Source organism: Herpailurus yagouaroundi, unplaced genomic scaffold (genome assembly GCF_014898765.1).
Source record: "Herpailurus yagouaroundi ecotype Mexico unplaced genomic scaffold, PumYag 28, whole genome shotgun sequence".
Taxonomy (NCBI): Eukaryota; Metazoa; Chordata; class Mammalia; order Carnivora; family Felidae; genus Herpailurus; species Herpailurus yagouaroundi.
In genome coordinates, this window is record NW_024412376.1 from 20,281,569 (window position 1) to 20,348,060 (window position 66,492).

At 38.5% G+C, this 66,492-nt stretch overlaps 1 long non-coding RNA gene and 1 pseudogene across 1 annotated transcript; one reads left to right on the forward strand and one right to left on the reverse strand.

Annotated features, from left to right (window-relative positions):
* Positions 1-28,883: 28,883 nt before the first annotated feature.
* LOC121027276 (uncharacterized) lies at positions 28,884-39,545 on the reverse strand. The gene is made up of 5 exons (XR_005788637.1): positions 39,258-39,545; positions 38,724-38,907; positions 35,054-35,239; positions 34,826-34,952; positions 28,884-29,153 (listed from the first exon to the last, which is right to left on the reverse strand). It is a non-coding gene; the product is annotated as an uncharacterized LOC121027276 (long non-coding RNA).
* A 14,018-nt stretch (positions 39,546-53,563) lies between these two features.
* LOC121040237 (uncharacterized) lies at positions 53,564-53,657 on the forward strand (annotated as a pseudogene).
* Positions 53,658-66,492: the final 12,835 nt, after the last annotated feature.

Genomic DNA, 66,492 nt, shown 5'->3' on the forward strand with positions numbered 1-66,492 from the left:
AAGCCCCAAATGACCAGATGTTCTTATGAGCTTCTAATTAAAGGGATCTCTTTTTAATGTTTATTTTTTTTTAGAGAAAGAGAGAGAGAGCACACAGGTGCACTCACACATGAGCAGGACAGGGGCAGAAAGAGAGAAATCCCAAGCTGTGCTGTTAGCACAGAGCCTGACACGAGGCTCTAACTCACAAACCTGTGAGATCATGATGTGAACAAAAACCAAGAGTCAGACACTCAACCAACTGAGCCACTCAGGCATCCCTAGAGGGATCTTTCTTAATGTCTCCTGATAGAAACATATCTCCCTTGAGTACTAAGAGCTCTAAACCAGAAGAATTCAAAATCATGGAAGAAGCAAAATTTTTGTAAGTGGGCAATTTATTGTAATAGTGAGAGGTGTCATTCATATTTAACACCCTCTGTCCCTATATCCATGTGTCGTGACTAAGGGAGGAAACGCACTATTATTGATCACTAGTTGAGATCAGTAAGCGTATCCTATAGGGAACAGACCAATTTCTTAAAGCTTTATCTCCTAACCTGTGCTTTACCAGGCTTTGCCATTACCTTCAAATCCGGTGAGCATCATCCCCTTGCCCTACTTCTCTTGGTGTAAAGTGAGTTCCTTTGTCAGAGAAATGTGTGAAAGAACTTAATGCAAAGTCCATGTCAGTTAGGCTTTCAACTGCAATTAACAGAAGACTCAACAAAACTATAGTGTAAACAGAAAGGACATTTAATAATATTAGGTGGTAAGTTTGTTTCAGAATTGGTTAATTGAACAGCTCATAAATCTCTTAAGGTTCTCTTCACTTTGTGTTTTAGGTCCCCTCATAGGAAAAAGCAACATTCATATTCAGAAAAGAAAAACATCATAGGATCAAATGATTTAAAACATGTAAAATGCATATATTGGTGCCAGGCATATAATAAGCACAGAGCAAATATTCACAAATATTTTTATCAGCATCATCATAAGCACCATCATATTAATGGTGCTAAACTACCAAGGAAAATGGGACCATCATGATTGTTATAGAGCCCTAAGACCAGGAAGAGGTCTAGTCTTTTCCTAAAAACATGGCTGCCTGATACCTGTAAGAATCTTGGTGCCAAAAGTAAGGAACAAAGTCATCTGGCACCGTTCTTTTATTGTTATTTGGATGGCCACTAAACCACTCATATTCATTATTTGGTATATAATGTAGATAAGTTAATTTTTCTCCAATGTTAGAAGAGGAAGGTTAATGTTAACATTTTTAGGACAAAATGCCTGGAAAACAAGCACTCGGCATACAGCATAGTACCACACACTCAAGGGATGTGAGGTAAACCACCATAATAGTGATTGGGCAAGAAACTCAGACCTCATTTTCTCCACAAAGAAATCACTGACAGCTGTTTTAGAGTTGCATAGTATTTTGGAGTAGCACAAATTTCAAGTCTGTGTAAAATATTTTTCTAAAACACTATGAAGCTATGCATTTCTTATTAAAACTTTCCTTCCGGTTTTGACCATCTGTTAAAGGAGTATGTTACTCATTGTCTCACAGTGGTTTCAGGACAATTATTGATAGAACAAATATTTATACCTCCTGAGGTCATGTGTATGCAATAAAAAACAATAGGCTGATAAAAAATGATCTGATGTTTTGGATGATTTTAAAGATCCAGTTAGATCACTGCGAACAGTGATATTAATGGTTGTGCAGATTTCACAAAAAGCATCAGAATTTCAATTCACTGATCACCTAGGGGAATATCCATGAGTCTGCTTTTGTGTTCTCTTCCCTGTTTCTTCATAGATGATATGTTTTATCCCCTGATTACTTAGTTGAAGCTAAATGTCAATAAAAATAACAGTATATGTCAATAGCAATGCACTAGCATTAAGTTGTTGCTATGTGTCATTCCCTGTTTTAATTACTTTATACCATCTCACTTTAATATGGTCAATAAACCATAAAGTAGATATTATTATTGGCCCATTCAGTGCCTTGCTCAAAATCACTCTGCAGATTAGAGTTTAAAACCCCAGGCAGGGCCTCCTTTTTTATCCATGCCTCTGAAACAAGGACAGCTACAATGGTATAAATTGATCGTGTTTACTGTATTATACAGTCCTAACCCCAAGCTTAAGACACGTGGTTGTGAGGCCTAAATATTAGTAAACTGACAATGGTCCAGAAAATTCCTCCCCTGATCCACAAAAGCTTAATATTATTAATGAAAGAGGCATTTGCAAACAATGGTCAGTTTTCTATCACTTATACATAATAGATGCAAACTGTACCATTTATATAACAGCTACTTTAAATGCCTAAGTAGAGAAAGAATACGCACCAAGACAGGAGAGAGATACCTGTCTCTAAAGGCAACCAGTGTTTTTGGAATGTGTTGACAAAGCACGTGTATAAGCATAACTGAGTTAACAACAGCAATATATACAATTATTCTAACTAGACTTTTCTTCGTTCTTCTGATTATTCTATTTATCTGTATTCTTACTGCTGATATGAGTCAGTCACTATGCTCCAATTTCCTGAACAGAGGCTAACTTAGGAATACTATTCCACATCACACATATATTATAAATTCACCATAAACAAGATAATATGTTAGCCACTCTGGAAGCAAAGATGAATATGATTTTGCACCAGCCCTTGTGAAGATCAAGTGGCATCTATACTAAAAAGCCAAAGAACACAGGCTTGAGTGACAAGTGTTCAGGGTACACGATTGTTCAGAGTAAGGCCATAAAATGATGGAGCACTGAGTGACAAGGGTCATTTTCCTTTCTGAGTAATACATCAAGGAGATTTCCAGTGTTTTTCTTTTTGACTCACTATAACCTAACTTAAGAGCACTGGTTGTCTCTGCCTACAAGTTCCAACTCATTTTGCAAAGAGGAATCTGTCAGCACGCATGCTGACACACAGGCTTCTAGTGTGATCTCTGATAGGGTTGAAAATCTTCTAAACAAATCTTGGCATCTCTTGCTCTCATAGTTTTAGCAAGTTAATTACTCTTCCATAAGATGTGATTTCCTGGGATTCAGTGAGCTGACATTGCTTCGTGTTAATTTATTCAAGGCTGAACAGTTACATTGATTAGACAACTCCACAGCACCAGGTTTCAATGCTTCTGGAGTTGCTCTCTTTGAATTTCAATGCAGTTAATGACAGAGGAGGGAGGCTGGTATGTCTTCTGTTATCACCTCTGTGGAAAGTTCAACAGACTTTTTTAGGGCTCCTGTTAGGAATAGGTATTGTCTTTGTGTAGTACTTATTAAGAGGACTCACTCTCTTAATAAGTTTCAGCAGTACCAAAGGTTAGGTGAAACAAGCTTGCCGTGTGGTGCAACCTGTGACCTTTCAGGATCAGGGTCCTGGGTATAATGAAGAGTATACCATTAGAAATGGCATTTTGAAGAATGATGATAGCATGGTGCGCACCCAGCAATGGACACGGGAAAAGTGCCAAGGTGAATTACTGACATTTCTACATGGGCTGCAAACACAGTGATGTAATATATGCAGGCAAACTATAGGGCAGCACAAAGCACAGTAGAACTGATGTTAAGGCTGTTGACTGGTAAGCATCTCACCCTGCCATACTGTAGAAGTATTTTAGCATAGTGACTACCTTTTGGAACTCTTCATTTCTTTCATCTCAGATTATTCCCCAAAACAGTTTTTACCATTATAAAATATACCTTTGAAAAGTACAGAATGCTTCGAAACCCCATTCCAGAAAATATTTGCTAGGATTTTTGACTCCAAGTGTTCTCGGTAGAACAGATAAGGTGTTTAAAAGATACTGCAAGAAACAATGACTTTTTAGGACTCTAATATCTTATGTTCCATTTCCAGTAATGGCTTGCAGTAATTTTTGCTGTTATTCCCCTCCATTGCCTCAAACCTTCCTTAAAAAGCTGCAGTTCTCATCAACCATGGTTAGTGATGCATTCAAGAGATAGAGGAAGTTAGGAAATTGGTGTCCAGTGTACAGAATAGGGAAAGCAGTTAGCAGAAGGAGAAAAAGAATTCAGTGGAAGAAATCCAGGCAAACTGTCCAGAAAATGTAATTCCCAAGAATACGCAGAGACATTAGAGTGGCTAAATTTAATGCAAGGGATGGACGTTTGAGTCATTTTATCAAGATGTTGAAGGAAAGGGGACTCAAGAAAGTAGGAGGACTTAGGGTCACTCAGGTTACAAACAACTAGTTTATATAAGTGCATAGTGTACACATTTTAGTCCATCTACTCGAGTGTGTGATTATTTTCTCTTATAACTGAACTAAGTTTCTGTTGTAAGCTTTTGCTCTGTGGTGGAAAGTTCATCATAACTGCTGGCCAGGAGTTGTGTAGGAATTCCAGGTGAATATATAATACCCATGAGAGAGGGGGAAACCACCTGGCCTTTTTTCATCCTTTTTTCGTGCTGGCTGCAAATGAAGAAACTCTTATTCTCTCCTGGCCTCTTTCATGGAAGGAACTCAATTCTGTTGCAGTAGCCCTTCTGTCTGGCCCATCTGAGTTGGTAATTTATTGCCTTCTGCAAACTACTGCTTCCTTCCCTGTGGTGGAATATGCAGGACCTCTGTGAGGCCAAACAACACAGCTACATGTATTCTGTAACTTGTGACACTCTGGAGTACAATGGTCCTTCCTTTCCCCAACCCTGGAAAGGCAGAAAAGAATGTGGATAGGAAGACTTACTCTTGTATCATCAATGTTTCCTTTGGGACCTATTTTTTTGCCAGTAAAAGCCAATTCTTTAGAAATCCAAAAACGTTTCTCTGCTTTTCTGCAACATCATGAGTCCTCTGAGACAAGGATTGATAACCAACTCAAAAGGCATATGGAAAGGATGGAAGAAACATAAGAAAACATTTGACATTTTTTAAAAAATAGTATCCTTTAAGTGATGCCACCAGGATGGCAACATGGGTTATTCCCAACTTTGCTCCCCTTCACAAAATGAAGAACAACTATTCATGGATAAGACACCACTAAGAAAATCCTAGAACATGGGGAGAGGCTGAAGCACCCCCTGTATCACTGAGACCAAGACAGATTGCATCAGAAGGCTAAGAGGAGCAGCTACACACTGACCATAGGCTGCCACCACACCAGCTAAGGTCTCCCCTGAACCCTCAGGCTGGCACCACACCATCTGAGTGTGGGAGGCTGAACCCATTGTTTTCCAGCAGGAAAAGAGCCCAGGGTGGACATCCAGCTCCCCCAGTGCTGAGTGGCTTCTTAGGAGGCCCCACTCTGGCCTCACCTCACGGAGGATGTGGGACAGTCTGTGAGGCTTGACCACTAGAAATCTCATTGTGACAAGCAGGCCGAGCTTGCAACAACCAGTGCTCATATCTTGGCAGACCAAGTTCCTACCTGCAGTGTCCAAGTGGTAGTTCCAACTGGCAGTTTTGCTCATCTGCAGAGCCAAGATGGTGGCGCAGTTCACCAGGGAACTAGGCAGAGCACAGTTCAGCCAGATTAGGGTCCTCAAATGAAGAGCCTTGCCGGTGCCGGACCCTGGTCCAACCACCCACCCCACCCCACCCCACCCCGGACAGGGGAACTGTCATAGCACAGTCCAGGGCTGAGTGTAGCTCCCAGCCCTGCCAGATCAGAAAGGCTAGCAAGAACACCTGGAAGCTGCTGAGCTCAGCAGCACTCAAGCAAAGAGCACAGCAGACATAGCTAATCATCCACAGATCATAGCCAGTGGCACCATTTGGCCAGGGAACTTGGGGTATAGGGTGGCCTGAGTCAAAACCACAAAGATTCTTGCCGGACATGGAGCTATTTTTCCACTCCCCCCTCCCAGGCAGGGGAGCTAGTTCACAGCCCCATCCACTGCTGAGTATAGCTCTTGGCCCCGTCTAGGAGTTATGCCAGAAGGCATAACTGGGAATACTTTGGAAGCTGCTTGGAGCTGGCTTTCCTGCTTTACCTGGTCAGGGGAGCTAATTAACAGCCCTGCATCTATTAAGTGTAGCTCACAGCCCTACCTGATCAGAAAGCCTGACCAGCAACACCTGAGGCTGATTGGTTAGCTTTCCTGCTTGGCCCGGGCAAGGGAGCTAATTAATAGCCCTGCATCTACTGAGCATAGCCCCCAGCCACACCTGATGAGAAAACCTGGCCAGAACACCTGGAAAGCTACATAGCCCAGTAACAGTTAAGCATAGAGTCCAGTGGTCAGAACTGATCATACACAGAGCAAAGTCAGTGGCACCATTTGGTCAAGCAACATGGAGCACAAGTCAGTAAAGACCACAAAGAGCCTTGCCGTACTCAGAGTCAGTTCTCCTGCTCTGCTCAGAGATAACAATTCATAGCTCCACCCATTGCTGGATACAGCCTTCAGCCCACCCAACCAGGGAACCTAATGAGAGCACATGGGAAGCTGCACAGCCCTTCTAACAACCCTGCTTACAGTGGCACTTAAAAAGAGCACAACCTGGACTTGCTCAGTCTGCGGAGCAAAACCAGTGACCCCATCTGGTTAGGAAATCAGTGCACAGTCTTGCCTGATTCAGGTACTCAAAACTGAGCCATGCGAGTCTCGGGGCCTGTTCTGCTGCCCCACTAGGGCAGAGACGCTAATTCATAGCACCACCCACGTATGAGTACAGTACCCATCCTCATCATCTAGGAAGGCTGATCAAGGAACCCAGTCAACCATGAATCCCATTCTATAGCATCTCTTGGGCAGGGAACCAGCCAGCAGTCCTATCCAACAGTTCTTAGACAGTGGCACACCCCCACCTCAGAGCTCAGGCAACAGCCTTGCCCAAAAATAGAACCTCATAGTAAACTCCATCTGCCAGCAGACACATCCAGAACACTAAGCTGACTAGTAAATAACTGTCTCTGCCAAAGCAAATTAAATTCTACAAGAGGAGACAACATACTCAAATATACAGATAACAACGTAAGGAATCCAGGCTCATGAAGAATCAGGTAACCTTGACCCTGCCAAAGGAAACTAATAAAGTTCCAATAACCCTAAAGACCTAAAGATCTATGAATTGTTATAGAAAGAATTTAGAATAATTCTTTTAAAGAAGTTTAGTGGGGAAAGAGGAATTAAGATGGTGGAGAAGTAAGTTACCCTGGGCTTTCCTCATCCCCCAAACCCAGCTGTGTTGAGGTCAGATCACTTGGGACCCTCAGGAAATTGATCTGCCGAGTGGCAGAAGAATCTCCACAGCTGGAGGGAGGGAGTGTGGCAAGTAAGAAGTGTGTGGAAGTGAATTGGGGGAGAGAAAAATGTTGGTGCGATGGAGGGGAGGGAACCCTTTCCGTGGAGAGACAAAAGGGAGAAGATGAAAGAGTGGTTGAGAAATGGCGGCACCCGGTTCACACAAGAGGAAAACCTCTCTGGACCATGAACTGAGGAGCAAGAAGTACTAAGTGTCTCAGGTCCATGGAGTTTTTTTCAAACAGTGTCTGGAGCTCAAACTCTGCAGTTTTGGAAGTGCGAAACTTACCTAGAAGTGGGGCTGTGGCACGTGCTCCTGGGGTGACGGGAACTGGCCCTGGAATGCATAGCATGGTGTCTGATGAGCACTAGGAGAGAACATTCCTGTTCCTTGAGTACTTTTGGAAGAGGATATATTGCCTCCCCAAGGACAAAAGATCCTGCAGGCACCAGCCAAAGGCCTTTCATCGGAAGGAGATAGAGGCACACCCAGAGGGAATATAAACTTTGCCACTTCTAGCGGTGCTATGACTATATATTCCTGGCACTGTGCAGGTATGGGACTGTTTTTCAGGGACAAAGGACTTCAGACACAGTGTGTAGAGGCTCTACTCCAGAGGAAAGGAGGGAACTGTGTGGTGCTAAGTCCTTTAAGACTTCAGATTGAAATTCAGATTTTGAATTCCAGCCAAGTGTCAAAGAAAACACGCAGTTGAGCTGTGGCACAGGACAAGCTGAATGCCCTCGCTATTTTGTGAGATCCGAACAGCAAGGGGTGTGAGTTTCCCCAGTCAGGGAATGGGAGATTAGGGTGGCACCATTTTTCCCCAAAACCAACACAGTGGGACCTCAGAGATCAACACAGCAGCCTCCATTAGAGGCGGGACCTGCTCACGCAAAACGATGACCCCCACCCCCTCCCCTGTGCCTGGGAACAGCTTATTTACTGGGATAAGACTGACGCTGAGCCACTGCAGTGAACCTTTCCTTCAGAAGACCTGCACAAAAGCACCCCTCATGCACCAAGTACACTGAAATTTGAGTGCTTCAAAACGACAACTGCAGTTCTTTTTCGTTTTTTTTTTTTTTTTTTTTTTTTTTTTTTGGAATTCGGGTCATAGTTTTTTGTTTTTTTTTTGGTTGTTTGTTTTTCATTTCCTTCTCTCTTTTTCTCTGGATCCAGTTTTTTTACGCTTCTCTTTTTCTTTCTTTTTTCTTCTCTTCATTTTTTTTCCTTTCTTTTTCTATGGAAGCAGCCTTACAGTTTTTCGATTCTCTGAATTTTTTTGTTCCCTTTCTTTTTCTCTTTTTTTGGGATCAGGCTTTTCCCCCCCTTTTTCCAGGCTAACTTCAACAAACGAATCAAAGCACACCTAGTTAAAGGTCCAAACACTCTCCACTGCAAGAAAGGAGGAGCTGTGCAATGGAGTGACCCAAAAATTGCAACAGCAGAGTGTACACAGCATACATCAGAAACACTTCCTGAAGTGCCAGTCCCTGGACAATGTATGACCACTTTTTAATATAGCACTACTCTCAGATGCAGGAAACATAACAATCTATTAAGACACAAAAGACAGAAATGTAGCCAAAATGACAAGACAGAGGAATTCTCCCCAAAAGTAATGTCAAGGAGAAATCACAGCCAGGGACTTGCTCAAAACAGATGTAAGCAGTATACCTGAACAAGAATTTAGAACAACAGTCATCAGACTACTAGCTGAGTTTTATAAAAAGCATAGAAGACACTAGAGAAACTCTTGCTACAGAGATCAAAAACCTAGAAACTAATCAGACTGAAGTAAAAAATGATATAACTGACATGGAAAACAACTGGATACAATCACACTGAGGATTGAAGAAACAGCAGAGAATAGGTGACATAGAAGATAAAATTATGGAAAATAATGAAGCTGAGAAAGCGAGGGAAAGGAAATGATTAGATCATAAGAGGAGAATTAGAGAACTTAGTGATTCCATAAAATGAAACAATATCCTTATCACAGGAGTCCCAGAACAAGAAGAGCAGGAAAAGGGGGGGGCAGAAGGTTTATTATCCAGTAAGGATAATCATTATCCAGTAAGGCTATCATTCAGAATAGAAGGAGAGATAAAGACTTTCCCAGACAAACAAAAACTAAAGGAGTTTGTGACCACTAAACCAGCCCTGTAAGAAATTTTAAGGGAGACTCTGAATGGAGAAAAAAAAAAAAGAAGAAGAAGACTACAGGAACAAAGATTACAAAGGACCAGAAAACATCATCAGAAATACCAACTTTACAGGTAACACAATGGCACTTAATTCAAATCTTTCAATAATCTGAATATAAATGGACTAAAAGTTCCAGTCAAAAGACAGAGAGTATCATAATGGATTTAAAAAAAGCAAGATCCATCTATATACTGCCTACAAGAGACAGTTGGACCTAAAGACACCTGCATATTGAAAGTAAGGGGATACAGAACCATCTATCACGGCAATGGATGTCAAAAGAAAGCTGGAGTAGCCATACTCATATTGGAAAAACTAGATTTTAAAACAAAGACTGTAATAAGAGATTAAGAAAGGCATTATATTATAATTAAAGGTCTATCCATTAGGAAGATCAAAAAAATTTAAATATGTCCCCAAATTGGAGGCACCCAAATATATAAATCAATTAATCACAAACATAACAAAACTCACTGATAATAACACCATAATAGTAGGAGACTTTGATACCCCACTTACATCAAAATACAGATCATCTAAGGAGAAAATCAACAAGGAAACTATGGCTTTGAATGAAACACTGGACCAGAAGGATTTAACAGATGTATTTAGAACATTTCATCCTAAAGCACCAGAATACACATTCTTCCTGAGTGCACATGGAATATTCTCCAGAATAGATCACATACTGGGTCACAAATCAAACCTCAACACATACAAAAAGATTGAGATCATACCATGCATATTTTCAGATCACAACGTTATGAAATGTGAAATAAACCACAAGAAAAAATTTGGAAATCCCTCAAATACATGGAGGTTAAAGAACATCCTATTAAGGAATGAATGGGTTAACCAAGAAATTAAATAAGAAACAAAAAAAAATACATGGAAGCCAATTAAAATGAAAACATGACAGTCAACCCCTTTGGGATGCAGCAAAGGCAGTGCTAAGAGGACTATCTCAAGAAGCAAGAAAGTTTCCAAATACACAACCTAAACTTACATCTAAGGAGCTAAAAAGTAGCAACCAATAAAACTTAAGGCCAGCAATAGATGGGAAATAATAAAGATTAGAGCAGAAATAAATAATACAGAAACAAACAAACAACAACAAAGAAAAATAAACAATAGAACAGATCAATGAAACTAAATTCTGGTTCTTTGAAAGAATAAACAAAATTGATAAACCCCTAGCCAGAATTCTCAAAAAGAAAAGAGAGAGGACCCAAATAGATAAAATCATGAATGAAAGAGCAGAGGTCACAACCAACACAACAAAAATGCAAATCATTATAAGAGAGAATACTATAAAAATTATATGCCAACAAACTAAGCTCTCTGGAAGAAATGGACAAATTCCTAGAAATTCACACACTACCAAAACTGAAACAAGAAGAAATAGGAAATTTGAACAGACCCATTACCAGCAAGTAAATTGAATCAGCAATCAAAAATCTCCCAACAAATAAGAGTCCTTGGCCAGATGGCTTCCCAGGGGAATTCTACCAGAAATTTAAAGAAGAGTTAATACTTATTCTTCTAAAACTGTTCCCAAAAATGGAAATGGAAGGAAAGTTTCAAAACTCATTCTATGAATACAGCATTACCTTGATTCCAAAATGAGACAAACACCCCCTAAAAAAGGAGAATTACAGACGAATAGCCCTGATGAAACTGATGTAAAAATTTTCAACAAGATACTAGCAAATCAAATTCGCCAGTATATTAAAAGAATTATTCACCATGATCAAGTGGGATTTATTCCTGGGCTGCAGGGCTGGTTCAATATTTGCAAATCAATAATGTGATACACCACATTAAAAAAGAAAGGATAGGAAACATATGATCTCAATAGATGCAGAAAATGCATTCGATAAAACAGCATCCTTACTTGATAAAAACACTTAAGAAAGTGGGAATAGAAGGAACATACCTCAACATCATAAAGGCCATATATGAAAGACCCACAACTATTATCACCCTCAATTTCCACATAAGGTCAGGAATGTGACAGGGATGTCCACGCTCATCAATTTTGTTCAACACAGTACTGGAAGTCCTAGCTTCTGCAATCGAACAACAAAAAGAAATAAAATGTATTCAAATCAGCAAGGAAGAAGCGAAACTTTCATTCTTCATGGACGACATGATACTCTATGTGGAAAACTGATAGACTCCACCAAAAAACTTCTAGAACTGATACATGAATTCATCAAAGTCTCAGGATATAAAATCGAAGTACAGAAATCAGTTGCATTTCTATACACCAATAATGAAGCAGCAGATAGAGAAATCAAGTAATCAATCCAATTTATAATTGTACCAAAAATCATAAGATACCTAGGAATAAACCTAACTAAATTAGTAAAATATCTGTACACTTAAAATGATAGAAAGCTTATGAAAGAAATTAAAGAAGACACAAAGAAATGGAGAAACATTCCATGCACATAGATTGGAAGAACAATTATTGTTAAAATGTCTATACAACCCAAAGCAATTTACACATTCAATGCAATCCCTACCAAAATAACATGAGCATTCATCAAAGAGCAAGAACAAACAATTCTAAAATTGTTATGGGGGGCGCCTGGGTGGCTCAGTCAGTTAGGTGGCCGACTTCGGCTCAGGTCATGATCTCGCGGTTTGTGAGTTCGAGCCCTGCGTTGGGCTCTGTCCTGACCGCTCAGAGCCTGGAGCCTGTTTCCGATTCTGTGTCTCCCTCTCTCTGACCCTCCCCCATTCATGCTCTGTCTCTCTCTGTCTCAAAAATAAATAAACGTTAAAAAAAATTTTTTTTAATAAAAAAATTAAAAAAAATAAAATTGTTATGGAACCACAAAAGATCTCAAATAGTCAAAATAATGTTGAAAAAGAAAACCAAAGCTGGAAGCATCACAATTCCAGACTTTAGGCTGTATTACAAAGCTGTAATCATCAAGACAGTGTGGTACTGGCACAAAAACAGACACATAGATCAATGGAACAAAATAGAGAACCCAGAAATGGATCCACAAATGTATGGCCAACTAATCTTCAACAAACAGGAAAGAATATCCAATGGAAAAAAGACAGTCTCTAAGGCAAATGGTGATGGGAATATTGGACCGCAACATGCAGAAGAATGAAACTAGACCACTTTCTTATACCATACACAAAAATAAATTCAAAATGGATGAAAGACCTAAATGTGAGATAGGAAACCAGGAGAAAACAGGCAGCAACCTCCAAGACCTTGGCTGCGGCAACTTCTTTCTAAACATGTCTCCCGAGGCAAGGGAAAGAAAAGCAAAAACTATTGGAACCTCAATAAGATATAAAGCTTCTGCACAGTGAAGGAAACAATCAACAAATCTAAAAGGCAACTGACAGAATGGGAAAAGATATTTGCAAATGACATATCATTTAAAGGCTTAGTATCCAAAATCTATAAATAACTTACCAAACTCCACACCCAAAAAACAAATAATCCAGGGAAGAAATGGGCAAAAGACATGAAGAGACACTTTTCCAAAAAAGACATCCAGATGGCTAACAGACACATAAAATGATGCTCAACATCACTCATCATCAGAGAAATACAAATCAAAACCACCATGAGACACCATCTCACACCAATCAAAATGTCTAAAATGAACAACTCAGGAAACAACAGAATTTGGTGAGGATGTGGAGAAAAGGGAACATTTGTGCACTGTTGATGGGAATGCAAACTGGTGCAGCCACTCTGGAAAACAGTATGAAGTTTCCTCAAAAAGTTAAAAATGGAACTACCACATGACTTAGCAATTCCATTACTAGGTATTTATCCAAGGGATACAAAACTGCCAATTTGAAGGGAACATGCACCCCAATGTTTATAGCAGTGCTATCAATAATAGCCAAATTATGCAAAGAGCCAAAATGTCCATTGACTGATAAATGGATAAAGAAGAGATGGTGTGTGTGTGTGTGTGTGTGTGTGTGTGTGTGTGTATACACACATATATATATATATATATATATATATATATATATACACACACACACATATATATACATGTATATATCATATATATACATGATATATATATCATGGTATATTACTCAGTAATCAAAAAGAATGAAAACTTGCCATTTGCAACAACGTGGATGAAACTAGAGTATATTATGCTAAGCAAAATTAGTTAGAGAAATACAAATATCATATGCTTTCACTCATATTTGGAATTTAAGAAACACAACAGATGAACATAGTTCTCCTATGGGAAGGAAATATAAGATAAAAACAGAGAGGGAGGCAAACCATAAGAGACTCTTTAATACAGAAAACAAAGTGAGGGTTGCTGGAGGGGAGGTTCATGGGGAGATGGACTAAATGGGTGATGGGCATTAAGAAGGGCACTCATTTTAATGAGTACTGGGTGTTATATATAAGTGATGAATCACTGGGTTCTACTCTTGAAAACAATACTATACTGTATGTTAACTAACTTGAATTTAAATGAAAAAATAAATAAAATAAAATAAATCCCAGAAAAAGGAGTTTCATGAACTACAAGAACACACAGACAACTAAACATAATTAGGAAAATAGTGCATGAACAAAATGAGAAGTTCAGCAAACCAATAGAAACCATCAAGCAAACACTAATCCTAGAGCTAAAAAATACAGTGACTGAATTGAATAATTCAATAGAGAGCTTCAAAAGCAGACTTGACCATACAGAAGAAAGAATCAAAGATCTAGAACAGGAAACATTTGAAATTATCCAGACAAAGGAGAAAAAATAAAATAAGAATGAAAAAAAAAGAAAAAGCCTACAAGAATTAGAGGACACAACCAAAAGAAAGAGTATCTGCATCATGGGAATTCCAGGAGGATAAGAGAAAGAAAAGACAGAAAATATTTAAAGCAATAATGACTGAAAACTTCCCGAACCTTAGAAGATAAATGAACATCCATATCTATGAGGCCCAAAAGATCCCAAATAGAGCCAGAATAAGGCATACTACAATTAAACCGTCAAAATTCAAAGACATGAGATAAAGAATTTTGAAAGTAGCAAGACAAGAAGAAACAAGTTACACATCAGGGAACCCCCATAAGACCATCAGCTGATTTCTTAAAAGAAACTTAGACCAGGAGAGAATGAGATGATATATTCAAGATACTGAAAGGAAAAAAAAAACTGTCAATCAAGAATTCTATGCTCACAAAGCTATGCTTCAGAGATGAAGAAAAGGTAAAGACTTTCCCAAACAAACAAAAATTTCATTGCCACTAAGACTGCCTTACAAGAAATGCTAAAGGAAGTCCTTTGAGCAGAAGGATGCCAATTACAATCATAAAACAAAAAAAAATGTAGTGTAAAAGTCAACTGTAACATCAGTAACCTAAAATGTGAGGTGAAGGGAAAGTAAAAGTGTGAAGTTTAGGAATGCTGTCAAAGCTAAATTGTTATCAGTTTAAAATCAGGTGTTATAATTTTAATATGTTTTATATAAGCTTTGTGGTAACCACACAGGGAAAACTGGTGGTAATTACACAAAAGAACATGATTTTAAGAAGTCAAAGAATACTGATATTAAAAGATATCAAAACACAAAGAAGATAGTAGGATAAGAAGCAAGGAATGATAGATCTAAAAAACAAGGCAGAAAACAATGAATAAAATGACAGTAGTAAGTTCTTACCTATTAATAAATTTTATATTTGAATGGATTAAATTACATTTGAAAAGATTAATAAAGGGGCGCCTGGGTGGCGCAGTCGGTTGAGCGTCCGACTTCAGCCAGGTCACGATCTCGCGGTCCGTGAGTTCGAGCCCCGCGTCAGGCTCTGGGCTGATGGCTCAGAGCCTGGAGCCTGTTTCCGATTCTGTGTGTCTCCCTCTCTCTCTGCCCCTCCCCCGTTCATGCTCTGTCTCTCTCTGTCCCAAAAATAAATAAATGTTGAAAAAAAAAATTAAAAAAAAAAAAAGAAAAGATTAATAAAAACAAGATTCAACATACTGCCTACAAGAGACTCACATTAGCCTTAAAGGTACATAGGACACACATATACTGAGAGTAAAGAAACAGAAAAAGATATTTCAATAAAATTATAACCAAAAAAGGGGGGGTGGGGAGGCAGGGATACCTATTCTTTTATCAGGCAAAATAGACTTTAAAAATAGACTTTAAACTAAAAAGGGTAAAAAGAGACAAAGAAGAACATTATATAATGATAAATGGGTCAATCTATCAAGAAGAAATAACAATTATCAATATTTATGTACCCCCCTGTGGAGTCCCTAAATATATAAAACAAAACCTAACAGAATCACTGGAAAAATAAATAGCAATACAATCATAGGTAGGGACTTTAATACCCCACTCTCAACAATAGATATATTACCCAGAGAAAGGCAAAAAAGAAACAATGAATTTGAATACTATCACCAAGTGGACTTAACAGATAAACAGAATATGTTACCCAACAACAGCAGAACATACACTCTCCTCAAGCACACATGGAACATTTTCTATGATAGAACATATGTTAGGACACATAACAAGTCTTACCCGATTCCAGAAGACTGAAATCATACCAAGTATCTTCTCTAAACACAATGGAATGAAACTAGAAGCTAGTAACAGGAGGAAAACTGGAAAACTTGTAGATACCTGGAAAGTAAACAACGCTCTCCTGAACAACCAAGGGATTAAAGAAGAAATTAAAAGGAAAATGTAAAAAAGTATCTTGAGACAACCAGAAATGGAAACACAAATGATAACCAAAACTTATGTGATACAGCAAAACAGTTCTAAGAGAAATGTCCATAAGAATAAATACTTACATTAACAAATAAGAAAGATTGCAAATAAACAACCTAACTCTGCACCCCAAGGAACTAGAAAGAGAAGAACAAACTAAGCCAAAGTTAGCAGAAGGAAGAAAATAATAAAGATCAGAACAAAAATAAATGAAATAGAGAACAGGAAAACAACACAAAAGATTAACATAACCAAGAGTTTGTTTTCTGAAAAGATAAAATTGACAAACTTTAAGCTAACCTAGTCAAGAAAAAAAAGAGACTCTAATCAGCAAAATTATAAATGAAAAAGAAGACACTACAACTTATACCACAGAAATACAAGGGATCATAAGAAGCTACCATGAACAACTATATGCCAGCAAGCTATACAACCTAGAAAAAAATGGAAAAACTCTTAGAAACCTACATCTTACCAGCACTGAATTATAAAGAAACAGAAAATCTGAACTGACCAGTTACTAGAAATGAAATTGAATCAGTAATCAAAACTCTCCCAGTAAAGAAAATCCCAGGACCAGAGAGCTTCACTGGTGAATTTAACCAAACTTTTAAAGAAAAATTAACATCAAACTACTGAAATTCTTCCAAACATTGAAGAGGAGGAACATTTCAAAAGTTCAAGACTCATTTAATGAGGTCAGCATTACCCCGATATAGTGCCAGAAAAGGAAACTACAAGAAAAATAAAACTACAGGCCAATATCCCAAATGAATATCATTGAAAAAATTCTCAATAAAATACTAACAAAATGAATTCAGAAAGACATGAAAGGATGATTCACAATGATCAAGTGGTATCTATCCCTGGGATGCAAGAATGGTTCAACATACACAAACCAATACATGTGATATATCACATCAATAGGATGAACAACAACAACAAAAATCATATGATCACAATAGATTCAGAAAGAAAAACCATTTCACAAAACTCAACATCCATTCATGATAAAAACTCTTAACAAATTAGGTAGAGAAGGAAAATAAATACTTTAACACAATAAAGGTATATATTACAAGCCCATGGCTAACATTATACTCAATGATACAAGACTGAAAGCTTTTCCTCTAAGACCAGGAAGAAGAAAAGTTTGCCCACTGTCACCAATCCTATTCAACTTAGTACTAGAAGTCTGGCTAGAGAAATCAAGCAAGAAAAAGAAATAAAAGATATAAGAATTGAAAAAAAATAAGTAAAATTGGCTCTACTTGTAAATGATGATTTTAGAGATAGAAAATCATAAAGATTCACCAGAAAACTGTTAATCAATAAATTTAGTAAAGCTACAGGATATAAACTTAGCATACAAAAATCAGTACTGTGCTTATACACTATAAATTATCTGAAAAAAGAAATAAAGAAAGTGATACCATTTACAATAGCAGCAAAACAATAAAATACTTAGGATAAATTTAACCAAGGAGGTAAAATATCTCCACACTGAAAACTACAAGCCATTGATGAAAGAAATCAAAGAAGACACAAATAAATGGACAGGTACCTTGTGTTCATGGATTGAAAGAATCAATATGGTTAAAATGTTCATACTACCCAAAGCCATTTATTGATTCATAACAAACCCTGTCAATATTACAATGGCAGTTTTTACAGGAGTAGAAAAAAACAATTCTACACTTATATGGAACCACAAAAACCCTGGATAGCCAAAACAAACCTGAGGAAGAACAAAGCAAGAGTCATCACATTTCCTGATTTCAAACTATACTATATAGCTATAGTAACCAAAACAGTGTGGCACTGGCATAAAAACAGACGTAAACAACAGACATATAGACAATGGAACAGAATTGGGAACCCAGAAATGAACTCATGTATATATAGTCAACTAGTATTTGACAAGGGTACCAAGAACACTCAATGGAGAAAAGACAGTCTCTTAAATAAATAGTGCTGGGAAGATTGGATTTTCACATGGTAAAAGATTCTTATACCATTCATAAAACTAACTCATAATGGATTAAAAACTAAAGGTAAGCCTGTAAACCATAGAACTCTTAGGCAAAAACATAGGAAAAAACTCCTTGACATGGGATTTGGTAATGATTTGTTGAATCTGACATCTAATGAACAAGGAACAAAATAAAAAACAAGTAGAATTACATGAAACTAAAAAGTGTTGCACAGCAAAATAAACAGCAAAACAAGAAAGACAACCTACAGAATGGGAAAAATATTTACAAACCACAAATCTGAAAAGGGGTTTATATCCAAAATATATTTAGAACTCCTACAACTCGATAGCAAAATAATAATAATAATCCAATTTTTAAAGTGGCAAAGGACCTGAATAGATGTTTTTCTAAAGAGAATAAACAAATGGCCAACACATACATGAAAACATGCTCAACATCACTAATCATTTGGGAAATACAAATTAAAACTTTAAGGGAATATCAACTCATACCTGTTAAAATGGCCATCATCAAAAAGAGAAAAGATAACAAATGCTGACAGGGATGTGGAACAAAAAGAACCCTTGTGCACAGTTGGTGAGATTGTAAATTTGTACAGCCATTATGGAAAATAGTATGGAGTTTCCTCAAAAAGTTAAATATAGATCTACCATATGATCTGCAATTCTACTTCTGGGAATATGTCCAAAGGAAATGAAAATACTATGTTGAAGAAATATATTCACCCCCATGTTCATAGCAGCAGAGACATGGAAACAACAGAGACATGGAAACAACCCAAGGGTCCATCAGTGGATAAATCGATAAAGATACTGTGATATGTATATATATGTGTGTGTGTGTGTATATATATATATATATATATGTGTATATATATATATACACACACACACACACACACACACACATATATATATACAGTGAGAAAGAGAGAGAGAGAGATTATTCAATCATAAAAAAAAGAAGGAAATCCTGCTATTTGTGAGAACAAGGAGAAATCTTGGGGGCATTATGTTATGCAAAATAGTTCAGAGAAAGATACTGTATAATCTCACTTATATATGGAATATTAAAAGAAAAAACACAGTCATATAAAAATATCAGATTTGTGGTTACAAGAGGCAGGGCTGAGGAGTGGGGAATTAATTGGATAAAAGTGGTCAAAAGGTACATACTTCCAGCTATAAGATAAATAAGTACTGGGGATGTAAAGGACACAAGACACTATAGTTCACACTGCTGGGTTATATATTTGAAAATTAAAAGGGTAGATTCTTAGAGTTCTCATAACAAGTAAAAGAAACTTTTTTTCTTTGTGTGTGTGTGTGTGTGTGTGTGTGTGTGTGTGTGTGTTTCTATATGAGATGGTAGATGTTAGCTAAATTTATTGTGGTAATCATTTCACAAAAATTTGTAAGCCAACCCATTATGATCTACACCTTCAATTTACACAGAATACATGTCACTTGTATCTTGACAAAACTTTTTAAAAAGTAGTCTCCTTCTATATAAGGAAAACAATTTTTTGTTATTCATTAGACGGCTAGATTGCCACACAGTATAGACAGTATCCTATCATTTCATCAAAGTCTTCTGCTTCTTCCAGCACACTGAGAAAGCATGCCAATAGCCAATAGTCTGTTAATTTGATTGTGTCTTAGTTCTGGCCCACTCAGAGCCTGTGAAATTTACCTTCTTGGAGCATTCTGTCTTCCAAGTACTGAACAAGGTTCTTTAAACACTATAGTTCTGGGGGCGCCTGGGTGGCTCAGTTGGTTAAGCATCTGACTCTTGATCCCAGCTTAGGTCATGATCTTTCAGTTCTTGAGATCAAGCCCACATTGGGCTCTGCGCACAGAGCAGAGTCTGCTTGGGATTTTCTCCTTCTCTCTCCTCTCTCTCTACTCCTCCCCTGCTCACCCTCTCTCTCACACAAAATAAATAAATAACCCTTAAAAAAATTATAATTCCTGAATAAGCATTTGTTAAAAATGAAATTATTTTGCGAGTTTTAATATTCACTCAAATATTTGTTGGGCACCCACTCTGTGCAATGTCTGAAGTGCTGAGGAAATAGTAGTGAACAAAACAAAGCTCTTGTCCATAAGGGGCATACATTACAGCGAAAAGGCCAGACAATATATAAACAAAGAAGTCAACACATGGTGCCTGCTATGGAGGAAACCGGAGATGGTAAAGAGGCAAGTGGGCCAGGTGGGTGTGGGGAGAAGAGGGCTGCTCTTCTATTTAGGGGGATGAGGAAAGGCCTTGCTGAGAAGAGAACATTTGAACACACAGCCATCGAACACACAGCAAGAGATACAAGCAAGAGTTGATCATGGTCACAGGAGAGCAGAGAAGCCAATGTGACTGAAGCAAAGTGCCCTTGCAAGGAGCAACAGGAGATGAAATCAAGAAGCGACCGAGGGCCAGACCACACGGGCTGTGTAGGTCATTGCAGGACTGTTTTGTTTTGTTTTGTTTTGTTTCGTTTTGTTTTGTTTCTGAGTGTAATGGGAACTGTGGCAGGGTTCTGAGCAGAGAAGGGGCATAATTTGACTTTGTGCTAACAGGATTTCCCTAACTGTTGTGGGAGCAGAGAGACCAGTCAAGGGGCTTTGCAATAATCAAACTGGCCAGGTGGCTTGTTTCCGAGGAACAACAGGGGCAATGGTGAGATCAGTCAGATTCTGGATATGTTTTGAAGGTAGTACCCACAGGATCAGCTGTTGATACAAACCATCTGGGCATCACTGCCTCATGGGCATGTGACTGCACCTTCTCCTCGTCTAGTTAATGTCTCTACCCAATCACAGCTGAGCTCTTAACCCACTAGGTGGATTTTCAATTAGCATTAATTAGAGTCTGCCACATTTTAAGCAAGCTGACTTTAGTAAGAACAACCTTCCAGGATGTTCCTGACAGCAACATGCCAAATATTTCCTCACCTCCCTTCCCATCTTCACCTTCTACAGTCTAATTGCTTCTCACTTTACACAGAGGCCTTGGGGTGGCATTGCAGGGATTACTCACAGTGTTCTCCAAAAGAGAACATCTGTCCCAGAAATTATATGGCTAGCTGTCTTTCTAAGAAAGGCAGAACATGCAACTGACTCCTAATTCTTTTTGGTAATAAAATTCCTGATCTATGCAATGCCTTTTTCCCATTTCTCAAAACTACGTGTTAACAAAAGGTCACAAGCTGGCTCCAGTTCCCTGTGTACTTTGCAAGGTAATATAGTTCTGAAAAGAAAAGCTTAACTTAAAGGTCAAGATACAAAATCTATTTTTTCTGACTATAAAATATTGAACATTTCCTTAGATTCATGAACCATGCTTTAAGTAGCCTGGATGATATCAACATTCCTTTACAGAAATGAGAAGTTTTAAGTATCAAAAGACCGGAAGGAAAAAGAGACAAAGCAAAAATACACAGAGGGCACTAAAACCCTTATCAACACAAGTCTTGGAAGCTTACTTACAGGCTCATTCCACTTTATAGAGACATAGTGACACACGGAACAAAACACATTTTACATGGCTTTGCTCAATGACAGTAACAGTAACAACTGTTTTAAGATTTTCTAACAAAGATGACTCTAAATTTCAATACACTGAATCATAATATCAAAAATGAATTCCATTTTAAAATGTGAGTATGTTCCCTTTAAGAAAAAAAAGTCCCCAAGGAAGCCGGGGTGAAAGCTTTCAAGGAGAATGACACAAGGGGGCACTCTGTTGGACACCGTGGACACCACGGCCAGCACTCTGGTGGCCCCAGTCAGCCCTATAGGCCCCACAACTCTTGAAGAATGCAGACCACTTCCCAAGGGTTGGGGGGCTCCCTCAGCTACCCAGAACTAAAAGCTTTCCTATTGCCTGGAAATTCCCTGACTCACCTTCCAAACTTGTATGATGTTCTTCCCTTTTTCTCTTTCATCAGGCTAGTTCACCTTCTCCTGCTCATGCCGCCAGCCACATTTCTTCAATAGGTCACCACTATTAAGCACCCAGCAAATACTTTCCTTACTTTTTTCTAAGTTAAAAATTAAGGATATTTCATTTCTTCAGGTCTTAATTAATCATGAAAAGACATGGCAAAAAGCAGCCGAAGGAATGAAATGTTAATCTTCTTTCTTAACTTTTTTTTCTTAATTTTTTTTACATTTATTTATTTTTGAGACAGAGAGAGCACAAGTGGGGGAGGGGCAGAGAGAGAAGGAGACACAGAATCCAAAGCGGGCTCCAGGCTCTGAGCTGTCAGCACAGAGCCCGACACGGGGCTCGAACCCACAAACTGCGAGATCATGACCTGAGCTGAAGTCGGACACTCAACTGACTGAGCCACCCAGGTGCCCCTCTTCTTTCTGAACTTTTACCATTTGGGGCAGGAATCATGATAAAGAAGGCACAAGAGAAATATGAATCTTGGCAACATGAAATAAAGACAATAAAACCACTGAGATGTATATGACGGTTTCTCTCTAGGGAAGCAGAACCCTCTCCTGTTGAAGTACCTCACTTACAAATTTACAGTTGATCTTTGAGCAACGTGGGTTTTAAATTGTGTCAGTCCACCTATAAGTGGATTCTTTTCAATAAATACAGTACAGGACTGTAAATGTATTTTCTCTTCCTTATGGTTTTCTTAATAACATTTTATTTTCCTTAGTTCACTTTATTGTAAGAATATAGTATATAATATATAGAACATAAAACCTGTGTTAGTTGACTGTTTATGCTATCGGTCTGGCTTCTGGTCAACAATAGGCTATTAGTAGTTAGATTTTGGCGGGAATCAAAGTTATAAGCAGATTTTCCACTGTGTGGGGTGGTCGGTGCCCCAATCCCCATGTTGTTCAAGGGTCAACTGTAATTTCACAGGTTGATTTGTTGTTGTTGTTGTTGTTGCTGTAATTGTTGTTCTGTCCTGTCTTGTTTTGTATTGACAAGTATTGGGATGCTGTAAACCTCCCTACTCCTCGGTTCTCACGACCTTCAAAAAATGGTGTGGGGGGCACCTTGGTGGCTCAGTCGGTTAAGCCTCCAACTCTTGATTTCAGCTCAGGCCATGATCTCACAGTACCTGAGATTGATCCCTGCATGGGGCTTGCACTGGGAATGGAGCTTGCTTGAGATTCTCTCTCTCTCCCTTCTCTCTCTCTGCCCCTCCCCAACTCACGCACTCCCCAACAAACTAATCCAGAGGCTTTCATTTTGCAAGAAAGGAGGAAGGACAGATTGAAAGGCAGCCAGGAAAGAAAACTGTTCATTGTTTTCTCAATTTTTCATCATTGTTTTGACTCCTGGTTGTATTTGGTGATAGCCTAAATATTGTATGAGCCTAGGGGTAAGATCCTAAATACCTTAGATTTTGTAACAAATATTACCTGTTTCTACTGGTTGATACATAGAGTCATTAAGCTTCTAAGAACTCAAAAACTCCACGAAGGAGCAGTACAATGAAGCAATTTTAACTTACAGAAGAATAAGCTTAAGAATCCACTACTAAACCAGTCTAGGTATTTATGCAAGGCAGATATTAAACCCACATGGTTTTAAATTTTCCTTAAAAACAAAATTTATCTTTCTTCAGGTACATTTTTTCTAGGAATTATATATTTCTTTTTTTTTTATTTTTTTTCAACGTTTTTTTTATTTATTTTTGGGACAGAGAGAGACAGAGCATGAACGGGGGAGGGGCAGAGAGAGAGGGAGACACAGAATCGGAAACAGGCTCCAGGCTCCGAGCCATCAGCCCAGAGCCTGACGCGGGGCTCGAACTCCCGGACCGCGAGATCGTGACCTGGCTGAAGTCGGACGCTTAACCGACTGCGCCACCCAGGCGCCCCTCTAGGAATTGTATATTTCATCAACAGATTTAAAAAATAACAATTATTACTTTTATAAAGGACAAGTTTAACTAGGAAGTTTTCATTCTGATATTTCAAAAACCTATTGTAATTTAAATTACTTATGCAGAAAATAGTTGCCTTAGAAACTATTTCAGCAATAACCTGATGATGGTTAAATGTGTACCACTGTACAATTCAGATAGCTGTATTCTATGTCCTTTGAAATTCTTTTAAGAGAAAGGTGGAGTACTGTGGAATAAAAGAAGTTGGAAACCAAAGCAAGCATTGCTTTCAAAATGCTGACAAAAATGCAACTGATCATGAAAAGAAGAGAACTTTGTATCAGAAAAACAATGACTAGATATTGTTAATTGCTCCTTTGAAATGGACAAAAACAGTATTTACAAAATGAATGAGGGGCGCCTGGGTGGCTCAGTCAGTTAAGTGTCTGACTTCAGGTCATGATCTCTGGTTGGTGTGTTTGAGACCTGCATTTGGCTCTGCGCTGACAGCTCAGAGCCTGGAGCCTGCTTCGGATTCTGTCTCTCTCACTCTCTCTCTCTTTCTCTTTCACGCTCTCTCTCTGCCCCCCCGCCTCATGCTCTGTCTCTTAAAAATAAATAAACATTAAAAAAATTTTTTTTAAATGAATGAGTTGGGGAATATGTTTTTTAAATCAGTAAATAAATCGATCATAATTTTTACTGTGAAGATGTATACTTATTGTATAATGAAGGCTTGACTTTTGATAAACAACTATACATAATAACAAAACTGGATACATTTTTAAAAAGTGCTCTTTGGGCAAGGTGCAGTGTTCTGTGCCATCGGAGAATTAATGGAGATATATTCAACTATTTTGTTTAGGTGGGGAGGTCAGGTTCTGTTTTAAGTGCTTTAGATATGTTATCTCTTATGGTCCACACCATAGTACCATGAAATAGTTAATGTTATCTCCATGTTAAAAGAAGGATTTTTTTGATGCTATAATTTTAAAATAAGTTGGTAATTAAAACATTTCTAAAAGAGTTTTCTCAGAGTGGGAAAAAAAGGCAAATCACAGAGGATTATGTATTTGTTTGTTAACTTCTACCCCTTCTCAAAAGTAATCTGAAACATACAAAACATGGGTTCAAAAGGTTAATAAGCTGCAGTTGTATTTCAGAACCATGAAAATAAAATGTAACCAGATAAATCATAGTAAGTTCCTATATCAGAAAGAAAGGTATTTAGCAATGAGTTTCTCAGGGGAGACAAGTTTTTTTTTTTTCTTGGAACCAAATTCTAAAAGAATGTCTCATATGAGGATTTATATAGGTCACATTAAATAATGTAATAGACGGTGTCAGAGTAAATGAAGGAGCAAATTTCTTATGCCTCTTTCTTGTTGCGACCTCCATAAAAACTGAGAAAATCCCATTACGTTGCAGCACAGGGAGGGCGTCTGGAAAGGGCAAAGCTGATGGCCAAGTACATTGCTTTTCAGCCATAGAATCCAACTCAAGGGCACAACTTAAAGCCTGCTGAGGAGTCGATGTCAATTATTTCCCTGAGATGGTCTTTTCTTATGGACACTTCTTTCAAATGGGCATTTTTAAAAGGCTAGAATAGGGCAATTTAGGGTCATATTCCTGGATGAAAACTTAGTAAATTCCTTTGTCTGGAATTAAGGGTAGACCTGCATACTGTAGATACCACAAGAAGCTTTACTAGTATTTTAACCCTAAGAGTGCCCACCTCACATAGGACAGTGAGCACAGGTAAACCAGCTTTCCAGGATTTTCCTCACGTGGTCACTTTTGATTCACTCCTGGAGAGATTATATTTAGTGCAAGAATAAAAACCAATGCTTATAAGCACTAGCAAAACAATTTTAGTTCACCAAAATGCTTCATTTTCAGAATTTCTTTGCATTCAAAAACATAAAGATTAACTAAAATGTTTATAGTAACAAGAACCAATCCTTTCCCAGAGATTCTTTGGAGAGTTAGGGTTAGGGTTAGAAAAAGAATTACGATTACTTCCAAGGATAGACATTAGGATTATTTTTAAATCATATTCCAGTTTATTTCTGTTCCTACTTTTATGTCTAAGATTTTTTATCCTATTTTGAATAAGCCATATCATTTCAACTCTATATTAAATAGTTCACTAGCATACGGAAGTTTATAAATTCAGGCAAAAGGAGATTGGGGTTTAAATAATTCAAAATGATGACATTACCCTGTGATTTCATTTTCTACATTTTTGGGTAGAAAAAGAGACATTTCATCTCAGCTGCAAGAATTTTACAGGCTGGGAAAGATGCAGACAGCAAAACAACACAGTCTTTGAAATCCCCAAAGCAGTAGAAGTTTCCTGTCATAGGCTTAGCTGTTCTGCTAGGAAAGTCTCAAAGGAGGCAAAGGCACTTTCTGAAAACTACAAAGCGGTGACTGAAGGCATGGCAGTCAGTAGCCCCAGTGCCATTGAACAAGTTTTTCTTCTGCAACAAGACTCAATTTGTATTATCTGATACTCCTAAAATTACACATAGCTGTATTTGCTTACTTCAGCAAAATCTTCCCAAAATTCAGAAAGTCCTTTCTTCTTACTGTCTTTAAAGTAAATAAAGTCAAGATAAGCTGGTTTACCTACTATGTGTTGCTTGATTTTTTTTTTTAAACAAGGCAGTTAACTGCTAAGCTGAACATTCAAGACCCTTAGGACTCAATCAGGAAATAACTTTATTCTTTGCCCTATGCCATTTAAGCTTACACTGTGAGACTAGTTCTTTCCCTACCCCTGTAAGAAATCACTGATAAAGTCCATAGCGTCTTCAATCACTATTAGAGAATAAGAGGACCTCCGTTCAATTTCAAGCATAAGAATAGTAATAAATGTATCCAGCCTAGTGCAATTTTCTAAAAGTCTGAACTTTTACTTAAAGTTAAAGCATCTTGCCCCTCCTGGGTTCAACAAGCTCAGGGGGCTATAATGGAACTATATTCAACTTCTTTTCTATTTCCCTCCCTCACTACCTCTTCTCCCAGCTGGTTTTCCAACTCTGACTTGCGTCCCTCTGGGTTTGGAGCAGAGGAAAGAAAGGTAAGAGGCAGAACAAGTGCCATCTGGTGCTGGTTTCTAGAAGCAGGTGTCTGTGGTGACCCCTCACTGGGGAGGGCGGGGGCGGAGAATAAACCTGATTCCTTTCCTTGGCTGGCATGTGGTACTTCAGTTTAGCCTGAGAACAACTGTCTACACTTACAGAAACAGCAGCAATAAACTTTTCTCCGGCAGGCACGTTTGGTCTTCTCTCTCTGTAAATTCAGGAGTCCACCCCCTGTTTCAGAGTCCTCTTGAACAGGATTTAAAGCGGCTCCAGTACTGCTCTCTCTCCGAGGGGCTCATATCTGATCGACAGTCCCCATCTCTCCGGCACAGAAGGATCAGAGCCAAGACCTCTTGCCTGTGGAATCCTCAGACAGGGCTTCTCCTATTTATTTCCCCCCACCCACACCGGGACTTAAGGAAGGCTGGCTAATATTCTTTATCTGATCCTCTAGCGCCCTCTTCTGGATCTTCGCTTCCTCAACATCTGTGCTGTTGTGGAAGACCCCTGAATTCAGAGCACTTAACAGTGACTGCTTTCCTGACTGCACCCTCACTGTTTTCGGCTATGCTGAGCAGCAGCAAAGATATATTATGCTCTGTAATTTGTCCCTGGAGTTAGATGCAAAAGAAGTGAGGTTCCTTATCGTATGCCCTGACCCATCCAAAAGTAGGGATGGATGGGCCTCTAAGATATCTGCCATAGCATCACAGTTAAAGGGAAATTCCAGTGGCATCTCTCCTAGTATCCTGGAGTTATGCCACTGGAATACTGTGTACTAGCTCCAACATCTCTTCTGGTGAAGGGGAAATATCCTCAATTTCTTTTTTAGACTTCAGTAAACCGATCAGGTCAGCGGTCTTCTTGGGGAGCACTCCAGTTACCACCACAAAGACCAGGTGAGCCACTTCCTAAGGCCATTGGTTCTCACTGAAAGATCTCCTTCAGGGTGCAGGACGACATAGTGCTATCTATCAGCCCAAGGCATAAATTTGTGCATGGTGGTGGATAATATTCATCACTACAGATATATTCCCTAGATTCCATCCACTGAGTTCCAGTTATTTCCAACAACTCCAGAGCTCTATGGTTGTGTATGATCTCAAGAAAAAGTGGCCATTCCACTAGGTTTAGAATGCACATGCTCACATTTGGAATGGCATCTCCAGCTCTCTTGGGCCAAAAGTTATTCATCACCAAGGGGAAGGAAAATCTGATATTTTGCACAGCATGCTCTGAGAGCAACCTGCTTCAAAATTGCCTGTGGTGCTTGGTAAATATGATGGTTTCCATACCTGCTCCAAAGATACCAACCCAGAATATCTACAGTTTGAATGCTAGAAATTACATATTGAAGAAACACTCCAGCTAATTCTTATACACACACAGCAAAGTTTGAGGGCTCTGAGGTAGACAATGAAAGAAGTAAAAGCCAGAGAAAACACACCTGTTCTAAAAAGTCGTATTTTCTTTAAATCTTTGTTCCTGACTTCTTTGCCTGATGACCTCCTCCTCTGCCTTTTTGTGTATGAGGTTGACTTTAACAAGAGGGGAAAAAAGATATAAAAATAAGAATTACAAAGGTTAAATTCCCATTTATAAGGCAGAGTGTTAAGAGACGCCATCTATAGCTGTTGAAACAATAAATAAAAGCGTAAGCATATTATTTTAGATGATAAAGGTCATCTCAAGGATCTAAAAGCAGTGAACAAAAGTGTATATTGGCAGGACCAGAAACAGTATGAAACAGGCTAAATCTATAGTGTGATTTTTTAATACAGATAGGTATTATTTTATTGTACTGCTTAATACACTTTTCAAAATAAATTTTATTAAACATGCTGATAAATAATAAATTCTGACTTTTAGTGTGGCTTATATGAACTCTTCCTCTCTTAGGTTCAAAGGGATTTATTCCAGCAGGTTGGAAGCCTCTTCTGAACATTCTCTTTTTCTTTGGAGTCTGGAATGCTTTTGAGATGTCTGCTTTTGTGCTCTTATTAGCTATTTCATTGGTGAAATCAGCATCCTCCTGCTGTCAAAAAGGGAAGAGAAGAAGAAAATTAAACTTCTTTTTTTTTTTTTTTTAGAAAGTGAGTTAGAATGAACTTCCTGTTCCCACAGAGCGATGATGCTGCCCATGTTACACTATTAAACATCCCCTGTTAACAGTAGCACAGAACATAACAGTTAAATCATTTCATGCCCAGCGTAGCAGGAGTTGTGTGTCCCTGGAGCACTGATAGGATGAAGACAAGACCTGACCATTGATCATAAGCCTTTATTTCCACTGGATACTTTCCAGTGTTGCCAATGATACATGTGCTGTGGGAGCTCTATCCCTGAGAGGGCCATGTGTGAAAGATGGACAGTTGCCTTAATTTTAATGTAAAATAGGAAGAATGTAAGAGAGGAAACATTTATTGAGTTCTGACAGTAGGCTCAATATTTTAAATTACTTTATTTCATTTCATTTTCACCCTGTGAAGTAGATTATTAATTTCACTAATTTATTAGATTGGGGAGACTGGTATTCAGAAAGGTTAAGTAGTTTGACCAAGATCCATTTAGAAAGCAGTGAAGTAAGATTCAACCCTCAGTCTGTCTAAAAATCGATTCAGAGCTACTGGCTACTGGTAGATGTGCTGAGGGGACTCCATCCCATTAGGGGACTCTTTCAAGGATTAAGTATTGTATAATGAATATAAAGGCTTCTAATCAAAATACAGTAAATGTTAGTTCCCTTCTTTAAAAACAAGGCCTCCAGCCAGAGTCTCTTGGGTTAAATGAGAAGAAATTGTATATGTACATCCCCAACTTTAATTCAGACTCCTTGCAGGCAGGAGATCTTGTGTTCATCATGTATCCATAATGCTTAGAAGGTGCACATGGCAGATGTTCACTATTTATCTCCTGAATATTAAACGATTAAACAACGAGATGAAAGATGGATAAAAGATTTGATTCCTCATCCAAAAGATCAAAGAAATAACTGACATCCAGAAAACAGCAAAAAGGACAAAGAGGGACATTTTGACATAATCAGCTTGAGGCACTCCTGTTAACACTACCTAGTCGGTCATGTCAAAATGAAAAGCACTGATTTCTTCTCTCTCTCTTTTTTTTAACCAAGTAATGTATGACATAGAAATCACCAACACCTGGATGGGGCAGTTGGTTAATGTCCAGCTCTTGATCTTGGCTCAGGTCATGATCTCACAGTTCATGAGCTCAAGCCCCGCATCAGGCTGTATGCTGACAGTGCAGAGCCTGCTTGGGATTCTCTCTCTCCTTCTCTCTGTCCTTCCCCTGCTTGTCCACTCGCTTGCTGTCTCTCAAAATAAATAAATAAACTTTACAAATTTCTTTAAAAATAAAAAAAAAGAAATCACTACCTTCTCTCTCCTCTGCTTCCTAGGGCCTGATCACAGCTGTTTTACTTCCTAACCCCTGCTCTCCTGTTCATGAATCTGGCATCATGTCTAAAACCTACAGGGTAATAGCCAGCCCACTTGTACATACTGGTGAATTTCCAAGGGTCCTTGTAACTATTGGAATGCTATGATAATGGTCATAAATAGTGTTTATGAACTTCAAGGAATGTTTAGGCTTTGAGTTATGCATGTTTCAGGATCCAGCCTGAGCTCTGTGCTTAGCTCCATGGACTCCAAGAACCCTAGTAGATAACTGTAAAACCCTCCTAACTGATCAATATGTCCATTATATACCTAATAGCCCTGCTTAACTTGAAATTCACATTCACAAGTCCACATTTTCTTTACACACACTACCACACACATGTACAAATGCATATACACAACAACAAATGAAGGCGGCTGGTCAGTGAGGCAGGAAAAAAATATCAAAATACATTAAATCTAAGATTATCTACAAAAAATCAGTTGTTTAAAATGGAACATTCACACAATGATGAATATTACTTCTGCCCTTCAGTCTTTAATCAAACAAGACATTCTTCACCTCAGGTTTTAAAAGTATCAGTCAGCTATTTCTGATGGCTTTTTTTACACTGAAAATTAATCCAAAGTCTCTGCTATGACTAACAACTTCCATTATAAACAGCAGCATCTAGCTATTGATTTATTATCTACTCCCACTTGGCATAATACACCTTGGGTCCTTTTAAAAAACCTTGTGAGATTCACCTCAGTCCCACATGGCTAAGTGATAGAATCAAACCCACCATGGTCACAGAATCCAGGCGCAATTTTACTTGTCATCTTGAAAAAGCTCAGACCTTGCTTCCAGATTCAACTTTCTCTTGAACTTGGATGGCTGTTTTGCCTGGTTTGCTCTTCAGCAAGTTATCATTTCTCTTACTTTAATGCACACCCTGCAAAATGCCAACATAGCTGGACTTTTTACTGACTACATCTGAACAGAGGTCTGTTTTACTACCCTTTTGACTAGCTCAATTTGTCTTCATGACAGCAAGTTAAATAAGAGTACTAATTTCATACAGAGAAGAGGGTTTCCCTAATGAAAAATGAGCAATGTTAAATCTACAAAGGATTGTGGGCAGTGAGTCCATTTTGTTTTTCTGAATTTTAAACACTGGGAACTTCACTCTTTGAATCAGTGGAGACCCATCTGAGTGTTTGCAGAGCACTCACTGTACTCTCTAAGGTAGATGAAACAATTAAAACTGTAGAAGATCTCTTGGACCATACAATCCACTCCCTGATAGGACAAGATGTCTGTAAGTAACAGATGTCGGACTGGTTTGTGGTATCAGGACGTTCATGCGAAAATAGATTATATAACTTCCCTTGAGGAAATGATAATATAGACACCTTAATAGCATTTCCTCCTTAATTTCCATATTATGTGTTAATAAATATCATTGCATAAGTGATCTGATCTAAGCATCTACCTAATCTCCATTCTTCACCTCCCACTTAATTTCTTCCTTATGACATAGAATGTGATTTTCTCATTATCAAAGCATAAATAAAAAGCTACCTGTCTCCCCAAGAGAAGAAACATTTTGATTAAGGAAGAAAAAGAAGGCAAGTAAGAAGAGAACTTGGACTACTTAACCATATCCACTCTAAGGTGCACCCTCAGAGTGCACCTTAAGCTCTAAGGAGCTGGCAGATCATTGTAAAACAGACCTGTGTGTTTCCTGTATTATAATGTGATCTACATCCATAAAAAAGATAATCCTTCCCCTCAAAATTAGAGTGAAAAGGAAGAAAACGAATCGCTCCTTCCTACATAACCACTCATTGTTCTGCTTCCATTCTAGGGGTTCTTAACCTGGGACCCATAGATAGAATGAGAGAGTCCACGAACTTGGATTCGAAAAAATACATCTTTATTATTTTAAATGACTTTAGGTGAAATTTAGTAATGCATTCAATTTTAAATGTAGGAAAGAAGTATCAGTGATGCCTGTCATTTTGTCACAAATAACGGACATATTTTCATATCACACTATGGCAGTCACAGATATCTCAAAATATTATTTATGCTCATGCCTAATTTGATATCATGATAGTTATTAAACCACTTCCTGACTGCACCCAACTTTCCTGTTTAAAGATGCTTGTGCCCTTGCTGTGATGAGCACCGGGTATTGGATGGAAGTGTTGAATCACTATATTGTACACCTGAAACTAATATTACACTATATATATGTTAACTAGCTGGAATTTAAACAAAAAACTTAAAAAAAATAATAAATAAAGATGCTCACGCAACATAGCTGGCCAAACTACTGGATAATTCCTCATTTCAGAGTTACTCAGTTAATAGCGAAATCTAGTATTTGCATAGATACCCAGACAATGACTGTGTTTTCCAGTGTTCTGCATCTGCACTTGTTTGTTAACCAAGTGTGGAAAAAGATGAAAACTTATATGGTGACGTTTTTCATATCTAGGTAGATCAAATTTCAATTCCTAATCCTCCATAGGACAGCACAGCTTGTGGAACATAAAGAGGTCATGGTCCACAAGTAGTTAGCCTTCACACTGACAAATATTTAAAAGATAACATTGAACTTTAACTTGTCTATATTTTAAATTGTTTATCTAGTCAATTAATACATGAATATCGAAGCACATATATTACTATATCACAAACTTGTTTAATCCTATGGCAAAAGCATTTTAATACAATTGGTTTCCTTTTTAATCCTACATGTTTTATTTTATGCATTTTAAAATATTATCCTGGGGCACCTGGCTCGCTCAGTCTGTTAATCATTCAACTTCAGCTCAGGTCATGATCTCGTGGTTGGTGAGTTGGAGCCTCGCGTTGGGGTCTGTGCTGACAGCTCAGAGCCTGGAGCCTGCTTCAGATACTGTGTCTCCCTCTCTCTGCTCCTACCCCACCCCTCTCAAAAATAAATAACCATTTGGAGCACCTGGGCGGCTCAGTCGGTTAAGCAACTGGCTTCGGCTCAGGTCATGATCTCACGGTTCGTGAGTTAGAGCCCCATGTCGGGCTCCGTGCTGACAGCTCAGAACCTGGAGCCTGCTTTGTATGTGGTGTCTCTTTCTCTCTCTGCCCGTCTCCTGCTTGTGTTCTGTCTCTCCCTCAAAAATAAAAAAAAATATTTTAAAAAAATTTAATAAATAAACATTTAAAAAATCTTTAAAAAAAAATAAAATAAAATATTATCCTAAAAAGGGATTTACAGGTTTCACCAGACTGCTCAAAGTGTCCCATTTGCTGCTGTTACAAATTACCACAAATTTAGAGGCTTAAAACAACACGGGTTTATTATTTTATAGATCTGGAGGGCATAAGTCAAAAAAGGAGGGTCATGAAGCTAAAACCAAAGTGTCAGCAGAGTGTGCCCTTTCTGGATGCTGCCAGGGGGATCTGTTTTCTCATCTTTTCCAGCTCTAGAGAGGAACACACGTCTTGTCTCATTGCACCCAGCCTGCAATTACATCTCTCCAGTCCCTGCTTCCATCATGGTGGCTCTTTCTCTGACCACCCAGTCTCCTTCCTTCACTTACAAGGAAACTTGTCATTAACATTGGGCCCACCCAGGTAATCCAGGATAATCATAATCACATCTAGAAAGTCCCCTTTGCCATGTAAAGTAATATAGTCACACGTTCTAGGCATTAGGATATGGATATCTTTAAGAGACTACTGTTCTGCCTACTATCCTGTCCATAACACACACACACACACACACACACACACCCACACACACACACACACACACGTTAAGAACCCCTGTTGTATTTCCTACCACTCTTTCTGATATTACAAAGATATCAAGTAACACCCTTCATAACTCAAAGTAATGTGCCATGCTCTTTAATTTTGTTCAAAATCTTATTTAGCTAATAACTACTCTTGAGATTCACGTTCATGTTCTGGAGAATAGGGTAACATTATAATCACAAAATCTGTAACATAACGCCAAAAACTCAGTGAAAATTGATGATATACACACATCTAAGGAGTTGACATCTATACAAAATTGATACAATGTATTGAATAAAGCAAAAGGATTTCAATGAGCGTATCTATCATATATCCCTCTGATTTACAAAGTAAAACCTTCAGCGAACAAATTCAGAAGTGTATTTTTTCCAATAAGAGGACACCTAACAATCTCTCTTTAATCAAGGTCAAAGTTGGTTAACAATAGCAGCATTATAAATAGTAGTTAGAAGAGTTAAGTTTTATTCCCTTTTAATTTTATTAAATGTCCCTCACCTTGCCATGCAATGCTGGAAAACTTATGCAGAGTTTATTCTCTCCATGCACATACATACTCTCCCTCTCTCTTCTTTGCCAGATAAGTACTGATAAATTTACCTGGTATTCTTAGATGTTTAAAAACCTAAAACAGAATGTATAAGCACAGAATCAAGTGTTTGTAACTACTGATCAACTTAAGCTCTCACTCAGTCTGCTTTCCCCCACCTCCTCTCCCCTTCCTACCTGAAAAAGGAGATTAGGACGTCAGCGATGTTTCAAGAGCCTCCCTGATTTTATGGCATGAAATCTTTCCTATTTCTCCAACGTTGAACTGATGTCTCTGCTGTGTTCTTTTTGCAAAGATCTGATACTACAATTGTTTACAACTATAAGGTACCTCGCATCTTCTTAGAGATTATTGGTGACCACCTTCAATAATAAGCGTTAACATGAATTATTTTAACCATGTAATTTGTTTACATGATTTTAAAGCCCCAAAGTATCTATGTGAAGCTGATCATAATTTTGCTACTTTATAACACTATAATGTTTTATTTCTATTGCCACATGTACAGACACACACACATCACATATGTGTATATCATTTCAAAAGTCAGATTTAAAAAAAGAACAAATTGGCAGAAATGTCTCTACCCCCTAATATAATATGATGATATAAGGCTATGTATAATTCAAGTAGGCAAAGTTGTCAGACACTTTTCACCTTGTTGCTTTTTTATTACAAAGCTGCTCTAGGATTCATTTTACTATAGAATAAAAATCTCATTATTCTCAAAATAAAATAATTTAATAGGAAAAAATTCTTCAGATATTTTAAACACTTTTGTAAAGTCATGGTTTCTTAATCAAACTTGAAGCTTTCTAGAATCCAAAGGACTTTAACAGCCAATTTTTGCCCTTTCCCTCATTTACATACAAATTCTTTTCTCCTACTTAAATGCCATCAAGTTACCTTAAATTAGTGATGAGGTGGGAAAACAGAAAAAGCAGAATATCCTAGGAGATAGAATAATTATTGCTTTTGCAGTCGAGCACAGCCAATTATCTTTGGTGCTGTGATATTTAACAAGGGAATCTCAGAAGGGACACTCTGTCTACCTGTCTGCATGCACAGGAATGCTATGGCCATCCCAAGTAATTCACCTGTAATTCTCTCCTGCATAATTTTCTACCATTAGCATCACATCAGGATTATTACATTGGACCATGTGGCTCCACTTGATTAAATACGTAACATTTTGAGTTTGCTTATTTGTGTACTTGTTTTCACTATTCTTTGCTAGGAGGAAAGTTAAATGAAATGTGGAGAGCTAGTGTGGCATAATGGGGGTCAGGAAACGTGAGTCTTGGTCTTAGGTGAACAACTACCACCATTCACCAGTTGTGGCACCTTGAGTGAATCAGGAATCTCTTTAAGCTCTCACCATCCTCCACCTCCTATGCCTTACCATGCTCCATGCTTCTTGGCAAACTTAACATATAGATTACACTTTTTGACTCTAGTTATCAGCTATATTGCTTCACAAATATTTTAATAAATCTTCAAACAAAAATTAGAGACCATGCTTTTTGTTTAAGATCACAAAAAACTATATAGTAAGATGAGAAATGCAATTCTATTAACAGGTGGAAAGGTTTCCTCATTGGAGGTAAATGTGCTCTGAGAATACTGGTAAGATTCCAAGAGATAACGTTTTAGGTGAAACTGAGCTTTGTTAGATAGAGAGACAAATTTGCCAGATACTCTAGACAGGGAGAGGGTCAGGCAGAAAAGCGAAAAGAAAGAATGGAGTGTGGATCCAAGAAAAAAGAAAAGGAATGTGTCAGCAGTGTAACTTCTCTCCGAATCATAATCATAATAATTACTGAAATTATTAAAGCCTGGATGGGAGTGAATCTCTGTGGGAATACTGAAAGACTGGTCTTTGCCTCTGCACCAGAGATCAGCAAACTTTCTTCTAACAGGGCCAAATAACAAGTACTTCAAGCTTTGCAGGTCATATGGTCTGTGTCACAGCAACTCAACTCTGCCCTTGTATCATGCCATAAACTATATGTGAATGAATAGGTATGGCTCGTATCTGTTCTAATAAAACTTTATTTTTGAACACTGACATTTGAATTGCATATAATTTGCATGTTTCACAAAATATTGTACTTCTCATTTTTTCAACCATATACAAATGTAACATCCACTCTTAATTAAAGCGGGATTACAAAGATAGTCAGTAGGCCAAATTCAACCTGCAGGTCATGGTCATAGTTGGCCAACCCTTGCTCTAGACCAGAGTAAGAAGCAGAAGAAACAAAGCAGCCTTATCTAGGTAATGAGGACATGATCCCAGACATTCAGCAATTGTAGGAAGAGTTCTAGACTATCACCAGCTGGGGAAGTAGGTTTGATTCACTGTAATCAGATCCCTAAAAAGTAGCCTGGGTCCCAAATGACATTTAGATTACAGGTTGAAAAGATTGGAAGTGTTGGCCAGATATATTCATTGTAACTCTGCAAATAACTCAAAATAACTTTGACCAATATGGGGGGGGGGGGGGGGTGCAGAATAGAATAAGGCGGGGGTGTAGAATTAGAATAAGGCTCAAGGGTGTCTCGAACACAAGTAGAAGATAGTATGAAGTAAACCACTAAATTTCCAAAAGAGACCATAGTCCTTTGAAGGTAAAATGACAAAAGCCTTGAGAGATTAATCAAATCTGAAAATCTAAAAAGGATTCCAGGAAGGAGGAACAGCTTGACTGATGGCGCAGAGGCAAAAATAAGTCACTGTGAATTACTGCAGAAAAATTAGGCTGTGTGAAAGGAAATACAGTTGTGGCCCACCCATCCCATCTCCTGCCCATGGAAAACCAGTGCTTTGAACTCCTTCTCCAGCTTCAAGGCAGCACCACATCTGAGACCAGAATGTAGGAGCAGAAGGCAGGCGTGCCCAGGAGCACTCAGCTTCTCCCAGGGAATCCTGACACATAGGACCCACCCAGGAACCAAGAGCCCAGGGAAGGGCCTGAGGTGTTATCAGCTGAGGTCATGAAACCCCAAAAGAAGGAGGGGGCCAGGCCTATGTCAAAGGCTGGTGTATGCACCCAAACAGGGAAACATGTAATCATTTGAAAGGTATTGACTGGAATGAGTGACTTCCAGAAATAAGTAGATGCTTCTTTTTCTCTCACCTCATCCACCTCCAAGGAGAAAGAGAAGTTCTAATAGTAGTCAAGGTAGAAAGGGCTCCAAGGACACAACTAGGGCACTGAAGAAGGGAGTGGATTATTTCAGAGTACAGAGAAAACAAAAGGAAGTTCTGAGTTAAGGCATCATTTGGCCTCTGGCCTTTCTATACCCTCTTAGGTGGCCTCTCCCTCTGGGAGCTGGTCTCCGTATGGTGGAAACAAGGAGATCATCCCTGGGTTGCTCTTTGCAGGGGAAGAGCCCCCAGCCAGGAACACCTAGCAGGACTTTTCATGGGTTTATCTTTCCATGCCCTTCCTCATCTCTAGGTGACAGAATGTGCCATGTCAGGATCAGAGGCCCTAGTTCTCTCAGAAGCAGAGGCTTAGACAAGAGGCAAGAGGAACCATGCCAGCATTTGTGAGATTTCCTCATGAGGATGACAAAGGTGTGTAGCCAAAGTCTTTTATTAATTATTTTAAGCTTTTTTATTTGTTTTGAGAGAGACAGAGACAGTGTCAGTAGGGGAGGGGCAGAGAGAGAGAGAGAGAGAGAGAGAGAGAGAGAGAATCCCAAGCAGGCTCCACACTGTCAGCACAGAGCCTGATGTGGGGCTTGAACTCACAAAACCATGAGATCATGGCCTGAGCCAAAACCGAGAGTCAGATGCTTAACCAAATGAGCCACCCAATCGGCCCACCAAAGTCTTACCTGGTGGTAAAGAGGCTTCCTTTGCTGGAGTGTCCTCAAAGCATTTTCTCTCCTTCTGAGTCAAATCCCTTTCCATCAGAAACTAATTTGTTTCCATGCTGGGAGTCAGGTTGGCATTCTGTGCCTGAACCAGGAAGAGGGCCTGGGCAGGGACAGGACACAGAGTGGCAGCAGGTCCAGGGGCCTGGCAGTGAAGGAGGGCACAGAATTCACTTGAGGGGAGGAAATACAGTGGAGAAATGGAGCTCACTCTGTTCAAAAGAGTTATTTTCCTTTTGAAAGACTCCATAGGTAATCTTGGTGCAGTACTTGAAGGTCTGGGAAGAAAGAAAAACTTCCCGGATTGGTCCTCAGAAAACAGTCCAAGTCTGTTTCTGTCATGTGCCTTAGGGAGAGACCTCTCCAGACACCTAGCAGAATGAGCACAGCATCTGTGCTGACACCAATAAGGAAAAAATAACCAGGACCTTCAATCCACCTCCCTTAGATCATAAACTGATCATTAGTTGGAGAGAAGGAGCAGTTTTTGCCCACCTGGGATTATGCAGTTAGAAACAGTCTGGAAGGTTTTATGTTTTCCTCCAAGGCAGCCACAGGGATGAAGAGCAGAGAAATGAGAAGGAGTGACAAGGGACAGCTCCCTGCTGAATCTGACATCTTCGTGCTCTGATACATTTAGAATGCATGGAGTTACTGGGCCTCATGGCATATGACTCCCAAGAGGAGGTTGCCTTCCTTGCTTACATAGGCATGGATCCTGTGGTGGTCAGAGCCCCCAGGGAATGTAACAACCCTGACTGGTATTCCTGAAGGAAAAAAACAAAAAAAATACTGGTGCAGCTTATGCTTCAGAAGAGAGACTATCAATGCTCAGATTTCCCTATTGTGTGACATTTGGCTTAGAATAGAAAAGAAAATGTGAAAGGAAAAGACATTGAGAGTCTTCTGCATCTTTGACTTGCTCACCAGGGGAACAAAGAATAGTTAATACATGATCTCTAACTTTGGTCTGCCAGTTTGAATATACCATGTTATTCTCAGACTGAAATGATAGAAAACAAGCTTTACCAATGGTATCCTACTGAACAGCTTTGAAAGTCGTTGGTTCAAGAGCTATATTAAGAAATAAGGACGCTTCCTGAAACCAATGAAATGTAGTATTTGCTTCTGAAGATAGGCTGCATACAATCACTATTCAATGGCCACCTATTTTCTCCCCTACACTCAGCATGTATATAGTACATATATATTACACAAATATCCTCTATTGGACATAAATGCTGCAACACACATACACATCAACACACATATACAAAGACTCGGTTCCTTTGTTCAAGGAGTTTACAAGTGGTTGGTAATTACTATTACAATCATTTCTCACCACAGTATACCACATGCCATTTCCAAAGTTATTTTTATAGTCAAAGCTCTTAAAAGCTGATTTTAGAGATAAAAAATACTTTTTCAGGAAAAAAAATCATTGGGAATTGCTAAAAACACAGAAAGATAATGTGCAAGTAACAGAATGGAGTCAAGAAGCAACAAAAATTCTTAAACCTTCCCTGCACCCCTTCTCATCACCACTATAAACCTTGAAATTAGTCACTTTGGGCTACAGAACAATTAGGCTAAAACTGATGATGAAGTCAAACTTTTAATTATTAACAAAAATTATAAATTCAAAAATCTTTCCTTAAATACTCTACTAATAAAGAACTGCTTCTATATGTTACCTAGTTTACTATCTTAAGCATGACTCTATTTTAGAAGGGCTACATGTTTTGTTGAAAACCAATCTTTTCCTAATATTACATAACTGAATATTTCTTTTTTCAATGTGTTGCTATAGCATTCAGCCAAACAATAAAATTAATTTAGTTGAAGCACCTGTGATAAACTCCAAGCCTTTGCAGAAGTGATTAATCATAATATGAAGAAAAACAAAGCTAGCTTTAGAAAGACTGAAAATAAGAAATCTAGAATACTCTTAACCATGTTGGAAATAGTTTCCAATCTTTTCTGCCTCCAGCGTGCAAATGTATCTTCCAACGTAGGTAGAGAAAAATAACGGTCAAATATTTAAGGTTAACATTTTTTTTTCTTTGAAGCATTTGGTAGAGAACTGGAAAAAAAAATAAGAGCAGGGGAATGGTAAAAATGACACAACATTTCACTCAACATTTATTCAGTGTAATGTTCATGCCAATCACTGTGCGAGAGGCTGAGAACACATAAGTAAACAAAACTTGGACTTGCCTTCCCAAGGAGTGACCATTTGCTTATATTGGAGAAGACATTTCCTAGTAAGATGATCGTCTCCTCTATCTTTCATCTTGGCCACATCCCTAAATCCTACCTGCTAGTCAAAAATTAATTAGCAGAAAAATGACTTAATAGTCCTTCAAACTCAATACTTCCAAACCTCAACAATTTTCTGTAACTCCACGTGTCCTGCACACCTCACCCATCATCGTTCCTGGTCCCACAAGCTAGAACACTCTGGGCTAGCTTCAGCTCTTCACCTTTTCTCTTACCTCTGTTATGTGTCATGCCAGCCTATTTGACCACAGAAATAGCTCTTCAGATCTTCTTCCCATCCATCTTATGTCCTCTTCCTAATTTAAGACCTTGTGATCTTGGCAGTGAACTAATGAAAAGGCACATTCAGTGCCTCTTCCAAGCTCCTCCCTCTCCCTTAAGTCCTTTGCACCAACACAAGGGCTATCTTCCAAAACACATGAAGATCTGATCATGTCTCACTGTCCTACTTGAAAACTTCAGCTGAGAAAGATTACCAAGTTCTTTCAAGTGGCACTAAAGCCCCTAAATATGGCACAGCTTACCATTTAGAGGCCACTGCATGGTATGCATCCACACACCTCATGCCATGCTAAACTATATCCTCTTCTTCCAAAAACAATCCAGATATTCATACTTGCAAACCTTTCTCCCACCGGTTCATGTGCAGAGAGTGCTCTCTTGCTTACCACCATATCCCCAGACTACACAGATTTGCAGTCTCTGGTTAGAAGCCAGAAAGAGAGTAGAGACTTGTGGAAAACTAGGCCTTGAGGCAAAAGCAGGTGGGTGGACATGATTTGGTCAGATACTGGCAAAGTTTAAGACTAAAATGAGAAATCTGAATATATAGGGACCTTGAAATCTGAAGGAGGAAAATCCAAGTACAAAGCTGGCAAAATTTAATAAGGAAAAAGGCATGCTTTGTCTACCGGGCATTTGATGTATCTGTAAAATGGTCATGAACAGTGATTCTTGACTTGATGCTTCTTTAGAGGACCCAGGACTCCACTACTGCGCTCTCCTGGGTTTTCTCATGAACACAGACCTCTACAAGGCTAAAGACTGACAGAACGTAACATCGCAGCCCATTCACATAGCAGCAGAGTATTAGGCAACATTGCTCCCATAATGAAGAACTATTTCTCTGAGGTTGACTAACAGGTGGGTTTCAAGAATTTTTGATAGCACTTATTTCATAGTGTTCTCTCCTTGGCATACTTCCTAGCTCTAAGATTTCTGTTTAATGAAAAAAAATTGCTGCCATGCAAAGGAGAGCTAAAAACAGCATATGCAATTTTATATAACCAGGCTTATCCTAGCATGTCAGGTCACCTTAATCCCTCAGTGAATAAGCACTAGTTGAACTACTGAGATATTTCCATCCATTATAGTCTCATTTCTTGAATGTCCGAGGCATCTGTAACCAAGAGCCAATTACCACTGTAGTTCATTAATCATCAGTGTTGCTTAATGCCAAGAACTGGAGGGAAGCTGCCTACATTGTTTTACTTAAGTTTCTCTACAAGAAATGCATAAATGAATAGCTGGTCCTACAAGAGTAGGCTAGTCTTGTGTAGGCTCTGGATAAACTGCACATGAAGTCTCATAAGAAGTTTCTTACGGGGCTCTTGGGTGGCTCAATTGGTTATGCACCTGACTCTTGATTTTGGTTCAGGTCCTGATCCCAGGGTCGTGAGATCGAGCCCCCTGTTGGGCTCTGTGCTGAGCATGGAGCCTGCCTGAGATTTTTTTCTCTCCCTGTGACCCTCCCCGTGCTTGCTCTCTCTCTCTCTCTTTCTCTCTAAACAAAACAAAACAAAAAAGTTTCTTCCAACAAAATGTGGTGTTTCATGTAGTTTCTGTGTAAGTTTTAGCAATAAACCATAAATTCACATATCACATGTAATATTTTTATATTTTATAAAATGCCTATTGGACTATCAAAACCTATTCAAAGGTTTTACTGTATCTAGAGATCAGTTATAGGAGTATTGTTACAAATCTATGTTATCAAAAACTGCAGCCTATTATGTACTCAATGAGCTTAAATGTGAAACCTAAGCCATATCAAGTATATTGTTTTTCCAAAATGAATACAACTTCCCATACGAAGAATGTTTGTACTTTTAAGAAAACTATTTGTAGTCAAATACATACAGAATTTAAACACTTTCATAGAGCCCTAGAAGACAGGTACCACTGCAAAGGGGATGCTATTTGTTCTAAATGGACCCCACAGATTAGGAAAACTAATTTTATCCATAAATGGGTAAAAATTCTACAGGATGGATTTTGGCTCCCTAATGAAAGCATGTCATGATAGTCAGATGCTCTAAGATAGAAAGCCATACCTTGGCAAAGAGCAAAATGTAGGACCAAGGAAATGTCGGGGACACTGAAGCTTGAGCACATGAAACCATAACTTCCCAGGGCAGAAAATAATGACTTTTAAGAAAACAGATACTTAAAATTTTTAATTTAGGTGTTGTTCTGTAACTTAATTTTTTATGTGTTGTCATAGCCTCCACTATCCCAAATCTCCAACAAAGGCAGTTACACACAGAAATTCAGGGAGAGACAATCTGAACCATACCCACCAGGCCAGTAGGGAATAGAAAATGGGAAAGCGCAACACAGAATGGGAGTGGGCAATTCAGAGGAATAGCCATTCAGAGCCAAGAGAAATTAAAAAGAAATGTAAGTTTCCCAGAACTCACAAGAGGTATTAGGTGCTAAACAGAAAATGGAAGATGGAAGCCAATTTTGCTTTTGATTTCAGAAGACAATATGAGCCCAGAATGTATCGGGGTTATTACCATTTATTTATCCAGATTGATTCAGCACCTACTATGTGCCAGCTACTAATCCAGGCTTTGGACATAAAGGTAGAGTAGGCAGAGCAGAGAGAGTAGAGGCAAGTAGTAGGAGGTGAGGCTGAGAGCCAACAGGGCAGACTACAGGGGCTGGTAGGCTGTGATAAGGACCTTCCATGACGAGGTGGTCTCTGAGCGAGATGGGAAGCCACTGGAGAGCTCTGAATGGAGGAGTAACTCAACCTGACTTACATCCTGTCCAAGGTGTTTAAAACAGTCTAAATGGAACAAGGGAGGAAACAGAAGACCAGCTTGAAGGCCAGTAGTTTGAAGGTCCTCCAGGTGAGAGACAGGGACAGGATAGATGTTCTCAGAGGAAGTGGTGAGAAATTTGGAGCATAGATATATTTTGAAGGTAAAGAGGACAGGATCAGCTGACAAATCGGACGTGGGGTGCAAGAGAAAGAAAATTCGGGGAAGATTCTAAGGTTTTCATGTTGAGCAGCTGCAAACATGAAATTCAATTCAGATTTCCAAATCAGAGACTTTTTCCCCTGCCTTTAAAGTCTAGGGAGGGACAGAACTGAAAACAGTCAAATGGCAACATTAGAACCCGCAAGGATGTTTCAGCCATGCTAAGCCAGTCTCCTTCCCCATTCTCATCCTGAAACATAAAAGAAAGGCAAAGTTTCTCCATTGTTAACCTGCTAAGAGTTAAAGCTCAACAGTCTTTAATAGTACATTGCAAATGATAGCACTTCATGACTATTTTCATTAAGTAAAACTAACATCTTATTTTGATTTTAAATAACTTTTGAGCAGATTTTCATTATTTGCAATTTTCTCACTTGGAGGAAAACTGCCTTAACTCATAACAGTCTGGAAAGCTTTAGAAGTTCCTTGGAAGAATATTATGGTAGCTCTAAAAATATGACCGTAAGTCTGACCCTGCATTAATGCCGGAGGAGAGAGAGAGAGGAAAAGGGAACAGAGCAAGTTAGAAACCAACTATTAGAGCTACTTTGAACTACTTAAGGTTACCCAAGACATACTAATCTCTGGGCCTGTTTTCCAATTTGTAGACTTAAAGTGAAAATGTATCACAGGATTGACATAAGGAAATGTCTTCTTTTACAAATAAAAGCATTTAATAAAAGTATGTTGATATTCCCAATGTTTGGGGTATATTTTTACTATGCAATAAAAGTAAAATTTGGTCAGAGGAAAAACAGTTGTGACAGCTTGCAAGCCTCACTGTGACAAACATTAGCATTTGCTTCTTTTTTTAAAAATATGACCACTTTTAGCCATGACTAAATCCAACAGCTCCAAGAGGGTTGTTCCCAGAATCATGTGGTGCTGTGCCCACCCTCCTTCGTGAGGATGAGTGGAGCCTCCCATGACAGCAGACTTCAGCCAGGCTGTCCCAGCTCCAGCCTCACCCCCACCCACTGGGGAAAGATAGGACCGATCGGCACTAAGCCCAAACTATCGTAGCTCTTGCTGCTTTTATTATCTTAATTACCATATTCCTTTTGCCACTGTTGCACAAAATGCTCTATTTCCTTTCAGCAGCTCTTAAACTTTCTTGGCTTATAGACCTGTCAGGCAGTCTGGGGAAGTCTCCTGGGCCCTTCTCAAAATCACATTTTTTAATTCATTAACATAAAATGCACAAGATTACAAAAGAAACCAGTTACATTCGAACACAGTTGTATCCTTACTCCCCGTGGCAGTTCATGGACAAAGTAACAGTTCACAATGTTTTTTCCTTAGTAATCTTGGAAACCCACTTGTGGCCCCACCCCACAAACTGTGAGATCATGTCCTGAGCTGAAACCAAGAGTTGGATACTTAACCAACCGAGCCACCCAGGTGCCCCCAAATTACTTACATTTTAGCCCTCAGTTTTTATGTCAAAAACATGTTGACCAAAGTAAGATTGTTCATCAGAAGCTTAAAATAAATTGAGAATTAACAGAGACCATGACAATTTGGGCCATTAAAAGGAAGTGATTAAATTGTCTGATGCCCCCCCTAACAACCCAAACCATACACACTGCTGGTCTATACCCCTCATCCCAGCATCTCATACTCCACATGCCTAACACACTTACTGTGAGGTCAGTGTGAGCTACACTTATGCCTTCACAGAGGCCATCATCTGGGACTGCTTTTCCTAACCACACATTAAGGCACACGTAGTAATATAATTTGGAGGAACAAAAGTATAGCCAGGGGAACAGGGGCTTCTGGAGCATCTTTACTATTAACCAGGACCTAGAACCTCCAAGGCTTCTACAGATTTGAATGTAGAGCAACGTGAAATAGGAGTTATGCAATAATTACTTTTTGAATGACTAAAGATGACTGTAGTCTTTACTTCATAAAATATTCATACATTTTACTTTTTTGTTTATTTCAAATTTTTACTTATTTTTCTTAATTCTTTCCACATTTATTTATTTTTGAAAGACAGAACTTGAGTGGGGGAGGGGCAGAGAGAGAGGGAGACACAGAATCTGAAACTGGCTCCAGTCTCTGAGCTGTCAGCACAGAGCGCGACTCGGGGCTCAAACTCATAGACTATGAAATCATGACCTGAGCTGAAGTTGGACGCTTAAATTTTTATTTAAATTCTAGTTAGTTAACATATAGCACAATATTGGTTTCAGGAGTAGGATTTAGTGATTCATCTCTTACATATAATACACACACATATACATACGTATATGTATATATATACATATATATGTACATATACATATGTACATACATATAATACATATACATATAATCACAAGTGCCCTCCTTAATGCCCATTTAGCCCATCCCCCTCATCCCCTTGTCTCCATTGTGCCACCTATTGAACAAATTCAAACAATCAACTGCTAGAGTTTCTGGTACTTAAAAACAATACTAATATATTACAAATATTTTGTATTATTATACAAAATTACACATAATTTACATATATAATTTATATTTATATATTTATATATAATTTATACACATATAAAATATATTAATTGCCTGTGTTCCATTTCTCACTAATTTTTTTATTTTTTTTTAATGTTTATTTATTTTTGAGAGAGAGACAGAGCATGAACAGGGGAGGGGCAGAGAGAGAGGGAGACACAGAATCCGAAGCAGGCTCCAGGCTCTGAGCCATCAGCCCAGAGCCGGAAGCGGGGCTCGAACTCACGGACCGCGAGATCATGACCTGAGTTGAAGTCGGACGCTTAACCGACTGAGCCACCCAGGCGCCCCTCACTAATTTTTTTTAAAGAACATGATAGAAAGCTTCTGCAGCTTTTGAGAAAATGACAAAGGAAAATCCACATTCCTGATTGATACACGGAGTCTAACAAAACCCAAAAAGATTTCAGATTTCTAGGATTGGTATGTTCAGAAGTTTTATATTTCCCTCAGCTTTGTGCTCTGTCAGATATAAACAGAACAAAAGAAAGATCTCTAGAGCAAACATGAAAATGCAGCAGAAATTAGGCTTCTGTATAGTGAATGTTACCTGCATGATTAAAAGGGGAAACAAGAACTACCTTCTTTCATGTAAATTATAAAATTAAAAGATCAGTTGTTATCCATGGGTGATCTGGGGTGAATCTATCCTCCTACATCCATAATTATTAAAACCACCACTTAATGTACAACATGAGCCTAACCTAGAGTTAGCTAGAAATTGTGCGATTTTGTAGCTTTTTTTAAGATTCTAAAACCCCAGTTCTTGAGATGGTTTTGATGTGCCCTTTAATTAGAGGCAGAAAGATGACCTAAACTTTGGCTCTAAAATACTGACTGAGTTCCATACACTTCCAGTGTATGATTATATGCCTGTCTGCTTTGTTTTAAAATAAAACTGATTACCATCAGCTAAATTTGATTATTAGACTTCTGTGAAAGAAAAAAAAAAATATATATATATATATATATATTTAAAAGGTTTTTAAATTTCTCAATTTCAAAAAAAAAAAAAGGTATTATAGAATTACAGTTGGAATTAAGTTTGGGGATTATTTTCTATTAATTCAATGAAAAGAGTTTCCTAAATATCAGTTTAAGATCTACTGATCAATATCCATATTATACTGATTCATACATACATGTATACATGAATATACCGATTAATACCTATCATTAACAGTCAACTTCTTGAATTGTATACTTTGGGCTACAAATAATAGAAAATCTGACTCAGAGTAGTTGAAATATAGGCTATTTCTTGTTTAGTAATAAAAGGCTGGACAAGGCAGTCCCATGGTTGCTCCATGATGACACTATGGGATTGCATCCTCATTCTAGGTTTTTCTAGGCAAGAAAAAATCCTCAGTCTAGGTTTTTCTTTGCATCCTCAGTCTAGGCAAAACTCAGTTTTGCCACAACCAGTTAGCTATGGCAAAACAAATTCCAACACCAGAGAGAACGTTTCCTCTCACCCCTCTATCCTTTCCGGGTGGATAGTCTCCCTTGAAGCCTCAGAAGTCTTCTCCTTACATGTCATCAGCCAGAACCGGATTTCATGCTGACAAACCAGTTGTGGTGATGGAAAACGAGATTGCCACAGTGGCATTAACATTCATGACTAATCCCCCAGGGCAGGCACACTGTTACCCAAATAACCTTAGGATCCTTTAGGCTAGGAAAGAGCAGGGAAACCCGGCAGTGTCTGCTACACACAATATGTGCCACATACTATAGACCAATTTTTTAAATCTTTAAAATTTTTAAAAGGAAACCACAATGTATACTTATACTTCATAAATGAAGAAAGCAAGGCTTCAATAAATCCAATGATTTGACAAAGTCACACTGCTCATAAGCAAGCAAGTCTGAACTGAGGACTGAGGCTTTGGAGCCTCCTATGCAGTCACTGATGACAACCAAACCACAAATAAAACAATGGTCCAGGTTCCTGTGGCTTGAAAGCCATCAACGTTAGGCTCTGTTCACCAAAATATGATTAGCAACTTCAGACTGTTTCTTCGAAAAAGATGTTCATGTGTATCTTCAAGATATCCTCCAAATGCTAATATGTTGTGGTTCCTCCAAAGAAAAACTCTCTCTGAAGTTGAGGTGACAGGGACCATCAGTTCCAGATAAGAGAAAATACAACCCCATCTACACTCTCCATAAACTGGGGCCGTGCGCCTTGAGACCAGAACAGGTCATATGTCATAGGTGGCATCTTTTTGATGATTTGAGAGCCTCATAATTGTTTATTGACTCAAGCCCAGCTTCACTTCACTTCTGCTTTAGGAGAAACTATTTTTCTAAAATTTAGTGGTAAATGATTTTTGAATAATGAGAACTTGGAGGGATGAAAGAGGAAGTTATATGAAGCGAGGCAAATAATTGAAGATGTTCATAATGCAAGTCATTTTTCTCCAGAAATAGTACCTGCTGAATTCCCTTTTTTTCCTGGGTGAGGAAAAAAATAACAAAAAAACTTGCAGTGTGTGTGTTAAGATATTGATGCTTGGGTATCACGTGGCAGAGCAGCTGCTATTCATAAAATTAGGCAGTAGCAAAGCTCAATGTTCTCAACAAGATGCTAATTATTTACTCTTACTTGATATATTCTTCCATAAATTTCCTATTATTTGCCTTATGTTCTGTCTGTGATCTCCCATCAAAGAAAAGCATATCACCATTTTTTGTGTTGTTAACATAATGTTTTTAGGGTAAAAGTTTACTTTAGAAAGATGTTTAATCCCAAATGCTAATGAAAATATAAGAAAATTGATAAGTAAGTAGAAGTGAAAAAGACACCACAGGGCCATATTCCCAGCATTGCTTTGAACTTGCTAATTGTTGTTCAGTGATAGCCCTTAATGTCACATTCCCTTTTCCTTAAAATGGAACTTGTAAAAACTGTTTTAAGAAAACAGTTTATTTTGGTACTGGTGGCACAAGAAGTTACCAAAGGAAATGTGTTACCTATATTTTGTTTAAAACAGCCACACAAATGATCCGTCCCAGATGCCTTGACATCTACTTTTGCTGGCAAAAATATAAAACAGCTCCAAGAAGCAGAGTTAGGAATATGATAAACTTCAGTTGTTCGTGGGAAATGAAAGAAAAGAAAAAATTAAGGGCACCTGGGTGGTTCAGTCAGGTGAGCACCTGACTCTTGATTTTGGCTCAGGTCATGATCCCAGGGTCATGGGATCAAGCCCTGCACCAGGCCCTTCACTGAGCATGGAGCCTGCTTAAGATTCTCTCTCTCTCCCTCTGCCTCTCTCCCCTGCTCATGCTCTGTCTCTCTCTGTAAAATAAATTTTCAAAAAATAAATGCTATTGTAAAAAGAACAAAGCAATCTAAAATTGTGCAAAATATAAATTCCATTTCTCGTAATTTCTGTGTTCCATGCTTTTTCTAAGATATGCCAAGAAAAACATTGTTGTGTTTAATGTAGTATCTAAGGAAATTTTTCAATTCTCTCCAGTATTTTTATTTGTGCCTATTAGGTTAGAAATGTATTTTTAAGTGCTTTACATTACACTGGTCATCAATCATAGGTATATATGGAAATAAAAATAAATACCACCGCTCTCAGCATTTTAAATATCCCTTTGAACATTGACTATGAGTACACAGCTCTTTTTGGCCTATATAAATGCCTTATCTTTTAGAGCTTGACAGTTTATAAAGTGCTGTGTGCTCCGTACTATCTCATTTGTTCTCATGTAACCACCCAAACCTTGAAGTGAATGGGTGGGTAATAATTCCTATTCTACCGATGAAGGTGGGTTCCAAGATGAAGAGTAATGTCCCACAGGTTGTGGTGGAGCCTGGAATAAAACACGGGTCTTTCGGGGGAGCCTGGGTTGCTCAGCTGGCTAAGCATCAGACTTCAGCTCAAGTCATGGCCTCACAGTTCATGAGTTTGAGCCGTGTTGGGCTCTGTGCTGACAGCTCAGAGGCAGAAGCCTGCTTTTGAATTTTGTGTCTCCCTCTCTCTCTGCCCTCCCCCACTTTCACTCTCTCTCTCTCTCTCTCTCTCTCAAAAATAAACATTAAAAAAAAAACACACACAGTCTTGGCATTACTGCCATTATACATGGTATAAGGTAAGAAAAATGGCTGGCAAATGCCTTAACAGAAATGCAAATAGAAAAATCTAATTGTTTCATTCTGGTTTGTTTACACAGAGCCCTACAAGCACTGCTCCAGACAAATGTTTTCTCCAGTAAATGCAAAACACTGATGCCAAAGTCTTCTTGAAATTGGTGTTCAGAGAACCTAAACATTAAAATAAATTCTTCCTTTTAACGGCAGTCTTCCCTCTTGCTGATTTTTCTATCTTAAATTTTTTTTAATAACCTAACATCCTTATCAAAAACCTGTTGTTATTTTTTATGTCTAGAAATGCAGAATGGAAGAGTCCTGCAATGGCGTTAACTTGGCCATATTTGTTGATCTGCTGATCAAAAGCCTTTTATACGTTAGCTGGTTTAAATGTAAACCGGGCAGATTATTTGTGATGTGAAAACCATGATTTTTGCTTTATATAGGCACTTTTAGCTGTGAGAAATTTCTGTGCCTTTTCATAGTTTTAGCTGTATACTACCATTTGCAGATTTGTGCATATGTAGTCATATGTATTTTTAATTGGTCAAAAGTTGCCCTTGTTCACAGTGGTTGTTAACAAACCAGCTGGACTTTGTTTTAAAAGCAAACTAGTAGAAAACAGTTTGGCCTCAAAATAATAAGCATACAGTAACCATAGGACCCAACAATTCCACTTCTAGGTATGCACCTATGAAAAAGAAGAATGCACACAAAGACTTTGCTCTCATTGTTCACAGCAGCATTATTCATAATAGCCAACAAGTGTCAACAACCTAAATGGCCATCAACTGATGAATGGCTAAACGAATGTGGCATATCTACCCAATGGAATATTATTGAGCAATAAAAAAGTGTAAAGTTCTGATACATGCTACAACAGAATGAACCTTGAATCATCATCCCAAGTGAAAGAAGCCAGGCACAAAAGACCACATATTGTATTGACCTCATAGAATAGATAAATCCATAGAGACAGAGAGTAGAATAATGGTTGTCAAAAGCTGGGAGGTGTCTCTGTCTGTCCCATAAATAAATAAAAAAACGTTGGAAAAAAAAAAAAGCTGGGAGGTGGTGTTGGTTGCAGGTGAACAGAGAACAAGTGCTAATGCAGACAGGTCTTCTTTTTGGAGAACAGGCATACTGCAGAGATACCATGGATTTTGTTCTAGAACACTACAATAAAGCAAATATCACAATAAAGCAATTCAAGTGAATTTTTTTCATTTCCCAGTTCATATAAAAGTGATGTTTATAGTATATTGTAGTCTAAGTGTGCAAGTGCACTATGTAAAAAAAAAAAATGTAAATACATTCATTGAAAAACATTTTATAGCTAAAAAATGCTAACCAGCATCTGAGCTTTTAGCGAGTCACAATCTTTTCACTGGTGGAGAGTCTTGCTTCAATGTGGACGGCTGCTGAAGGTCAAAATGGCTGCAAAGATTTCTTAAAATAAGACATGGAGTTTGCCACACCAACTGACTCTTCATTTCATTTGAACACTAAGAGACAAGGGGCACCTGGGTGGCTCAATTGGTTAAGTGTCCGACTTCAGCCCAGGTCATGATCTCATGGTTTGTGGGTTCAAGCCGTGCATCAGGCTCTGCACTGACAGCTTGCTCAGGTCCTGGAGCCGGCTTCGGATTCTGTGTTTCCTTCTGTCTCTGCCCTTCCCCCGCTCACTCTGTCTCTCTCTCTGTCTCTCAAAAATAAATACATGTTAAAAAAATTTTTTTTAATGTATTAAAAAAAAGAGACCATCTTTATGCCCCTCCCCCACTCACTCTGTCTCTCAAAAATAAATACATGTTAAAAAAAATTTTAATGCATTAAAAAAAAGAGACCATTATGGGGTTATTAATTGGCCTAATTTAAATATTGTCATATCTCAAGGAATAAGAAGGCCCAAGGAGAGGGAGGGAGATAGAGGAACAATGGTCACTGGAGCAGTCAGAACCCACAGAACATTTATCAGTTAAGTTCGTGGTCTTAAATGGGTGTGGTTCATGGTGTCCCCAAATAACTATAATAGTCACATCAAAGATTCCTGATTACAAACCACCATAACAAATACAATAGTAATGAAAAAGTTTGAAATATTACATGAATTGCCAAACTGTGACAGAGATAGGAAGAAAATGCTGTTGGAAAAATGGCACCAATAGACTTAATCAATGCAGGGACACGACAAAACTTTCATTTGCAAAAAACAGGATATTGGGGCACCTTGGTGGCTCAGTTGGATAAGTGTCTTACTCTTGGTTTCAGGTCAGGTCATTATCTCACAGTTCATGAGATTGAGCCCCAAGGAGGGCTCTGTGCTGACAGCATGGAGCCTGCCTAGGATTCTCTCTCTTCCTCTCTTTCTGCCCCTCCCCTCACGCTGTCTCTCTCAAAATAAATAAACATTTTAAAAAATATGACATCCAGGTGCCTGGGTGGTTCAGTCAGTTAAGCATCTGACTTCAGCTCAGGTCATGATCTCATGGCTCGTGAGTTCGAGCCCTGGGTCAGGCTCTGTGCTGACAGCTTAGAGCCTGGAGCCTGCTTCAGATTCTGTGTTCCCCTTTGTCTCTCAGCCCCCACTCGTGCTATGTCTGTCTCTTTCTGTCTCTCTCTCAAAAAATAAGTAAACATTAAAAAAAATTTTTCATTGGAATGATACAGAGAAGATTAGCATGGCCTCTGTGCAAGGAAGACATGCAAATTCGTGAAGTGTTCCATATTAAAAAAGAAAGTTTTTTTTAATATGATATCTGCAAAGCTCAACAAAGTGCAGCACAATAACATGAGGTATGCCTATACTGAAGTCTTCTAAAATATGGTGATGATTGCACAATTCTAAATACATTACACTAATAAATATATTAATATAACAAACTATCACAAACTGGCTGGCTTAAACAACACAAACATTTATTTCTCACCGTTCTGGATGCTAAAAATCCAAGGTCAAAGTGCTGGCAGATTCAGTGCCAGGTGAGAATACACTTTTTTTCTGGCCATCTTTTCTGTGTCCTCACACGGCAGAAGGGGTGAGGAAGCTCTCTGGGGTCTCTTATGTGAGGACACTAATCCCATTCATGAAGGCTCCACCCTCATGAGCTAATCACCCCCAAGGGCCCCACCTCCAAAGACCATCACATTGGGGGTTAGGTTTAAGGGTATAAACTTGGGGCGGGGCGGGGGGGGGGGGAGACACAAAACTCTCAGTCTACAGCACCTAGTATAGGCACGTCAAGTTTTCTGATTTGATATTCAAGATAAACTAAGTCAAAATGTTGCAGGATTTTTTTTTACCTCAATACCTAGGATTCATCACCTCAGACGCTTTGAAGGATGAAGAGGTGGACACAAAATGAGCAGCAGGCAAAAGCTAATTAGAGTATAAGATCAGAAAGGAAGAATAGTAGGAAGGCTCTCTTTACAGAGAGGGGAATTCGAAAGTGAATGCCTGAGGACTATAGGCAAGAGTCCTTGTTTTATAAGGTTCTGGTCAGCCCTCCCCCTTCCTTTCCCCCTTGTTCCGTCTCAGGTTCTGCCTTTATTGGCTTGATAGCTCTAGGTGCTGGGTTGTGCATTCCTGATTGGCTCATTTTCATTGTATGAGAGGTGGTCTATGGCCATACTGAGGTCTTTTGTCAAATTCCTGAGGGAAACCTGAGGGGGGTTGGGATCTGTTACATTCTTAAGAGGAACCTTATGCCTAAGGGGGTTTGCTGTCATCTGACACTCCCAGCATTGTTCCAAAATAGGTGTTTTTCCCCACCCAGGGATCTCAGGTCCTAATCTTTCCCTCTCTGCCTACTGAATCCTATCTTCTCCTATCATACTCCCCCCTCTGAACATTTGACTTCTAACTCCTACTAGGAACCAGGATAATGGTCTTAACTGCTTCCTGCTGAAAGCGGGGGAAGGGGAATGGCAGTCAGGGCAGGTTCAAAGGTCAATCCAGAGGTCGATAAAATGGGAACATCTGGGCTAGCAGAATTTTTCTTGGATATCTTATTTCTCTGGCATATGCAACGGCTTCTACAAATGACATACAAAGAGTTTTAGACCAGCAAGCATTAATATTCCAAATGCAATGCTACCTAGGGAGAAGGCCACACCATTAGGAAGGGAAGATGCATTGTAGCCATCCAAAAAATCCCTACATGTCTGGTTATATATACTTATTAACTATAGTTTTTTTTTTCTCCCTCTTCCATCCTTATTTGGATGATAAGTATAACAACTCCATGATAAGTATTTCATTTTACCTCAAAGAAAGATTGATCTTCGATATCCAGATTACTGTAAATTTAGGCAATTGTTTTTCTGTCCTGAAGCTAGTACCACTAGAGTCCCTAATTCAATCATAATATCCCTTCCTAGCAAGAGAGTGTGGATCTCTGGCATTATCAAAAAAGAACGTGAGAAATATCAAGTCTCCCCATACACACCCCAGTGGCTGAGGAAAAACGTGGTCATGGGTTTTCCAGTGACTCTAATCATCATGTTGTGTTTGGATGGTTGGCCTGGAGTGGAAAGGAGAACAGAAATGGTGACTCAGGTGTCAAGAAGGAAATCAACTGGTTTTCCTTCTATATCCAGAGTTACCAGAGGTGAGGCTCTGGGTTTCCCATAGATAGTTGTTTAGAAGAGCCACCGTAAAGAGCCCCAGGCCCTTTCAGGGATGTTGGTAATCTGAGCACTCCCAGATTAAGGTCATTGAGAGCATTCCGATTTCTAGTGATTGTCTCCACAAAAGGGGCATGGCTTATGGGTTTCAACTTCAGTTGTCCCTTCTGAAGACATTGTCGCTTCCAGTGCCCTGAATGGCCACATAAACGGCACTTGGTGCCAGGACCTCGGGAAGTCCGGTCTGAATAGTAGGTAAGGCTGTAACTAAGGTCTCAAATTTTTTCTAAAGCCTCCTTTCTTTAGTTCCTTTAGAGTTTCTTTAGAGTAAGTTCCTTACTCTCCTCTTGATCTCGGTTGTAATATACCCAATTGATAGTTTGTAAGAGCTCCTTGAGGGTCCCTTCCAGGCCAACAGCCAGCATTGTTCCAAAATAGGTGTTTTTTCCCACACAGAGACCTCAGGTCCTATCCTTTCCCTCTCTGCCTATTTTATCCTATCTTTTCCTATCATAAAAAGACCTGGGCTCACCTGGGCAATCACTTAATCTCTCTGCCGTTGCTTCCCCTTTTTATGAAAAGTAAGGTTTCACTAGTGACTTAAGATGACTCTAACTCCACAAACCAGCATTATGTTGACCTTTATTTTCATAAAGGCAGACTAAGAAAAATGTTTTGTAATAGAGACAGACCAAGATACCACACCTTGTGCTGCTCCAGCTGCCTTTCCTCGGGAGTCCCAGACATGGTGAGAAAGGGTATGCTATTGCTGGGGCAGCCTTCCAGCTAAGGGAAGTCTGAGCATGTAAATCATATGGCTGTAATGAAGCCAAGATGTATGTGCACCAACTGGCTTGCAAGACATTTAAAACTTCACTTTTTAAAAATCCACTCTAATATATGTCTGACGCTTTTTACTCTAATGTCATCAGACTTTATAGAATCTGTAGACTTATGGAATTTGAATTGGAAATATTTTGTCCTGTTTTACCTTTATGTGTTCCCCCAGACTATGGAGTCTATAGTGGTTTTTGATATTTGCAATATAAAACTCATTGTTAAGTAGGTAAACTAATATATCATTTTAGATGCCGGAGGCTCATTCTATTTAAAAAGTGAAGGGGCAATAAATCCCTTGGCTGTGCAACAATGTGGCTTTAGCTCTTTATCAATTAGCAGTTCTCTTAGTTCTCTTCTACCCAGCCATCCCTACTCTCCCCTCCCCAAAGCAAAAAGAAGTCTAGAAACGCAACAGATAGGATTTGTTACATGATTAGCTTCCTAATCACCAACACCACCACCTTAACACACACACACACACACACACACACACACACACACACAAACTGAGAAATAGTACATGTGTAGCAATCCGAAAGATATTCAGATGTATCAATGATACTAATATTTGTTAATGTTCATAGCAGGCATTTATCCTAATACATAGGAGTCCCCACTCCACAGATGGAAGAGTTAGATAAGATAATGATATGCATACTTTCTCCAATCCTCTCAAAGGAATAAACTCATTTACTCTTGAGAGAGGATAATGGGACTGACTGGAAAAGAATCTACCTTTCAATGTTCTGAAGTTCTATCACATGTCTCTCCTTCCATTGTTCTCCAGGTGCCTATAACGTGAAACACAAAGCATACACAGAGAACCCTTGAGATATTGTCCTGGAGTGCACACCTCACCTAAGAAGGAAAAAACAGGCTATTAAGGCTCAAATCCCAAGGATGCATCCACTCATATAATGTGTCATATACACACACACACACACACACACACACACACACACACATATATATAAAAGAAAGAAAGGAAAAAAGAAAAAGAAAAACAGAATAACATAGCAATTCCAAGACCATGGCTTGATTTTCATCCCATCTACTAAGCATGCTCTAACTCATTGCTACAAGAGGTCATATCTTAAAGTGGCAAAGTGATGACTGAGGGTTTTCTATATTTAAAACTTCATTGTCAGGAAGATGCACAGGTGTACCTGCTGTAAATCATGGAACAAGACTGAAAATGAACGGGGCACACCCTTTCTGCCACACACAATAAAGCTCCCTTTCCTCAAGCTGCAGGAATCATTGTTTGCAAAGCACTTCAAGGCAAGCCAAGGAAGCATGTTTGGAAAACAAAGGACTTTTTAATTGCTGCTGACATGAATGAACTCTCTGAAACAACAGCTGTGTCTTGAGATTACATTACAAGGCATGTGAGCAGGATACAAAGCATCCTCATAAAAAGACAAAGCCCGAGAAGCCTTTTATTGTTTTCTAAAAAAAATTCCCAAGCCCGGGATGCCTAATTTCAATTCCTACAGGATGCAGCAATCATATGTTTACAGAACAAAATTGAGAAATAACCTTTATATTTACTGTAGCTGATAAAAAAACAAAATCCTGGTAGATAGTTTGGGTAGGAGAAGGAAGTCAGTTGTCAGTTAAAATACTGTCCCAGGAGATTATTTCCTTTCTGTCTTTCTAGTCACAGAATGTCGGCTGCTGAGTATAAATTATGGACAAAAGAACTCATTTGGAGAAATATTGACCCAGTCATACTTCATAGGTTTATTACTACCCTGAGAGAAATGATCCTTGTGAAATTAGAACTGCTGAACTACAACCAAGAGTCTTTCAGAGACAAACCTCAAGGGGAATGGAAGAGAAGGTTAAGGGTGGGGGAGAGGGAAATCAAGGATGCTTAAACAAGAAAGAAAGGGGCCAAGGAGATAGGGATTTAGTGAACACACCAATGGACCTGACATCGAGCTAATGATTATAATGCTATTTCTATAATTCCACTCATCAAGCAGCTTTATTTCAGACATTCAAGTCTTCAGAGTGTTTCCATCAAAACTGCATACGCAACGCAGTGAGAGTACATTTTCCCATAACCTTTATTAGATTCTCAGAAGGCTCCAGAAACTGAAAAAGTGAAGACCGTGCTATATGAAGGATGAAAGAATGCCGCAAAGCCTTTGATTCTCCTTCCATAGACAAGTGGATTCTATCTTCCCTCTCCTTGTATCTACACTGGACTCTGGCTGCTTTCACCAATAGGGAGCATGAGGGATGATGTGACTCTGGTTTCAGGCTGAGCCTGCAGGAAGACAACCAGCTTCTACAAGGGTGTTCTGGAATCCCAAGCTGCTATCCTGAAACCACTGGATGTAAGCAGGCCAGGCCACATGCAAAAGGTTCTGGAGGCTGAGATACTATATGAAAAAAGAGGCAAGGAGCACCAAGGCACCAGATATGTGAATGTTAAAGCCATCTTTGAGCTGGATCCTATAACTGTCAAACTGCTCAGAAATGAATCATCCATCCTGGGCCTTCCAGAAGTCCTGATTTCCCAGAAAAAGGAGATTTCTTACCTAACCAATATTGTCGAAAGTTTCCTTTGTGTTTCTGGACCTGACAGGTGTCTATAGTCTACTCTTTCTTTTATGGGTTCTTCAGAAATTCTTCCACTTCTGTACTCCCCTTGATGTGGATCATGCACCCTCCTCTGTTCATGTTTCTGGAACCCCCTACAAATCTAGGAGATCTCCAGCTCCTTCTGTGGGGCTCCCATCTCCCCGCAGGCATCTCAAATAAGATCTAGGACAACTTCAAGCTTCACTTCTCATGAAGTGAAATAGAGATAAAGCATTAAATAGAGATGGAGATGGTAGAGATAGAGAGATTTTCAAACCCATATTGCAACCATTTTCTCCCCATAACTGAATTTCTTCTTTTACCTGACCATGATGATTTAGATACCAAATTAGATAATAATACAGAGCAATTCCATTCCAAAATGTGCACATTTATGCTCATCTAACCCAACTGCCAGCACTTTTTCTTTCTCACTGCAGATAAAACATCCTAAAATGTTTCAGGATGTTTTATCTGCAACTAACAGTTAGTGTTGTCAAAGGTTATCCGATAACATTTTATAATCTGTAGTAGATGGTATGGAGCTGATGTCAATTCAAAATCACTCTTCTAAATTGGCTATCAATGGCCCATCAATTATGGTCTTGATGTTTTCAATGCTTTCAATGTAGTGCATTGTTTCACTGATATGAAGGTAAAATGAAAGACATCTGCTAATCTCACCTTTCCTGGACCCAGTGCCTTATTACCAGCTTTCTAGAGAATGTTCAAGGGAAAAAAAAAAAAAAAAAAAAACACCCTTTCCACTCCTAGATGAGAGCCCCTAGGGGTAACAGATATCAAAAACTCTAACTCATGCTTTGTTTTTTAAATTGTAGAAATAAAAATAAAAATGATGTTAATTTGCAGTAATTTGATGTTTCTCATCTCAGTATCAAAGGTGGCAATTTATTTTCATCACCTGAAACATGACACCAGTATTATCAGTTTGGAATTTCTTGCTTGCTGTTTTTATTTTTCACAGAACTTCTAACCCAACCTGTAAAGTTCCCCAAAGGAAAGCACTCATTGTTATTTAATTTCTTCTTCAAACTTTGTGTTACTCTTCACAAAGAAACCTACAACTGGAATTTAAATGAAAACTTGGAAGAAAAAAAAAGAAACTTGTAAGAAACTTCCTCAATGTGAATTAACTATCTTTGTCAAAATGCTTAGCATTTGAGGTTTTCATATCTCGTTCCTTAATATGATTTGATATTTTCACACTGCTACCTTAATTTTTAAAAATATAGGGATGGAAGAAAATATTATTTTGATGAAAGAAAATATTTTTCCTGTATATTTGAGTCAAAAGGTGCTGATCTTCAAAATATTTCTTCCCAACTCAACCAACCAAACTTCTATTTATTTTCTTTTCAATATAATGTGGCAATCGAAGCATCCAAACATATTGAAATAGTTTGGTAAAATATAATACCACAACATGATGGAATACACATTCAAATTCTCTGTAGAAATCTGGAAAATTCTGATGTTTTGTTAAATTAAAAAACAGAACAAAGGGGCGCCTGGGTAGCTCAGTTGGTTAAACATCCAACTCTTGATCTCACCTCAGGTCATGATCTCACGGTTCGGGAGTTCGAGCCCCAAGTGGGGCGCTGTGCTGACAGCATGGACCTTACTTGGAATTCTCTCTCTCCCTCTCTTTCTGTCCTTCCCCCATGCTTGCTCACTTTCTCTCAAAACAAATAAACTTTGGGGAAAAAAAACAGAATACAAAATAGTATATCAAAATCATGAAAACAGTATACACATGAGGAAAATTTTAAGGTAATACAGAAAAATAAAAAACAATTGTGTCAAATGATTTTTCATAAGGGAGCCAAGACAATTCAATAGGGAAAGAATAATCTTTTCCACAAAAAGAGACAACTTTTTTGAGGCAACTGAATATCCACATGTCAGTAAATGAAAATGGATTCTTACCTCTCATCATACACAAGCATTAACTCAAATGGATCACAACTGTAAAAGTAAGAGCCAAATCTATTAAGCTCTTAAGATAAAGCATAGGAGTAAGTCTTTGTGATCTTGACTTACACATAATTTCTTGGCTTCTTAGGCAAAGCACAGTGGCAAGAGAAACATATAAATCAATCAGACTTCATCAAAATTTAAAACTTTTTTTTTAGAGAGAGAAAGAGAGAGAGAGAGCATGAGCAAGGGATAAGGGAAGAGGGAGGGAGAGAGAGAATCTTGGGTGGATTAGGATGGCAGCATGGAGCCTGATGCAGGGCTCAATCCCATGACCCCAGGATCATAACCTAAGCTGAAATCAAGAGTTGGACACTGAACCAACTGAGCAACCCAGGTACCTCTGAATTTAAAACTTTTATAAACAACCTAACCTTACACCTAAAGGAGCTAGAAAAAGAAGCAAATAAAACCCAAAGCTAGAAGGGGGGAAATAATAAAGATCAGAACAGAAATAAACAAAATAGAAATTAAAAAAAAAATAGAGCAATGAAACCAGGAGCTGGTTCTGTGAAAACATCAACAAAATTGATACACCTTTAGCCAGACTCACCAAAAAAAAAAAAAAAGACTCAAATAAATAAAATCAGAAATGAAAGAGGAGAAATAACAAACAACAACACAGAAATACAAAGAATTATAAGAGAATATTATGAAAAATTATATGCCAACAAATTGGATAACCTAGAAGAAAAGGATAAATTTCTAGAAACAGATAACCTTCCAAAATTGAAGCAGGAAGAAATGAAAAATTTGAACACACCAGTTATCAGTAATGAAATGGAATCACTAATCAAAAACCTTCCAACAAATAAAAGTCCAGGACTAGATGGCTTCACAGGTGAATTTCACCAAACGTTTAAAGAAGAGTTAATACAGATTTTTCTCAAACTCATCCAAAAAATATAAGTAGAAAGAAAACTTCCTAATTCATTCTATGAGGACTCCATTACTCTGATGGCAAAGCCAGATAAAGACACTACAAAAAAAGAGAACTACGGGCCAATATCTCTGATTAAATTAATGCAAAAATCCCCAACGAAATAGCAAACCAAATCCAACAGTACATTAAAAAAATCATTCACCACAATCAAGTGTGATTTATTCCTGGGACACAAGTAGTTCAATATTCACAAGTCAACAAATGGGATATATCACATCAATAAGAGAAAGGATAAGAACCATATGATCTTTTCAATGGATACATAAAAAGCATTTGACCAAGTACAACATCCATTCATGATAAAAAAAAAAAAAGCACTCAACAAAGTAGGTTTAGAGGGAATATACCTCTTCATAATAAAGGTCATATGTAAAAAATTCCCAGCTAACATCATACTCAATGGTGAAAAGCTGAGAACTTTTCCTCTATAAGAAAAATGACAAGGATGTCTACTCTCACCACTGTTAGTTAACATAATACTGGAAGTCCTTCCACAGCAATAAGACAACAAAAAGGAATAAAAGGCATTCATATTGATAAGAAGAAGTAAAACTGTCACTATTTGCATATTACATGATAATATATATAGAAAACCCCAAAGGCTCCAAAAAAATTACTAGAACTGATTCATAAATTCAGTAAGGTCACAGGATGCAAAATCAACATGCAGAAATCCATTGCATTTCTATATATTAATAATGAAGCAACAAGAAAGAGAAATTAAGAGAGAAATCCCATTTACAATTTCCCCCCAAATAATAAAATGCCTAGGAATAAACTTAACTGAGAAGGTGAAAGAACTGTACTCTGAAAACTATAAAACATTGATGAAAAAAACTGAAGATGACACAAGCAAATGGAAAGATATTCTATGATTATGGACAGAAAATCAAATATTGTTAAAAATGTCCATACTACACATGGCAATCTACAGATTCAAGGCAATCCCTATCAAAATACCAGTAGCATTTTTAACAGAACTAGAATAAATAATCCTAAAATTTGTATGAAACCAAAAAAGACCCTGAATAGCCTAAACAATCTTGAAAAATAAGAACAAATCATATCACAATCCCAGATTTCAATTTATACGATAAAGTTGTGGTTATAGTAATCAAAATAGTATGGCATGGCACAAAAATAGACATATAGATCAATAGAACAGGATAAAGAACCCAGAAACAAACCCATATTTATATGGCCAATTAATCTCTAACAGAGGAGGCAAGGATATGCAGTGGGAAAAAGATAGTCTCTTCCACAAATGCTGTTGGGAAAACCAGACAGCAACATGCAAAAGTATAAACATAAAGTTAAACTCAAAATGGATAAAGACCTAAAGGCTAAAACCAGAAAACTCATAGAAGAGAGCACAGGCAGTAATATCTCTGACATTGGCCACAGCAACATTTTTCTAGATATGTCTCCTGAGGCAAGGGAAATAAAAGCAAATATAAACTACTGGGACTACATCAAAATAGCTTCTGCACAGTGAAGGAAATAGTCAACAAAACTAAAAGGCAACCTACTGAATGAAAGAAGATATTTACAAATGACATATTTGATAAAGGGTAGTATCCAAATTATATAAAGAATTGATACAACTCAATACCCCAAAAACAAATAATCCAGGTAAAAAATGGGCAGAAGACATGAACAGACATCTCTTCAAAGACACACAGATGGCCAACAGACATATGAAAAGATGTTCAATATCACTCGTCATCAGGGAAATGCAAATCAAAACTATGAGATATCACCTCACACCTGTCAAAATGGCTGAAATCAAAAATAAGTGTTGGTGAGGATGTGGAGAAAAAGGAACTCTACCTCATGCATTGTTGGTGGGAATGCAAAACAGTGCAGCCACTGTAGAAAACAGTATGGAGTTTCCCCAGAAAGTTAAAAATAGAACTACCTTATGATCCAATAATTGCTGTACTGGGTATTTACCCAAAGAATATGAAAACACTAAATCAAAGGGATACAAGCACCCCTATGTTTATTGCAGCATTATTTACAATAGCTGAAGTATGAAAGCAGCCCAAGTACCCATCTAAAGATGAATAGAGAAGGAATATTTTATATATATATACATATATATAAATGTATATATATATATATATATATATATATATATATACACATATATGGAATATTATTCAGCCATAGAAAGAATGAAATCTTGCCACTTGCAGCAATATGGATGGATCTAGAGAGTATAATGCTAAGTGAAATAAGTCAAAGAAAGATAGATACTATATGATCTCACTAATATATGGAATTTAAGAAACAAGACAAATGAACAAGAGAAAAAAAAGAGAGAGAGAAAAGCCAAGAAATAGATGCAGGGCTCGAAGTTATGAACCATAAGATCACGACCAGGACCAAAACCAAGAGTTGGATGCTTAACCAACTAAGCCACCCAGGCACCCCTAGACCCTTAACTATAGAGAACAAACTGATGGTTACCAGAGGGGAGGTGGGTGAGAGGGGGGAGATAGGTAATCAGGATTAAGAGTACATTTATCATATTGATGACTGAGTAATCTACAGAATTGTTGAATCACTACATTGTACACCTGAAACTGTGTGTTAACTATACTGAAATAAAAATTAAAAACTTCAAAAATAATAACATAAAAAATAGAAAGTTAATAAAATTTGTTTAAAATTTAAAACTTTTTGTGCTACAAACAATACAACCAAGAAAGTTAAAAGACAACCACAGAATGAGAGAAAATATTTGCAAAACCTATGTCTTACAAGGGACTTATGTCCAAAAAATTGAAAGAACACTTACAACTCAATAGCAAACAGAAAACCTAATTTAAAATGGGCAAAAGCTCTGAACAGAGCTTTTCAAAATGGCCAGTAGGCATTAAAAAAAAAAAAGCTAAACAGCACTAGTCATTAGGGAAATGCTAATGAAAACAATGCTAATGAAAACCCATTAGAATGGCTATAGTCCAAAAGATAAAAAACAACAAGCATACATGAAGATTAGAGAAATTGGAGCCCTGATACATTGCTGCTGAATTGTAAGATGGTGCAGCTACTTTGGAAAACAATTTGACAATTTCTCCATGTGTTAAATATACAGTTTCCCTAAGAAGTAGTGATTCCACCACTACACATATACCCAAGAGAAATGAAAACATTCCCCACACAAAAAATTAGACCTGAGTGTTCACAACTGCATTGTTCATAACAGCTAAAAAGTGAAAACAACCACTTTGTGGCAAGGGAGCCAAGATGGTGAACAGAATGTAAGTTTTTTGTGTATTTCGTGTCCATGAAATACAGCCAGACCAACACTAAACCATCCTGCACACCTAGAAAACTAATCTGAGGATTAACACAACAATCTACATGACCTGAACCATAGAATTCAGCAGGCACGCAGTGCGGAGAGGTGAACTTGGGGAGAGAGAAGCCATGGAGACAGGGAGGTGCTTTTGCATGTGGAGAGAGGACGGAGACAGTGGGGAGAATATGGGAAAAGCACCCCTCCCCAAAAGCAGCTGGAGAGAAAGTGGAAAATTGAAAAAAGTCACAGGGACTGAACTAAAAAGGGAGAAAGGAGAGGGTTTAAATTCCATTAAGACTGTAAACAGGGGGAGCGTAGTCTGAAACTCTGCAGCTCGATACCTGGCGGTGCTCTGGTGGGAACGGAGAATCCCCAGGAGCAGAGCGGGGTCCTGGAGGTTCTCAGGCCACATGGGGAGAAGCAGTTCCACTGCTGGAAGGACATTTGGTAGAGGTTTGGAGGCAACCTAGGCCCAGCAGACCCCAGAGAACGGCTACATTCACTGGTGCTAGAAAAAGGTCATTAAGGGTGAAGCCTGGTCCACATGTGTGTTGTGATTTTCCATAATCCCTGAAACACTGCTGCTACACTATCTCACAAACTTTTTCTGGGGAGGGCTGTCACCTGGCCACAGCCTCTAGGCTTTGGCAGCAGTGTGGTCCCACGAACATTCCTGGGTGCAGCCAGCATTCAGCCATTGCTCAGTGAGACCCTCCACAGAGGGGCGGAAAAGGTCAAAGCCACAGTCCCTCAGAATTAAGGGACTGGGGAAAACAGCCACATCTGAGACAAAACTTGAGAGAGAGGTACTACCTGGGACTTGGTCACAGACAGTGTAAAACCAGGGAGTGGACAAAAGCTGAATACAAAGGATGGGTGCACAATTGCTGGTCAGGGAGAACAGAGATCCAATACTAGAGACTGGATAGCTGGGTGACGCCATTTTCACTGCTCCCGTGCATACACATATGCACCTATAAGTGCCACAACAATCCACCCCAGTAGGCTAGCAGTGCCATCTAGTGGAGAAGAGAACCATTACACTAAGCCCCGCCCAACTGGGCCAACCTCGTTCTTCAAGAACACAAGTCTCCCTGCCTGATTAGTTTATGGACTATAATGCATTTCATAGTCGGACTTCTAGGGGAAAATAAAGTAATTTCAGTTGTATTTCAGTCTGTTAGCAGGTTCATCTATTCAATTTTCTTTCTTTTTTCTTTTTTTCTCTTTTTCATTTCTTTTCTTTTTCTTTTTTTTTTTTT